This window comes from Diceros bicornis, chromosome 8, assembly GCF_020826845.1.
Source record: "Diceros bicornis minor isolate mBicDic1 chromosome 8, mDicBic1.mat.cur, whole genome shotgun sequence".
NCBI classification, from domain to species: Eukaryota; Metazoa; Chordata; class Mammalia; order Perissodactyla; family Rhinocerotidae; genus Diceros; species Diceros bicornis.
Genome location: NC_080747.1, coordinates 15,274,618 through 15,346,706, shown reverse-complemented (window position 1 = coordinate 15,346,706; position 72,089 = coordinate 15,274,618).

Here is a 72,089-nt window from a genome sequence, read left to right as displayed (position 1 = left end):
CATTCCTTCCACAAATAATAATTAACATTTCATACGGGGCAAGCATTGTGAGATGCTTAGAGTAGAGTGATAAACAAAACACACATGGACCCTGTCATCAGTGGACTTGTAATCTAATGATGGAGACAGTTATTAAACTGTCTAGACAAATAGACTACATCTATAATTACATATAGGATAAGTGCTACGAGGGAAAAGGGGTAGTCACTATGAGATAAAGGAATATAACGTGCCCAGTGGCAGATTGTTTGATCAAGGAAGAGCTCTATGAGAAGATAAAATTTGAGCAGAGTCCTGAAGGGGTCAGCTAATTAAAGCAAAGGAGATAAATATATTCCAGGTCACATGTACAGGCCTTTCACCAAGCATACGGACTGTTAAAATGAGGAAGATATTTTCCTGGCTTCAAGTTATGCAAAACTCTCATTTCCATGTGGAGCACTCAAAGATCTATATTTCCACTTGACTTTCTCCTAGAGTTCTGCTACACATCAGAGAACTCTAAATGGAAGGTTTCAAGGTCTATTGCATCAAATCCATCACCTACTCCTCAAAGCTGTTCTCTCAAAATGTGCAGGTGAACACATGGATGGATTGGTTTGGTGTGTTTCCTTGAAACCCTACATTAAAATATTTTCTAGGGTATGTATAAAAGCAAAAATTGACAACAGATCTATGTAATAAAAACTAGCAAAGAGCATATGTTCACTATGCATAAACCTTCTATCAGTGCTATGAATGTTAATAGACTGAGAAACACATAATTCTACAAATGCCATATGTTCTAATCTAACTGAGAACAGGATGTACTCTCAAAGAAATTAGAAAAATGCTTTGCCTTTTTTTCTCCCTGTTGTGTCTAATTGCAGAACATAGAGAGTGTACTTGACCAGAAAATTGGAAGCCATTGGAAGGTGGAGGGAGTTCCCCATGTCAGTGCTCAGGAAGTTAACAAACTGCATTTGACTCTAGTTCCAACAGAGAACCTAACAGCGGGAAGAAGAAAATACTCTCCAGATGCAAGCAGTTCCAGGACAATCAAGCGTTTGTTGAGTGGTGGTGATTTAATTAAAGCCTGTGCACACGAGCTTTGGGTTTATATTTCTGCTCTAGCTACACTGGGCTTCTGCTATTTCTCAACTAGGCCAACCTTGTTGCCCTTCAGTGCCTTTGCACTGACAGTGCACATCTTCCTGGAATGGTCTATGCCCACTTGTTTGCAGTTCTGCATTCCTTTCTTCATAGGCCTCTGCCCAATTTCATTCCCCCTCCACTCTATTCCCTGTAATTCTCCAGTCCCTTACCCTGCTTTATTTTTGCCGGTGTTAATCTTATTTATATATTTATATATTGTTTGTTTACTGTCTATCATATGAGCAGTAACCATTTCTGGCCTGTGCTTCACATATCTCCAGCATCTAGAACAGTGTCTACAGATTGGTAAATGCTCAGTTTATCCAGTGCCCAATTCTTGGATAATTGAACATATATCTGATAGGGAAAAAAGTCTAGCCATTGACTGGACAATGAAGAGTACTAGGGATGCAGCTATTCTCTCTGTGAATAGATGAACACTATAAACATATATCACAGGTGAACACAGCTATTCTATTTATTTTTAAGGAAATCTATGAAAAGGTTACATTGTCTTAAAATTCAAAAAAATAAGATGCCCTGGAAATAACCATTTTCTTTAAAATAAAAACAACTTTTAGAAAGTATTGCCTAAGAATCGTAAAATATTTGCAAGAAGTATATTTAATAAATTGAGAGTAAGATATATGGAGATATGATGAAATAATTTCATAAATCAAAAGAATCAGATTAATATGTGAAAATAATATAAGGATATACAGAATGCAAGAGCAAAATTGAAATATACTTGCAAGTAATAAAGAAAAGAACTGGCGTTATTGAGAACTAAAGCAGAGCTGCAAAGACCCTCCAGAATGCAGAAGCAAAAGGAAAATACAGAAAATGATTGTAGAAAAGAGATACATAGAACAGAGAAATAATTATTTGAGAAGAAAAAAACTAGAAATAATAAAAGTTGGCATTTGTATAGTGCCAGACAGTATTCTAGGTGGTTTACTTATTAACCTTTTAACACATACACTAACTCTATACCGTAGGTACCATTAAATTTACATTTTACAATGAGAATGTTGAGGCTAAGAGAGGTTATGTGACTTGTCCAAGGTAGCAGACCTGGAATGGAAAATCAGGCCATCTGTGTCAAAAAGTCCAAGATGTACTAATTCCATTAGTTAGAATTTTAATAACTATGCTTTACTTTTTGTCTATTATATGATCATTTTTTATGGCCACTTAAAAGTATATTCTTTATATTGTTGTTATTACTCTTTGTCGACTTCAACTGGTAAGTTGATGTAAAACTATGTGTTTATATCTCATAATACTGTGTTTCTGCCTGTCTCCGTGTAGTTTTGATATTATTTTCAATGTCTTTGCCCATCCTTTAATTTTAAACTTTTCTGAATCATATTGTTTCTAATTTTTTTCCTTTTACATAGTATATACTTTTGTTTTTCTGATTCAATGTTTGCAATGAAAGATATGTTTGATCTAGCCCTGCCATCTTGTATTAAGATACATTTTCTTCATTTCTTTTGGGGCTTTCTGGCAGGAAGATTGAACAAACATATCTTCAGTTATTTTACAAGAATCACTCAGCTATTCTCTTGACAGAGGTTTTATTTCCATTTTCCATAGTTCTGAATGATTTAAAAGCAAAAAGTTATGCTCAACCAATAATGCAGCTGCCAACTAGTAATATAGAGAAGACGTTATTTAACAATGGAGTGAACCGGCATATTATTTGGTTCGTTGAATGGAGCAGAAAGAAATCCAGAATAATTAAGAAATTAGCTATACTGTAACAGGGAAAAAAAAATCACTCTTTTTGAATGCCATAGGCATGGAATCCTCTTTCATGATGTTCTTTGTTAATCACAAGGTAAACGTATCCCCCCAGAAGTGATCTTTTTGTCTTCTCATTCTAGAAAGTCTACTACCAGAATGACATCTAGATAATCATTCAAATGTTGAACAGGATTTTTGCAAATATGCAGCTAGCTCTCACAGACTAATAATCTGTTCTTTCAGGCACTCATCTGCTAATTGGAATGCTACTGGAATCTAGAGAGTTTTATTATAAAGTCTGAAGGAAAATTTCACTACGGTTGCTCAATAATTAATCATGAAAAGAAACAGAAATAGATGATTTATTTCTCTATTGTTTTACTGGAAATTTCTATGAAATTGTAACATTAGAAATGTCTTTAGGGCTGGCCCCGTGGCTTAGCGGTGAAGTGCGCACACGCTCTGTTACTGGCGGCCCCAGTTCGGAACCTGGGCGCCCACCGACGCACCGCTTCTCTGGCCATGCTGAGGCCACGTCCCACATACAGCAACTAGAAGGATGTGCAACTATGACATACAACTATCTACTGGGGCTTTGAGGGAAAAAAAGGAGGTGGATTGGCAATAGATGTTGGCTCAGAGCTGGTCTTCCTCGGCAAAAAAGAGGAGGATTAGTATGGATGTTAGCTCAGGGCTGATCTTCTTCACAAAAAAAAAGAAAAAAAAAAGGAAATGTCTTTAAAAATAAAATAAATTAATTCATCTGTTTATACCAGTTTTTGAAATTAAAAAAATCATTTTAAAGATTAGTGAATTGAAGTCATTATTCTGTCTTTGCATAAATTTTACAATATCCAGTGTCAGAAAATAAAATGGGTTTCATCCAAGATTTTAAATGTAGTTTCTCCTATTTCTATGACTACTGGTACTTACTTGAAAATTATGAAAAGCTGCTTGAATAATCATGGTAATTCACTTATGAAATAAATTTTTAGAAGAAAATGTAATTCCCTACACACACACACAGACTGCTGCTGCCTCTGCTGAACTGTCTGCAGATGCTTCCAACCCTACAAGATTATAAGGCATTGTGGGCAGGGCATGTGTCCATCCTATTCACTACCTCATCCCCACCTTCTAGAATAGTGTTGGGCACATACTATAAGCTAAATAAGTATTGAGGAAATAAATGAATAAAATTTAGATGGTTCTTCGGTTTCCAGTAGTTGAATGAACAACAATAAAGTGTGTGTGCCTTTTGTTTTGTGTTGTTTTTTACATATTATCAAAGAATTTTACCCTAATAACTCTTCAATTATGTGTTCATTCAACGGGTCAATACTACCTGAAGAAAGAAAGGTACAGAAAATAAACGTAAAACTTTTGATGCCCTTAAAGACAACTTACAAAAATGTGAAAGACATTTAATATGAAATATTCAAGATATTGGGAGAATTTCTCTTTGTTAAATCTGAAACCAACGCTATGAGTTAGACAGGAAAATTATCCTCATTTCATAGCAGAGGAATGTGCTCAAGTGGTTTAATACTCGCCCTTAGTCAAATCAACAGTGAGTAAAAAAGGAAAGATTTGAAGCCAGGACTCCTGACGCCAAACCCAGTATAATTTGACGTACACGAAAATGCAGTTCTGCTTTTTTAATTAATTCAAAGCAGCGTTTGTGATTATTGGAAGTAAACTGAGGGAGATATCTTCCTGGAGCTGTATATAATAAACACGAATAATTCCAGTTTTCCTGATTCTAAAGAACATTAATTATTTAAACAATAACAAAACAAAATGAAACAAAATCATGGTTTTGATCATAGATTTTTAGAGGAAAAAAGAAATGTTATGGCCTAAAATGCATTCACCAATTTTAAAACACACTCCTTTTTCAGAAATGTTAGAGCGTGAAAAAAATATATGGGAGTATAGTTTTTGAAATTAAAAATTACACTCTGGGCTAGCACCTTCTGCTACCTTGGCTCATCAAAGTCTTCCAGGTCCTTTAAGTTCCCATTTAAATTTAAAGTAATGTCTTTTGGAAACTGTAACTTACCACACCAATCTCACAGATCCTCTAAAGAAAATTGTATCATAGTTTCTTTTGTTATGTCACTCCTACTGTCATTTAATTTGCATTACTTTTTCATATTCAATTTCATCATGTGCAATCACTAAGCCTCAGTTTCCTCATCTGTAAAACAGATTAAAAAATAACAATGACCTAGCAGAAAGAGAAATCGAGAATATAATCCTATTTACAATTACAACAAAAAGAACAAAATACCTAGGAATTAATTTAACCAGGAAGTAAAAGACCATCTACACTGAAAACTATAAGACATTATTGAGAGAAACTGAAGAAAACATAAAGAAATGCAAAGGTATTACATGCTCATAGATTGGCAGAATAAACACAGTTAAAATGTCCATATTACCTAAAGCAATCTACAGATTCAACGCAATCCCAATCAGAATCCCAATGACATTATTCGTGGAAATAGAACAAAGAATCCTAAAATTCATATGGAACCACAAAAGACACTAAAAATCCAAAGCAATCCTGAGAAAAAAGAAGAAAGCTGGAGGTATCACACTCCCTGAATTCAAAATATGCTACAGGAGGCAGAGTCAAGATGGCGGCATAGGCAGACTCTGAACTCACCTCCTCCCATGGACACAGCCAATTTACAACTACTCGTGGAAAAATTACCCCTGAGACAGAACTGAAAACTGGATAAGAGGAACTCCTGCAACAATGGACAATCCTAACTGAGGTGGAAGAGGCAGAGACTCCCTTCTGGAGAGGAAAAACGCCGCCTTCACAAGCCGCCAGCTTCACGGCCGCCAGGAGCAGCTCACAGGTACGCAGCCCTCCCTGGAGGCGCGGGGCCCTGAGCCGGGGAGCGCCCCCGCTGTGGGCATTTTGTGGACCCAACACAATCGAGACAAGTGGCATAATATCTGACTTTGCCTGCTACTAAAGCATTGGGGAGCACCCCCAGAAAACCCAGTTCACAAAGAAACTAAAACTGGCTCTTAAAGGGCCCGTGCACAAACTCACCCGTTTCAGAAAGCATTCTAAAATCACCAGAAAGAAAGGGGCACAGTGCTGTGGTGAAAAGAGACTCACCTAATAGGCCCTGAGTACATCTCGGTGAGGGGTGAGACCTCTCCAGGGACTGGGACATTGGCGGCAGCCATTGTTGTGGCCTGGTGTGGGTGTGCTGACACAGACACCATTGGAGTTCTCCCTGAGGCCTGCTAGCCCAGGGTCTGCCCCACACGCTAGAGCACCGATTTAATCCAGCTCAGCCAGGGCAGGCAGCCCACCCTAGAGACTGACCTCACCCAACAACAAGCCCTCAGGCAACATGTGGGCCTGCATAGATTGGTGACTGGATTCTCTGCAGCCTGGCAACTGAGCCGACTTTAGCAGGGCAGGGTGTGCACAAGGAGCAGGTGGAGAGTGTGGGGCGGTGGCAGAGTGTGTGGGGCTCCGGCTGTGGAGAGACTGGGTCCGCTTGGGGAGGTTGGGGCGCTCACACGGGGCAGGACTGTGTTGACTGTGTGTGTAGACCTGTGGGCGGCAGGGCGTGTCAGCTGCAGAAGACTTGTGCTTCTCAAAGACCCACATAGGAGGTTTGCCCCACCTTCCAAAGCCTGAAACAATTGGGTGCTCCTGTGCCTGAGGCCAGCCCCACCCAGCTGCAATCCTCAGAGAGCTGACAAGAGACCTAATAGGCTAGAGGCTTATAGCAATTGTAAGGCCCTGAGCCTAACAACCTGGCATGCTGGGGGCCTGCTTGCTTAAAAGAAATACTGCAACAGAAATGTGGTATTAGAACTTACAGCCAACTGTGCTGGGGCTCCCCACACCTGATAAAGAGACTGAAGGGCCCACAACAACTACAAGCAGCTGAGCATTACAACAGCTGGCCAGGAGCATAACTCAGCCTCCCTGGGCGCCTATAGGGAGAGCTAACAGGCCACAATAGAAAGACACACGTAGCCCACATAGGGGCCACCCCTGGAACATTGAGAACTGAGGGAAGCACACTGGAAGCCTCCTAAGGCATCACTTACATAAGGTCACCTATCCAAGAGCAGGAGACGTAGCTGACCTAGCTAATACGTAGACACAAGCACAGGCAAAGAGGCAAAATGAGGAGGCAAAAGAATACCTTCCAAGTAAGGGAACAGGACAAAACCCCAGAAAAGGAACTAAATGAGCAACCTACCCGACAGAGAGTTCAAACTAAGAGTGTTAAGGATGCTCACTGATCTGGGGAGAAGAATAGATGAACTCAGTGAGAATGTCAACAAAGAAATGGAAGATATAAAAAAGAACCAATCAGAAATGAAGAATACAATACTGGAAATGAAAAATTTATTAGAAGGACTCAAAAGCAGAGTAGAGGATACAGAAGAACGGATCTGTGAGCTGGACGAAAGACTAGAAGGAAGTACCCAAGGTGAACAGGTAAAAGAGAAAAGAATTAAAAAGAGTGAGGACAGTCTAAGGGACCTCTGGGACAACATCAAGCACACTAACATCCGTGTTATAGGTGTCCTGGAAGGAGAAGAGCGAGACAAGGGGGCAGAGAATCTATTTCAAGAAATAATAGATGAAAACTTCCCTAACCTAAGGAAGGAAACAGACATCCAGGTACAGGAAGCACAGAGAGCCCCAAACAAGATAAACCCAAAGAGGCCCACACCAAGACACATCATAATCAAAATGTCCAGAATTAAAGATAAAGAGAGAATCCTAAAAGCCGCAAGAGAATGTCAAGTTACATACAAAGGAAACCCCATAAGGCTATCAGCTGACTTCTCAGCAGAAACCTTACAGGCTAGAAGAGAATGGCACGATATATTTAAAGTGCTAAAAGGAAAAAACTTACAGTCAAGAATACTCTACCCAGCAAGGTTATCATTCAAAATGGAAGGAGAAATCAAAATTTTCCCAGATAAGCAAAAATTAAAGGAGTTTGTCACCAAGAAACCAGTGCTACAAGAAATGTTAAAGGGACTGATTTAAGGGGAAAAGAGAAGACCACAAATAGGAAAAATTATCTATTTCCATGATTAGAACGTAATGGATACAAATGCACAAAAAAGAGGTTAGATATGATATCAAAAACATTAAAGGAGGGAGGAGGGGAGTTAAAGAGTACAGCTTTCAGACAGAGGTCAAACTAAAGTGACCATCGATTCTGTATAGAAGAAGAAAGGAACAGAGAAGGACTACTAAAACACTGAGAAAAAAAAAAAAGTTAAAAAATGGCAGTAAGTACATACTTATCAATAGCTACTTTAAACGTCAATGGACTAAATGCTCCAATTAAAAGGCATAGGGTGGCTGATGGATAAAAAAACAAGACCCATATATATGCTGCATACAAGAGACACACTTCAGACCTAAAGACACTCACAAACTGAAAGTGAAGGGATGGAAAAGATACTCCACGCAACTGGCAATGAAAAGAAAGCTGGGGTAGCAGTACTCATATCAGACAAAATAGACTTTAAAACAAAAACTGTAAAAAGAGACAAAGAAGGGCATTACATAATGATCAAGGGAACAATCCAACAAGAGGATATAACACTTGTAAATATCTACGCACCCAATGTAGGTGCACCTAAATATGTAAAGCAATTATTAACAGACATAAAAACAGAAATAGACAGTAACACAATAATAGTAGGGGACTTTAACAGTCCACTTACACCAACGGATAGATCATCCAAACAGAAGATCAATAAGGAAACATTGGCTTTAAATGACACACTAGAACAGATGGACCTAGTAGATATATACAGAACATTCCATCCAAATACCGAAGAATACACATTCTTTTCCAATGCACATGGAACATTCTCCAGGATTGATCACATATTAGGCCACAAAACAAGTCTCCATAAATTTAAATTGATTGAAATAATACCAAGCATCTTTTCTGACCACAACGGTATGAAACTAGAAATCAACTATAGGAAGAAAATCAGAAAAGCCACAAATACATGGAGATTAAACAAAATGCTACTGAACAACGACTGGGTTAACGAAGAAATCAAAGAAGAAATCAAAAAATACCTGGAGACAAATGAAAATGAAAATACAACATGCCAGAATTTTTGGGATACAGCAAAAGCGGTTCTAAGAGGGAAGTTTATAGCGATACAGGCCTATCTCAACAAACAAGAAAAATCTCAAAAAAACAATCTAACAATGCACCTAAAGGAACTGGAAAAAGAAGAACAAACAAAGCCCAAAATCAGTAGAAGAAGGGAAATAATAAAAATCAGAGCAGAAATAAATGAAATAGAGACCAAAAAAACAATAGAAAAAATTAATAAAACCAAGAGCTGGTTCTTTGAAAAGATCAACAAAATTGACAAACCTTTAGCTAGACTTACCAAGAAAAAAAGAGAGAAGGCACAAATAAGTAAAATCAGAAAGAAAGAGGAGAGGTTACAACAGACACCTCAGAAATACAAAAGATTATAAGAGAATACTATGAAAAGCTATATGCCAACCAATTCGACAATCTGGAAGAAATGGATAAATTCTTAGAATCATACAACCTTCCAAAACTGGATCAAGAAGAAGTAGAGAATTTGAATAGACCAATCACCAGTAAGGAGATCGAAACAGTAATCACAAACATCCCCAAAAATAAAAGTCCAGGACCAGACGGCTTCCCTGGGGAATTCTACCAAACATTCAAAGAAGACTTAATACCTATCCTTCTCAAACTCTTCCAAACAATTGAGGAGGGGGGGAAGCTCTCTAACTCATTCTAAGAAGCCGACATTACCCTGATACCAAAACCAGACAAGGACAACACAAAAAAAAGAAAATTACAGGCCAATATCACTGATGAACATCGATGCTAAAATCCTCAACAAAATACTAGCAAATCTCATACAACAATACGTTAAAAAGATTATACACCATGATCAAGTGGGATTTATTCCAGGTATGCAGGGATGGTTTAACATTCGCAAATCAATCAACGTAATACACCACAGTAATAAAATGAAGAACAAAAATCACATGATCATCTCAATAGATGCAGAGAAAGCATTTGACAAGATACAAAATCCATTTATGATAAAAACTCTGAATAAAATGGGTATAGAAGGAAAGTACCTCAATATAATAAAGACCACATATGAGAAACCCACAGCTAATATCATCCTCAATGGTGAAAAACTGAAAGCTATCCCTCTAAGAACAGGAACCAGACAAGGATGCCCACTGTCACCACTCCTATTTAACATAGTATTGGAAGTCCTAGCCAGAGCAATCAGGCAAGAGAAAGAAATAAAAGGGATCCAAATTGGAAAGGAAGAAGTGAAACTGTCACTATTTGCAGATGACATGATTTTATATATAGAAAACCCTAAAGAATCCACCAGAAAACTTTTAGAAGTAATAAACAAATACGGTAAAGTTGCAGGATACAAAATCAACATACAAAAATCAGTTGCATTTCTGTACATTAACAACAAAGTAGCAGAAAGAGAAATTAAGAATACCATCCCATTTACAATTGCAACAAAAAGAATAAAATACCTAGGAATAAACTTAACCAAAGAGGTGAAAGATCTGTGCACCGAAAACTATAAAACATTTCTGAAAGAAATTGAAGAAGATACAAAGAAATGGAAAGATATTCTGTGCTCTTGGATTGGAAGAATTAACATAGTTAAGATGTCCATACTTCCTAAAGCCATCTATAGATTCAATGCAATCCCTGTCAAAGTTCCAACAACATTTTTCACAGAAATAGAACAAAGAATCCTAAAATTTATATGGAACAACAAAAGACCCCGAATAGCTAAAGGAATCTTGAGAAAAAAGAACAAAGCTGGAGGTATCACACTCCCTGATTTCAAAATATACTGCAAAGCTATAGTAACCAAAACAGCATGGTACTGGCACAAAAACAGACACACAGATCAATGGAATAGAATCGAAAGCCCAGAAATAAACCCACACATCTATGGACAGCTAATCTTTGACAAAGGAGCCAAGAACATACAATGGGGAAAAGAAAGTCTCTTCAACAAATGGTGTTGGGAAAACTGGATAGCCACATGCAAAAAAATGAAAGTAGACCCTTACCTTACACCATACACAAAAATTAACTCCAAGTGGATTAAAGACTTGAATGTAAGACCTGAAACTGTGAAACTTCTAGAAGAAAACATAGGCAGTACGCTCTTCCACATCGGTCTTAGCAACATCTTTTCAAACACCACATCTGACCGGGCAAGAGAAACAATAGAAAAAATAAACAAATGGGGCTACATCAAACTAAAAAGCTTCTGCACAGCAAAGGAAACCATCAACAAAGCGAAAAGACAACCTAACAATTGGGAGAAGATATTTGCAAACCATACGTGTGATAAGGGCTTAATCTCCAAAATATATAAAGAACTCATGCATCTCAACAACAAAAAAACTACCAACCTAATTAAAAAATGGGCAAAAGACCTGAACAGACATTTCTCCAAAGAAGATATACAGATGGCCAACAGACACATGAAAAGATGTTCAAAATCACTAACTATCAGGGAAACGCAAATCAAAACTACGATGAGATATCACCTCACGCCTGTCAGAATGGCTGTAATTAAGAAGACAGGAAACAGCATGTGTTGGAGAGGATGTGGAGAGAAGGGAACTCTCCTACACTGCTGGTGGGAGTGCAAACTGGTACAGCCACTGTGGAAAACAGTATGGAGATTCCTCAAAAAATCAAGCATAGAACTACCATATGATCCATCTATTCCACTGTTGGGTATTTACCCAAAGAACTTGAAAACACCAATTTGCAAAGGTACATGCACCCCTGTGTTCACTGCAGTGTTATTCACAATAGCCAAGACTTGGAAGCAACCTAAGTGCCCATCAAGGGACGAATGGATAAAGAAGATGTGGTATATATACACAATGGAATACTACTCAGCCATAAGAAACGATGAAATCCAGGCATTTGTGACAACATGGATGGACATTGAGGGTATAATACAAAGTGAAATAAGTCAGAGGGAGAAGGTCAAATACCATATGATTTCCTTCATTAAGTAGTAGATTATAACAACAATGAACAAACACATAGGGACAGAGATTGGATTGGTGGTTGCCAGAGGGGAGGGGGGGAGGGAGGAGGGTGAAGGGAATAATTTGCAAATGTGTGTGGTGATGGGTTGTAATTAGTATTTTGGTGGTGAACATGATGTAATCTATGCAGAAATAGAAGTACAATGATGTACACCTGAAATTTTTACAATGTTATAAACCAATGTTACTGCAATAAACAAAAAAAAATATATATGCTACAAAGCTATAGTAATGAAAACAGCATGGTACTGGCAGAAAAACAGACACACAGATCAATGGAACAGAATTGAAACCACACATCTATGGACAGCTAATCTTTGACAAAGGAACCAAGAACATACAATGGAGAAAGGAAAACCTCTTTAATAAACCGTGTTGGGAAACTGGAGAGCCACATGCAAAAGAATGAAAGTAGAAATTATCTTACACTGTACACAAAAATTAACTCAAAATGTGTTAAAGACTTGAATGTAAGATCTGAAACCATAAAACTCCCAGTAGTAAACATAGGCAGTGTGCTCTTTGACATTGGTCTTAGCAGTATCTTTTCGAATACCATGTTTCTTCAGGCAAGGGAAGCAAAAGAAAAAATAAACAAATGGGACTACACCAAACTAAAAAGCTTCTGCACACCGAAGGAAACCATCAACAAAATGAAAAAACAATCCACTAACTGGGAGAAAATATTTGCAATCCATATATCTCATAAGTGGTTGATTTCCAAATATATAAAGAGTTTATACAACTCAACAACAAAAAAACAAACAACTCAATCAAAAACTGGGAAAGGATATGAGCAGACATTTTTCCAAAGAAGATATACAGATGGCCAACAGACACATGAAAAGTTGTTCAACATGTCTAATTATTAGAGAAATGCAAATTAAAACTGCAATAAGATATCCCCTCAAGCCCCTCAGAACGGCTATAATTAACAAGACAAGAAATAAGAAGTGTTGGAGAGGATGTAGAGAAAAGGGGACTTTCATACACTGCTGGTGGGAATGCAAACTGGTGCAGCCACTATGCACAGTATGGAGATTCCTCAAAAAATTAAAAATAGAAATACCATATGATCCAGCTATTCCACTTCTTGGTATTTATCCAAAGACCATGAGAACACTAATTTTAAAAGATATAGGCACCCCTATCTTCATTGCAGCTTTATTCACAATAGCCAAGATTTGGAAGCAATCCAAGTGCCCATCAATGGATGAATAGATAAAGAAGATTTGGTATATATATATAATGGAATACTATTCAGCCGTAAAAAAGACAAAATTGTGCCATTTGTGATAACATGGTTGGACCTTGAGGGTATCATGCTAAGCAAAATAAGTCAGACAGAGTAAAACAAATACCATATTATTTCACTCATATGTGGAAGATAAACAAACAAACACACAAATAAAGAAAACAGATTGGTGGTTACCAGAGAGGAGGCAGGTGGGGAGAAGGCAAAAGGGGTAAAGGAGAGAATATGTATGGTGATGAATGGAAACTAGAGTTTTTGTGGTGAACACAATGCAGTCTGCACAGAAGTCAAAATATAATGATGTACGCCTGAAATTTACATAATGTTATAAACCAATGTGACTTCAATAAAATAATTAAAAAATAATAATAATAATACTCATTGGACAGAGTTGTTTTGAAGAAAAAAATGAGACATTCTTGTAAAGTATGTGCCCACTGCTTGAAATAAATATATATTCGATAAATATAAGGTAGCATCAGAAATTATCAACCTTGTGACAGTGCTGTGATGGAGTTCCTATACTGATTTTTGAAAAATAGAAAACTTAGGCCCAGATGGTTAGGAAACTTGCTGAAGGACACACACAGTCACCAAAGACAAAGCCAGAACTCAAGGACATTCAAGGTCAAGTTGACCAGCAAATGCTCTGCAAGTCCAAGGAAGAGGCAGAACTAAGTTACATTGGTTGTGAGACACACACATATGAAGAAGAGGAGCAATCACAGCACAAGGGGGAGGAAGCTGGGGAAAGAATGAAGCCCCAGACCTTTGTCACCAAGGACTTTGCCCAATCACCAACCTGTTTCCTTCACCATAAAGTATCTTGAAGGAATAATGGTGATTAATATAAATAGCTATTTATTGAGCATTTACAATGTACCAGGCTCTATCCTAAGCATGTTCCCTGCTTACCTGTTGAGTCTTTAGTCCCTTTACAGATAAGGAAATCAAGGCTCAACCAGTGGGGGACCTCAGATAGTCTTCCCATAGAAACCTACACTGAAGTAAGAATTTGCTTTTGTTTGTCCCAGAGCATCAGTGATTAGCAAATAAATGGGATGATAAGTAGATTAGATGTGGTGATTTGAGAAGTTTAAAAACAGGATTATTAAAACCATATTTTAAAAAATCCCCTTTGTATCTCCTTAGATAGAAACAAGCCACTCTTCATATTTCCCTTGTCTGCTTATAGCATGTCTTTCTGGAACCTTACTCCTCAAGGTTCTTGTTTGAGTCCCCGACTCTGTGTGGTCCCTGACAAAGACAACAGCCTCTTGGGAAAAGAGAGGAAAGAATGAAGAAGAGAATAGTGTGTTTGGGAACATCTGACTTCTCCTATACCCTGATATATCATTTATTTCCTTTTGTATTCATTCACTATCTGATTCTCTCAGTTGGATGTAACCTTTCTGATGACAGGATCCTTGTTATTCTGCTTTATCCCAAGTGCCTAGAACAGTGTGTAGTTCACAGTGGTATTTATTAAATAGTTGCTGAGTGAATGAACTTGTGTCACACTTGCAGGGATCTGGGCTTTGTAGCTACCAATCGCCACTTACTCATTGGGTGGTCTCAGACGATTTATTTGATGTCTCACAGCCTTGTTACACAGGGATGATAAAGCTTCTGCTCAAAGCAGTGTAGAGATTGAAGGGATGGAGTGCCAGGTCACTACCTCTATTCCTGGAAGGGGTCCAGACGTGTTAATTGTAGCTCCATGCACATACCTAGCTCTGAACTTTAGTATGCATTATGGAAGCAGAGGGTTAGCATGAAATTCATAGCTGGCTCCACAGAAATGGATCATCTTGTCACTTAGAGTGTGTCTCCTCTAAAGAGTTTACACTCCTAAGAGTTTGGTTAAATTCTTAGCTCACCTTAGTCAAGCATTATCTCAATTGCTAATTTTCATGCCTAATATATTTCTTTTCAAATTATCCGAGGAACTAAATAGTGGCCGGGGAAAGCTTTCTGCTCTCATCCAGAGGGAATTAAGCTAGTCACAATCACATCTTCCCCATCAATAACCAATTTAAACCATTATCCCAATTAAATATCATTCTGAAAGCAATCTTAATCAATCTAGACTTAATAGGCATCCTGAAAGAATTGCCTAGTTAAACTATGTGGAATAAAATTATTCTGCCTAGTCAACCCAACGGTGACAGGAAACCAAGAAACAGAGAATATTTGGAAGTTAATCTTCTGAGAGCATCCAACAGAATTCAGAGGCAATGGGGCTAACGTCCCCCTCACAGGGGTGTTGTGAGGACACAGAGATCATTCACAGAAGCATTTCTGAGAAGTACTCTCAAGTGAGAGTTATAATCATTATTTTTGGAGTGTGACTTCCATTCCTCCTGCCTCTTATTTCTGCACTCTTTCCCTTTCTCTTAGAGTTCTGACTTTCTGTAAACCCAGAATCATGTTGCCTCTTCCATTCTTAGGACTGTCACGTGCAGTGGTGAAGATTGTTCACTCCACAAAGGTACATTTTGAAGAGAGAAGTGGAGGCTAAAATCCAGCCGAGGTACTTCCTCTCCGTGATGGTTGTCTATGAAATACTGTCCATTCAGAGAGCAAAGTCCTTTCTTAATTTGCACACAAATGTTCTAACCTTATCTTTTCCCTTCTGTGTTCCTTTCCCAGGGCTGCCATAGCAAATTACCACAAACTGGGTGGCTTGAAACAACATAATTGTGTTCTTTCACAGCTCTAAAGGCTAGAATTCTGAAATCAAGCACATCCTCTGGAGGCTCTGGAGTAGAATCCATTCCTTGCCACTTCCAGCTTCTGGCAGCTGTTGGCATTCCTTGGCTCGTGGCTGCATCTCTCTCTGCTCTATTTTCATATATCACTTTCTCTTTTGTGTGTTATCTCCTTTTGTTTCTGTCTTATGAGGACACTTGTGGTGGCGTTTAGGACCCATCTGCAGCATTGAGGGTACTCTCCTCATCTTAAAATCCTTAATTATATCTGCAAAAGCCCTTTTTTCAAATAAGGTAAGATTTACAAGTTCCAAGGATTAGGACTTGATATCTTTAGATGGTTGTTATTGGGCCTACTATATCTCCCAAACTGCTTCCAGATAAGAGCCTGACCTTAGCGGCAGCATGACTGATGGAGCACAGTTTTTCCAGACAAACGAGAGGTCAAGCACACCTAGGCCTTAGTGCCATTTGGAATGAGAAATTGTAACTCTAACCGTGCTGTTGTAGAACTTGGGGAAAATATATATACCAAGGCTATCCAATAGCACTTTCTGAGATGATGAAAATGTGGCAGACGCTCCCAAATTCAGGACTCCAGACTCTGCAATTATCTTTTTACGTCATACTTCTTTGACCTGCTAGAGGGGAGACAATCCTGAGACTCACAGTGAGCTGTCCACTCTTTCTTCTTATGTGCCATGGCAGTCCTGTTGCTGAAATAAAAGCTCTGCAGCCCATTTCTGGGAATACTCCAGCATTTACACCTTGTGACTCTGATGAGACAGGTTCCTGGGTCTTTCAATTTCTTACTGACAAGCTTGGAAAACTACTTGATGGATCTGCGTTGACAGGGAGGCCATTAGGACTAATGAAGAAGCTTTTCATTAGAAAACTAGACTCTTTAGGAAAGAAGGTAGAAAAGGATGTATAAGTGTCTCAGCTGGTAAAAATTATTCTTCTGGATAAATGAGCGTAACTTTAATAGGAAAATTAGTAGAGCACTGTGTTTGGGGAGAATATCTGCTTTATTGATTCCCTATTAAAATCACAATTTTCTGACATCAAAAATGAGATATGCATATTGACTATAATTTGGAAAATATACAAAAAAAACTATAAAGAAGACAAAAAAGCATAAAAATATTCTCTAAGTGTATGAACTTCTGTCCAACTCAAATCTCACTAACTTGGCCCAAACCATTGTTACCTCTTACCTGGATTGTTACAACCGTATTCCAGCTGGCCCCCAGCCTCTGCTTATCCTCCTATCTCCAGCCGGTAAGATGTTCATGTAATTGAGAAAATATTTTCCTTCATTGACTTTCCGCTGTCTAATATAAAGCCAAGTCCCTTCACAAATCCCTTCCTAGCCCAGGAGTTTTGTATCTTCCAACTATACCCTTCCCATAATGGCCTCAAAATATTTGGCTCAGGCTGCGGAAACACTTCTAATTCCTGGCTGGAATGACGTTCTCCTTCACCATGGGGACCTCTGAACACTGTTGTTTCCATCTCCTGAAGCACCTCACCTCCCTGCTACCTTCACTCACTGACCATCCTTCCTATCCATTCCTACCCATTCCTCTGGCCATAGCTTACATGTCACTTTTTTCCTGGAAGTCTCCTTTGACTCCAGAGTCTTCTCTGGACTTTCACAATACCTCACAGTTCTTCAATCATTGTCTTAATATGCTATTGTATTTGCTGCCCACTTGAATATATCATATCCCCACTGGACGATATACTTTCTAAGGGCAAGGATCATATCTGTTCTGCATCAACGTTTCCAATGTTGATCACAGTACCTAACATTAGAGGCACTCAATAGATATACATGCGATGTATGTTGAAAGTGAGAAAAAAATAAGATTAAGAGCAAGGACCCTAGATTCATATTGCTTGAGTCCAAATCTCAACTTTTTCCATTCCTAACTTTTGATGATAGGTAAGCTACTTAATCTCTCTGAATCTCAGTTCTCTCATATGTAAAATGATAGTTAAAATAGTGTATGTTTGATGTAAACCAAAGTGGTCTCCAATGCGTCGTGGTCTTGTATGATTCTCTCTTTTTGAGTGCAGGTAGAACCTGTGACTTGCTTCTAATCAATAGAATATGGCAAAATGATAGGATGTCACTTCACTGAGTAGCCTACATTAAATGGCAAAGGAGAGGGAATGTCACTCTCTTGACTAGATTATATTATATAAAGCTCTGTCTTAGCAGACTGTTGCAAGAGAGAATCCCTACTGGCCTTGAGGACACAAACGGCCATGTCATGAATGGCCTATGCAGGAGGCCATATGGCAGAGAACTGCAGGTGGTTTCTAATAACCGAGGGGATCCTCCAACTGACAGTCAGAGGTCAAGGACTTTCGTCATACAGCCACAGGAAATGAATTCTGTCCGCAAACTGAGTAAGCTCAGAGGCAGACTCTTCCCTGGATGAGCCTCTAGATGAGAACACTGTCCTGCAAAAGTGTGATTAGAACTTTCTAAGACCCTGAGTAGAGTGTCTAGTTAAGCTGTGTCTGGACTACTGACCAACAGAAACTTTGCTATAATAAATTAAGCTTCTAAGTTTGTGGTAATTTTTTATACGGCAATAAACAACTAATGCATAGTCTCTCTCTCATGTAGTTATTTGGAGGATTAGATAAATTAATATTCACAACATGCTGAGAAGTATTCTTGCCACCTAATAAGTATTATATTAGTATTTGTTAAATAGAAGAAAAATTAAATGTTGCTATCACTCAAATGCATCTAACGTTAACATTTTATTTTTGGTTTCTCTTTTCCCACTGTTTTCATTGTATTTTATAGTTGGACTTTCACTATTTACATAATAAGTCACATAACAAGGTATATTTTATTGATAACTTCCTAATGTTGAATTTTATAGATGTGTCAAAATTTGAGTAACTTTTCTCTGTTTTTGATATTTGGGATCTTTCAAATTTTTCATGATTATAAACAGTTTTGGCTTTATCATGAGTGTTTGAAATCACAGCACCAAATATTTTATTAATTATTTTTGAACATGTCATTTTTTAAATTTTACTTTCTTCCTTTTATATATTTGTTTCCTCCCATACAGCTGCTTACCATGGAAAAATTTTATAATCTCTTCTTATAAATACTATTAATGAAGTTAATAGAGAATTTATTGCTTGAAATTCTTCTAGAATTAAGTCCTTGCAGTGTATTCCAACTTACAAAGCATGAAAAAGAAGACACCTCACCCATTTTATCCCAATTTATTCTAAGAATGCAATTCCAGAATGAGGTCAAGTGATCGTGTCCTTAGAAACAGACCAAATTGCTTAACCCCTCTTTAAGCCATTGGCCTGGTGATAAATGCTGCATTGTGTGTATTTTGAACTGCAGTGTAAAAATCTTATCTCTATTCATTAATAGCATGTACTTGCTAGAGTTTCAAAGCTGTCTAAATGGCTTGACGTGCTGTTAGAAGTATGTCCATCTAGATGTCAAAGAGATTATCCCACAAAATCTCAGAGGGTGAAGATCATGTCTATTATTATTATTAATTGGAATCTAGTCACAGCCCCACGAGACCACGTAGTGCTTAAAAGAATCACAGAAATAAGTATAGTTTCTTCTATTTCTGGTAGACTTAGGAAGAAATGGATTGTATTTTGATATATACAATTGTTATTGTCATTTAGTGCCTCTGAGCCTCATAAATAGATTGGGAATATAGCACCTATGTTAATATTCAGTTGTGAGAATGAAATTAATGAAGTCTGTATGCAATTTTTTAACTATTGAGGTATAATTAATATACAAAGAAACACACATATTTAATGCATACAATTTGAGGAGTTTAGACATACAAATACCTGTGATATCATCAACATAATCAGGATAATATACAGCACACACATCGAACACCTCCCAGAGTTTCCTTGTGTCCCTTTGCTGAATGTGTGTGTGTGTGTGTGTATGTGTGTGTGATAAGAACACTTACAAGAGATCAACCCTTTTAACAAACTTTGAAATGCACACTACCATATTGTTAACTATAGGCACTATTTTATGTAGCAGATCTCTAAAACTTATTCATCTATGTACCCCTGCCCACCATTAATAGAAGCTAACCATTTAAAAATATTTTAACTTTATATTCCTTACATGTATAGTTAATTTAGGTGAATTTATGTTTATATGATGTCTTCTATATAAGACCACGACACCTGAGAGTCTGAGTGAGATGTGAGAAACTTACCCAATCAGCCATCATTGGGCCAACGTAATTGTTTAGATGAAATTTTTTATTTAACTGAGATCAGTAAATGGAACTTAAGGCTGAGGATATTTTATACACATATGCACACCCACTGCTCCAGTTCTAAGGGAAAGCAAGGCAGACCCCAGATTGAATTTCATCAAACAACTGGATGTTTTAAAACCAGCTGGGTAAATTAAATTACATGACTGACTTCAATCATGGGTGGCCATGCTCACCAAGTGGTTTTCAAAAAAGATATTTGTATTCCTCCATCCAGATGTTATAAGGAGAAGAAAGACGAGAAAATTCTTGCTTAAGAGTTATGAGTGGAGTGGGAGTAATTAGTTCAAATATCTCAATTATAAAATTAAATACCTTTTAAGGTTCATATTTACTCAGGGAATCGTCAATGAGTAAATGTGACTGCATATGGAACTGCACAAATTTAAAGAGTTGAAAAATTACTTTAAGTTTGTGATTTTTATGATGTTTTTTGCACAAGTAGAAAAATACATACATTTGTATTATGATAGCTCAGATGTCTCCTTAAAAATATTGTGTATTCTTTCTGATATCCCACTTTAAAATGTTGTCTTCACTATGGGTCTTCCCTGTAAGAAAAGACATAGTTTGCCTTTTCATAAGGTCAGTTGATCACTCTATTAGTTAAGCAGCTTTAGAAGCAGCATATGATGATGTCCTTCTTCTTCCATAGCTATTGACAAAATGTTATAATGCAAAGAATACGGACCCCAAAATGTAAATGATGTTATTATTGGTCGATGACTATTCATTTCTTCTCTGCACTTGCCATGTTTTCCGGTAGTAAGAAGATACTGTTTTTGCCTGATTGCCTTTGGGCTTGGGCATGTGACTTCCTTTGGACAATTAAATGTGAACAAATACACCATATACCACAAGTGAGCCAAAGCTTTAAACGTACTTATGCATGTTTCTGTCTCTCTTTTTCATGACCTCCTTCATAAGAATATTGTGCCTCAGATGGTAGCTACCATTTTAGCCTTGTTTCTGAAATGAGAAGACATGTGACACCAAGCATAACCCAGAAGCCTGAACAGCCCTGACCAGCCTAATCTAACTGCTACTTGCTGTTCTTGTGTACATGACTAAGAAATATATATTTTAAACAATTGAAATATTAAGGTTGTTTGTTACCGCAGTAAAAGCTGTCGGGTAAATAGAGATATCTATCTATCTATCTATAGATATGGATATAAATGGTATAAATAGATCTAAATATAGATAGATCTAAATTGTATAACTGACCCTATTATTTAATAAATTTATGTGCCTAGGGAAATATAGTCTTTGTTATCATAATATTTGTCATTATCATAATCATTATTTTAGTTAAGGTTAAGTTAGCATCTCTAAAAATAAACACCAAAATTTCAGTCATTTAAGACATTAAACATTTATTTCTTGTTGACATAACTGACCAAAGTGTGCAAAGTGGGCAAGCTTTTCTCCATGTAAAAATTCAGGGATTCTTCAGCTTCCTTTCATTTTCTTTCTCTTCATTCTCTGAGAACTCAGGGTCCTCTGAAAACATAAGACAGAAATGGGCAAACCATGTGGAGAAGGTCCATGTTGAGCGAGTTACCTCACCTCTGCTTACATTCTTTGGGCAAGATGAACACCTTGCCCCACCTATGTGCAGAGAGAGCTGGGAAATGTAACTCCAGCTAGGAAGCCTCTTCCCAGTGACAACTCTATTCCACAGAAGGGGTAGTGACTCTCTGCTTAGTCTCTCCTGCTACAATCATAATTGCAACCTAATTTACTGAGAATTTATATTCCAGACACTGTCCTAATCTGAGAAAGCTGCTGTATGTAGAGGGAGGAAAGGAAGTGCAGATGGTAGTGAGAGGGAGAGGTGAAGGAAGTGGGGGAGAGGGGAAGGAGGAGAGAGACAAGGAGGGAGGGGATAAAGAGTTAAGGAATTGGTTTACACAAACAATTGTGGGGGCTGGGAAGTCAGAAATTTGTATGGCAGGCTGCAAATTGAGGTCAGAGTTGGTGTTGCAGTCTTAAGTCCAAATTCTAGAGGGCATCAGGCTGGAACTTAGGCAGTGTCTCTATGTTGTAGCTTTGAGGAGAATTCCTTCAGGGAACCTCAGCCTTTGCTCTTAAGGTCTTCAACTCATTGGCTGAGGTCCACTCACATCATGGAGGGTAACCTGCTTTTCTCAAAGCCACCTGATTTAAATGTGAATCACATCTAAAAAATACCTTCACAGCAACATCTACACTGGTGTTTGACCAAAAAACTGGGCACCATTGCCTAGCCAAGTTGACACACAAAATTAACCATTGCACTTGCTATCAATTTGACTTTGAGTTCTCTGTGTCTCAGTTTCCTCATCTGCTAAAATGAGACTATCTCACCGAATTCTGGTGATGATAAAAGTGTTAATAGATGCAACGTACTTGGAATAGTCATGGCATAGAGCATAGGGACCCTAAATGTTGGCGTTTATAAATTTTCCCACTACCTGGTTTTCTTGGAAGGTATTTTCTGTGTCTTCCTCTTTCATGGATGAGATTGTTAAGTTATTTAATATCTGTGTGTCTCAGGTTTTTAACCAAAAATGCATATAACAAAAGCCATCTACAGAGTTGTTTTGATGATTACAAATTATTCATGTAAAATATTTACCCCAATCTATGGCACATAGTAAGCACTTAATAAATAAATTTTTAAAAGATAGCTCTTGTCGCTGATGCTTTAGCAGGATGATCTGAAGCAATTTTTTCCTCTCCTTTTTAGATGTCTGTGTCATCCCAGGGAAGGGAGATACAGGAAACTTTCTGACAGGAAGCATTAAATTTGAAGCCCATGAGAAAGATTTAAGAGGAAATAGAAAGAAGCAGAAGCAGCCTCAAGAATAAAATAAAAGCAAAAATATACAAATCTCAGGTCTTAATCATTTGTTCTTAATAGGACTGTGCAATTTAAAGTGGAGTGCCTTTATCTCATCAACCATCCATCATGTAATGGAATGAAAAGGCCAAGAGAGGCAGGAGGCAGGCAGGAGAAGAGAGTCACTCATATGTATTATTTGCAACTCATTGTTCCTCCCTACTCTCTGTACACCTTCAAAACAGTCTGCTGCTTCCGCTCCTGTCTCTGAGTCATCTCTTATTATTTATCCAAATCCCCAGCCAGGCAGTCCAGAAAGAGCATTGTTTTGGCTGAATATCCATGGCCACAGGTGGTAAAACCACCTGCAAGCACTTTAGCCCTCCCTGGACAGAAACCAGATCTTGGCTGGTTTGAGATTTGAGGTGGAGAGAATAAGAAAGATGGTGGCACAAAAATAACAGGTGACAGCCTTGCTGGTGCTTTGACTTCTCTGGCTTCATCAAGCTGGAGGCTTCTGGCCCTGCCTTGGCCTTCTTGGGAGGGTTCATATACTGAGAATTTTTGCTCAGCCGACCATGATGTTAATAGTACACTGTGGACTGCAGAGGAGTCAGAAGGGAGTAACAGGGCCTTGTTTGCTTTGGCCAACTTTTTCTATTGTGAATGTCCCATGTTTGTTATGTTTGGGCCTGACCCGTTGCTGGGTTTCACATACAATTAATATCAAAGTCTATTTTCTTTATACAACCCCTGGCTTGTCTCAGCCTTATCTCTAAAAAGCTTAGACAAAGCTAGAGAGCATCTCCGAGAGGAAACAAAAGGAATATTTGATGAGTACAACTATCTCCATCCTTCAAAATGACTTAGTTTGCTCTGTTTTCTTCTGAATTAGCAAACTAAGGTATGCCTCTAAGAATCTATCATCTTTGAAATTCCACAGGCTTTCTTGATTGTTTTGTGTCATAAAGTGAGAAGCAAAAATTTGGATTTCCTGGGGCAATCGTTTAGCTTTGGAAGGCAATATTATTCTCAAAAACAGAGGTTCATAACTTCTCAAGGGTCAATGGAAGCACTTCAGAAAAGGGGGAAATTAAATTATTGAACTCTGAAATATTTTGAATGTATGTGCATATGTATATTCTTCCTGTGGTAGGATCCATAACTTTTATCATATGCTCGCAGGAGTGTTAACCTATAAGAATGAAAGAGTCAAAGCTTTTAAATTTGAATTATATTGCAACCTCAAAGGAGAGTGCCAAATCTAAACATTTTATGAGAAAAATCTTCCCTTGAACTAGAAAATAGCTAAACCTACTCTTATCTGGTACTGTTATAAAATTGAAGAATTTGTTGAGTCTTTTCATTAAACATAAAAGCTTTCATGATATTTTCTCAAGTGAACTACAGGCTGTTTTGATCCCTAATCAAACTATTCTAATGTTTGTTATAAAATGTAGCATGTATGAAGAGCCCATCTTTGATGTTGCACATCTATACTTCTTTATTGTAGGGAATTAATCTTTTTGATATTCTTAGGGGCTTTCTTGTAATCTTGATCCCCATTACATCTAAGATATTCTACAAAAAGAGAGAAAAAATGAATGCATATGATACTATAACTCAGCTGTTAATTCCCTTTTCTAGTTTTCCTTGCTCCATGCTTTCCCTCCACATAAGACATGAGAAGGACCATGTTAAAAGCAGAGTGAGTAGACTAAGTAGCAGACTGTCTAGTTAGCTCCAAATGAGGTCAAATCACACAGATCATGAGATAATCTTCTATCTTTTCCAGGGCTGGGTTCCCGGAATTTCTTACTGATCAGTCATCAATAAGTCATAGCAACTAGGAGAATGAGATATGAAATTGAAACGTGGGCATCACATTCCTCTTACATGAGATATGATGGTCTTAAGAGATAGTGAGAGAGAGAATTCCTAGTTTAAGAGTTTTCAGTATACGAGTACAAAGCTCACCCTATTTTTCTGTGCAGTTCAGAGGACCTTATTAACTTGAAGGCATAAACATAGCATTGAGTTGCTATGTTTTATAGAGTTTTATAGATGGGAGGGGGCTTTACTATTAACCTTTAATATTATAGGTAATTATAACACATCTGAGAGAACATATGAAACATTAAATTGAGGAATCAGTTCTAAGTGCTTAATATATAATGATGATAAAAACCATGATTGATTCCTTCCCATATGTTGGGTGCTGTGCTAAGCACCCCATATACATCATCACCTTCGTTCTCAAAACTACTCTCGGAAGTAGGCAATACATTACTATGTAAAGTTTACGAATCAATAAATTTCAACTGGGAGAGAGGCAAAAATGGGAAAATCACCTCAAATTCCAAATATTTTTTTAACCATTTGGCTCTGCTGTCTCCGGGGAAATGTCAGCAGATGTGTAAATGAGAGAGAGCAGAGGGGAAGGCAGAGAGTTGGGCAATGGGTGTATAACATAGAGAGAATAAGAAGGACAGAAGAGAACAACAGGACCTCCGTAGATGTTAATACATATTAGATCATTATTAGTTCCGATGGTCATCTAGAATATCCCTATAGTCAGGGTGAGATTTCTGCTAACCCAGCTCAGTCTGGTTTTTGTTTTATTTCTGCCAGATGACATGCCACCTTCTCCTATTTTATTTTAAACTCATTCTGTAATTATTCATTTGCTTAGTTTAACAAACTAATGTGTTCGACCTAAGAAAAATATAGCTACAGACCTCCATATTTTTTCACTATAACTTAAATGTCAAATCTGAGATGCTTCAATTGTCAATTTATTTTGAAATACCTATTTCATTATCAAAACATTGTAACTCACCATGAAAACTGCCTTCTAGTATTCATACCCATCAATAACTTCTTCTGCTTCTAAATTACAGTTGTGACTATTGGTTGTCCAAATACTACTAGAGACCTTTCCGGAACTGCTGTTTGGAAGCATGAAGGATTTTATACTCGACTCTCAGACTGACCCTGTCATCCAAAGTTGTCACCTAACTTCTGGAGTGTTCGCTTATCCATTGTGACTGGATCTCTGCTTTTGTCTTTTTCACTAGCATTCCATTTTCTCACACAATTATTCTTTCACCAAGCACTTGGAAATTAAAATCAAACCAAAAATCTAGTTCAAAATAGTCCAAAATAACTTCAAATCAAAGATACAGTCAAACTGCAGTTGCAATGAATTCCCACATACTTCAGTAGCTCTCTGTATTTGCCACCTCTATAGCAATAAACACGCTGTATCGCAGCTGCCTGGTGACTTGTTTGTCTCTCTTACTGCACGTTAAGCTCTTTGAGGTCAGAGACTATATCTGTCCATTATGTATTCCAAACTCCTGAGAATGGATGAGGTATTCATGAAACAGTAAACAAGGATGAATGCAGCCATGGCAACAAAAACTTCAGGGCACACCATATTCTCTTTATGTGATATGCAAAATCTTCTGCTCAAGATTGTATAGACGTTCTCCACAAAGCTGCATAACTACAACCATCTGGTCTAGTCTACCGTGACAGGTTTCTAATTGCACTTTTATCTCTATTCTTTCCCCTTTTAATTTTTTCATACTCCACTGTCAGTGGAACAATCTTAATCCACTGCTTTGCACATGTCACCCCCTACACAATATCTTCAGGATCTCCTCTCTATCTGCGGAATCCTCATAAGCCTGATTTACCAGAATCCTCCAGCTCCTAACCCAACTATCTCTCCAGTCATAGAGTGGCTTTCATAAAATTACAGCTCAAGTTGATCTAGGCTTTTTCTACCTGACAATACATTTCCCTTCTCTCACTTGAATATCTATTCCCCTTATTCCTTCTACCTTTACTATCTTTCTTTATCCTTGTTTTATTGTCACCTTTCCTTTAAAGTCCATTTCAAATTTTACTTCTTCTACAAAGATTACTTAGAATGCTTTCCAGATCTCATATTCTAAGGAACCAAAGGTTCAGACACACATCATAAAATAATTGGAGTTCCATGTAAGAAACCTCATAGAGCTTCTTGTATCTTGTACATAGATTGAGAGTCAGACTCATCTTTGAGCATTAGCTCTTCCGCATGCTAGCTGGGTACCACTGCAAAAATCAGCTCACTTGTCTGAACTTTAGTTTCCTCATCTGTGTGTAATAATCTCCCTCACAGAAATACTGTAAGAATGAAGTGAGACACAGATCAATGGAATAGAATCGAAAGCCCAGAAATAAACCCACACATCTATGGACAGCTAATCTTTGACAAAGGAGTCAAGAACACACAATGGGGAAAAGAAAGTCTCTTCAACAAATGGTGTTGGGAAAACTGGATAGCCACATGCAAAAAATTGAAAGTAGACCCTTACCTTACACCATACACAAAATTAACAAACAAATAAACAAAAATTAACTCCAAATGGATTAAAGACTTGAATGTAAGACCTGAAACTGGGAAACTTCTAGAAGAAAACATAGGCAGTACGCTCTTCGACATCGGTCTTAGCAACATATTTTCAAGCACCATGTCTGACCGGGCAAGAGAAACAACAGAAAAAATAAACTAATGGGACTACATCAAACCAAAAAGCTTCTGCACAACAAAGGAAACCATCAACAAAACGAAAAGACAACCTAACAATTGGGAGAAGATATTTGCAAACCATACATCTGATAAGGGCTTAATCTCCAAAATATATAAAGAACCCATGCATCTCAACAACAAAAAAACTACCAACCCAATTAAAAAATGGGCAAAAGACCTGAACAGACATTTCTCCAAAGAAGATATACAGATGGCCAACGGACACATGAAAAGATGTTCAAAATCATTAACTATCAGGCAAATGCAAATCAAAACTACAATGAGATCTCACCTCACGCCCGTCAGAATGGCTGTAATTAACAAGACAGGAAACAGCATGTGTTGGAGAGGATGTGGAGAGAAGGGAACTCTCCTACACTGCTGGTGGGAGTGCAAACTGGTGCAGCCACTATGGAAAACAGTATGCAGATTCCTCAAAAAATCAAGCATAGAACTACCATATGATCCAGCTATTCCACTGTTGGGTATTTATCCAAAGAACTTGAAAACACCAATGCGTAAAGATACATGCACCCGTGTGTTCATTGCAGTGTTATTCTCAATAGCCAAGACTTGGAAGCAACCTAAGTGCCCATCAAGGGACGAATGGATAAAGAAGATGTGGTATATGTACACAATGGACTACTACTCAGCCATAAGAAACGATGAAATCCAGGCATTTGTGACAACATGGATGGACATTGAGGGTATCATGCAAAGTGAAATAAGTCAGAGGGAGAAGGTCAAATACCGTATGATTTCCTTCATTAAGTAGTAGATAATAACAACAATAAACAAACACATAGAGACAAAAAAAAAAAAAAAAGAATGAAGTGAGAAAAATACTTAATGTACCTTGCTGAAACCATCAACAAAGTAAAAAGACAAACTATGGAATAGGAGAAAACATTTGAAAATCATATATCTAATAAGGGATTAATACCCAAAATATATAAAGAACTCATAAAACTCAATAGCAAAAACCAAACAATCTGATCAAAAAATAGGCAGAGGACTTGAATAGACCTTTTGCCAAAGAAGACATACAAATGGCCAACAGATACATGGTAAAATGCTTAACATCACTAATCATCAGGAAAATGCAAATCAAAACCACAATGGGATATCACCTCATACTTGTTAGAATGGCTGTCATCAAAAAGACAGGAGATAGCAAATGTTGGTGAGGACGTGGAGAAAAAGGCAGCCTTGTGCACTGTTCGTGGGAATGTAAATTAGTGCAGCCACTATCGAAAACAGTATGAAGGTTCTTCAAAAAATTAAATTTAGCACTACCATATGATCCAAGATTTCCACTTCTGGATATATATCCAAAGGAAATGAAATCATCTTCTCAAAGAGATATCTGCACCCCCATGTTCATTGCAGCATTATTTACAATAGCCAAGACATGGAAACAAACTAAGTGTCCATTGATGGATGAATGCATAATATACATACGTACATAGAAAGACAAATACTGTATGATTTCACTTATATGTGGATTTAAAAAAATAGCAAACTCATAGAAACAGAGAACAGATTGGTGATTGCCAGAGGCACGTGGTGGGGGATGGAAGAAATGAGTGAAGGTGGTCAAATGTACAAACCTGCAGTTATAAGATAAATAAGCTCTGAGGATGTAATGTACAGCGTGATGACTATAGTTAACAACACTGTATTGTATATTTGAAAGTTGCTAAGAGAGTAAATCTCAAAAGTTGTCATCACAAGAAAAAGAAATTTTTAACTATGTGAGGTGATGGATGTTAACCAAACATATGTCAATTATTTATCAATAAAACGAGTGGGGGGGAACATTTTGTATCTGGCTTCCTTTTTCAAAGCTTAGTTATTTTTAAATTGTATCTTGAGTCCTCCAATGTTTAAGCCTCTCTAGTACAGAAAATTGAAATTAAATTATTAACATTCTATTATTAGAAAAGGTACATATTTTCTCAATATTTATTGGCACACCAAATTTGTCTGTGGCATAACTAGTTTTATGATTTAAAATTATTTTAAATAAAACATTTAAATAAAAACATTCAGCTTATCAGATCTAGTATTCCTATCGTAAAATGATGTGTTCAATGGTTTGCTCTGAAGGGGTTAGGAAACTGAAATGGTAACTCAATATGTTTGGCTCATTTCCAAACTTTCTGCTTTAATCTCATGGATCTCCTAATGGTATGACCACACACGCAAAGGAAGAAATAGCCAAAAAAAAAAAATGTCCAATTGCAGAAAGAAAAACAGGATTGAATGTGATTGTGTCTTAGGTTATTTATGTAACCTTTTAAGAACGAGATATGTTTGAATAAAGCACCACCACTTGCTTTCTTAAGATGATGGTTTCATTAAAAGACCCTTCTGCTGAAACCTGGAATGCATCGCCTGGATAAGCAGGTCAGAGTTCACAATTGAAACTGCTCATGCGAAGCGTGTTCAAAACTACCAGATGAAAATTAAAAATGATAGCCTCTGCCTCTGTGTGTGTATGTGTATTTATGCTTTACATCAGGAAAAGAAAGAAGTGAGCATGAGTGTGAGAAGGAGGAGCCAGAGGATGATGAGGATGCTGGAAAGGGATTTAAATGAGCATTTCACATACCTCTACACCGTTCTTGCAGTGATAAGATGGTACCTCCTAAAGACGTTTATGGCAGTCTGGAGGGAGGTAATCTTTGGCAAGAGAGACAAAAACAAACCACATTTATCTCTGATGATTTATCAGATTCATAACCATAAATCTTAAACCAGAAGATTCAGGGCATTCCTTTATCTTTTGAAGCAGCAAAACAGAGCTTCTCTACCTGTCCTGTGTCTCCCGACTGAAATTGAGGGCCTGTCATGGGCCGGGATACTCCGGGTGATATGAGGCATCACAGAGGGTCAGTGCAGGGAGAGCTGTTTGTCAGCTCGAAGGGCTGGCTTCCTCCTCTCACTGCCTGTGGAATGCTGACCGTGATGAATGGTGCTCTGAGCAACTGCATTGTTAGCATTGGGCATCTGACGAAAATTGTCAGAATGTCTTAGACAAAGAATTCCAGGGAAGCAGGTTTCTTCAATGTTTTCTTCCCCCAACCTTTGCTCCAGGAATTAAACATATGTCCCAAGATAAAGCAGAATTTTGTGTTGTTTGTTTGTTAAATTATTTATTCAGCCCATTTTTATTGAGCATGCACCAGTTGGGTGAATAAAATATGCAAAATAACATCTCTCATGAAGCTTACATTTTATACAGAAAATAATTAGATAAATTAAAATATTTTAATTCCCATAATATCCACTATGACAAAAAATAATAATAAATTGGATAAGGAGACAGAGAAAGAAGGAGGAGGAAGAGGGTGGTTAGCTGTTTTAGATAGAGTAGTCAGTATAGGGTTTTATGGTCTAGGAACGTTTGATCCATCTCTGAACAAAGAAGGAAGGGAATGAAGATGTCATTCAGGATAAGGGTGTTTCAGTCAGAGGGAACAACAAGCACAAAGTCCCTGAGTCAAAAGCACATCCTGATAAACAAAAAAGTGGTAAGACATAAGTTTGATAGCAGTGGGCTAGGTGCTTAAAGGGCTTTTATGTCAAAATAAAGCCTATGCATCGTATTATGAGTGAGATGAGAAGGCACAGGAGGGTTTTTGGGCGGGGGATTAAACTGACTTCTGCCTGGAGGGAGGAGGAAAGACAGGAGTCAAGCTCCAGAACGGAAGTTGGGAGAAAGAGGCTATTACAATTATCTAGGAGAGAACTGATGGGATTTGGAGCAGGTGCCGGTGAAGTGCACAGATTGTATACGTTTTTTGACGGTAAAGAGGAACGATTTTCATAGATTGAATGTGAAGTATGACAGAAACATGCGAAGTAAGTCTGACTTCAAGATTTGAAGCCTGAACAACTGGAAGAACAAATGTGACATTTGCTGAATTACTAATTTGATTTTTTTTCTTTTGCTAGTACCAAAACTTATATGCAGCAATAAATGCTGTCTTTCAAATGACTTTTACTAGGAGAATATCTACTTGGTACAGTAACGCTGCTCACCTCAGAGCAGTTAAAGTCCTCCTCAGAAATTTCATTCAATTTGTGAGACATACAGGATATTCAGTCTCTTTTTTCATTCCAATTTTTTTTAACCAAATAGTGGAGTATATTTACCTTAACTTTGGTTCTTTTTAAAACGTGACTTCCAATTTATTAGGCATGAGATAGTGCCTGCATTAAAGACAGTGAATATAAAAAGCAGTAAAGAAACAAAATCTGAAAATATCGTTGTAATATTACCTGTGCAAGTAACTAGCAGTTCTTAGCAAGGGACATAAACTCTCCAGACATACCCACCAAGGAGGTACTAGTTGGTTTCTCTAGTCCCATCTATAAAGCATTTAACTTTGCACAGTTTGGCCATAATAGTGATGGAGTTTTACTCAAATAAGTGAGATCCAGAGTGAATATTAAAGTTTCTCAGGAAAGGTTGTAAAGTAAGTTAGAATAGAAAGAAAGAAAGAGAGTGAGAGGGAGAGTGGGAAAGAGGGAGGGAGCAAGGAAGGGAGGAAGGGAGGAAGGGAGGAAGAAGGAGAAAGACTTTGTGCCATAAATATTAAAGGATATAGTTTTCTCAAATAACAGGAGGTCCAGAAGTCACAATCCAAGACAAATGCCTTTGCTCAAGGAAATCAAGGCCCAGGCTCCTTCTAGCTTCCTACTTTGCTATGTTAGCATGCAGCTTTTATTCTTATGATTACAAGGGATATGATCTATCTAACTCCAGCTCCATGCCTAAATCCCAGGAATGCAGAAAGGGGCATGGGGAAGGATAAAGGGTAAAGTCATGCTCAACTTGAGTCTTCCTCTTCTATCAGGAAAACAAGAGTCTTACCACAGCCCCATCCTGTAGAATTCTGCCTATATCTTAATAGCCAGAACTGGATCACATGGACACCATTAGCTGCAGAAATCTTGGGTGTAAGTGATCCCTTCGTTGTTGTTGTAACTGTTTGGTTCTTTTCTTTTTTTCACATTGTATTAAAGAATAATTCACATACCAAAATATGTATGTATGAAAAGGGCACAGTTTGATAAACTTTTACAAATGGAACATACCAATACAGTCTGTGCCCAAGACACAGAACATTAGCAACACCCCGTACACTCATCTCAGACTCTTTTCCAGTCACCACATCCTAAAGTGATAGGTGGAATTTCTTGTGGGCACATTGCTGCTTGGATACATTCAGAAATGAAGAGAACAATGAATGTCAGATGCAAAACTAGCAGTGTTTTTGCCACAGAACATAAAGTTTAGATTACAAATGTGGAAGGAATGCATAAGACCATAAGGACACTAGATATGATGAGATAGTGTCATAGATGAACCAAGACAATGAACTCTTGTCCAAGCTGGTGGACATGGAAACCTAGGAAACAGGGAAGAAATGAGGAGGCAGGGACCTCAGTCAAGAGCTGAGATTGCTTCCAGGTATACTTATTGTTCTAAAAATTGTGTACTGCCCAGGGGGACTGCATGAGGCTTGTTTCCGAAGACATTTTTTATTTGTTTAAATTTTTTTGTCTCGAAATATGTTATCCTGATATAGGGTAACAACCATAATATGAAATAGTCCAGTGAAAAAATCATAGACTGTTAAAATTAAACAGATTTAGGTTTGAAACCCAGCTCTATGGCTTAATAGACAAAGGATTTTGGGAACATCAAATTTCTCATCAATAAAATAGTAGTAATAATACTTGATAGATGTGTTAAGAAGAAAAACCAGATGTGACTGCACAAAAATTGTTAATTTTAGCATTTTTCCTCCAGCTGCCAAAGAGAATTGAGTACTTTCCATATCAGTTCTCATCCCCTCCCCCATCTGTGACTATGTCTCTTCAAGAAATAGCATTCTTTCTTGATGGTGAGAAGCAAAGTAGATCTGCATTGAGAAATGGAGATAGGGGACTAGATATTAAGAGAGAAAAGCAGTATGGGCCTTGATTCTGAGAAGGAATTTGAGGTTACCCGGAAGAAGATGCTCCAGAGTCGTGGTGCTATGTGAGGGAAGTAAATTTTAAAAAGGAAAAAAAATTTATACATCCTCTTAGATAACATATTTGGATCTTTCTCCTATATTTTTAAAAATGAAAGTAAATGTTTGGTAACGTATTGCAATTTTCTTTTATTTTTTTCTGGACTGTTTCTTTAACTTCTACAGTTCTGAGACTGATTCTTGCATATCTTTACTTTATAAGATTTAAAGAGATAAATAATGGTTTTAGTACAGGGCCAGGCACACAGCTGATGTTCAAAAAATGATATCTATCATAAATGACTAATTCTCTTCTCTATGACTAAAGACATTTTTCAAATAACTGCAATAATAATAATACTACTAATAATAAGAGAATAATAGTTGACACATATTGAGAGCTTACCAAGACCTATGCTCCTTTCCTCCTCACAATAACACTAAAACCAAGAACAATTATTCTCTATATTGTACAAATGAGGAAACTGAGGGCCAGAAAAGGTCAAGTAGGTTGATAAGGTTACACATCTGTTAAATAATATAACTGGGTTTGAACCTGGACATCTAGTCTCTAGAACTTGTACTTTTAATCACCGTGTTATGGTTCGAGCAATAAGCACATCATTGCTGAGCAGTTGCAGCCTTCCAAGGTAACTGCAGATGAGAGAACAAGCATCTGGGGATGTTCATGTTGATGAGTTTATGATAAATCTATTTTATGGTCTTAAAGCACTTGGTAATAATAGAATTAATTCACTCAGAATCAAACTAACTAATTTATAGAGCCAATGTCCTTTGGTTAATGAACTGTTTGGAGCATATGACTTGGCATAGTTATTTTGACTAACTTAGAATAAAGATATTTTCGCCTAATACCGTGAAGAGAAAAATTCACGGACAATACAAAGTTACAACCACATTGGACTAAGAAGCCAACTTCTCCTGACCAGCTCTAGATGGTACAATAGAAGCTGGGGTCAAATTTCCCAGGAGACAGAAAGCCACAGTACACATGGAAGCTGTGTGACCAAAGGGTCTTTGGCACTGACAAAGGAGCTGGACCAAATTTTCTCTGAGGCCCTTAGACAACGCCCAGTGGCCTTTGGTTATCCACTGCTTTGTGAATTAAATTATTTCTCATAACTTTGTTCATTCTTTCTTTTTATCCCAAATTGGTAGTGATTGTTGACATTCAAAAAATATATTGAAATACATGGGGGCAGAAATGTGTTTTTCTGAGTGTAGGTCCCTTGTCTTTTTAAAACAACATTCATTCACCAAACACCTATTTATAATCTTTAGTGCCAGAAACTGGACATGCAGAACCACAAGAGTATTGCTTTATTCTACAACTGAGAGTAGTCCTGAAAATAAAAGACTCTCAACGATAAAACAAAATGGAAGTCCAAGAGGAGAAAACAGCTAATTCATCACTATCATTAACTAATTCCAAGTTGCCAGCAAAGCAACGTTTATCTCCCCATTTTAGTGATGGGAGTACTGAGGCTCCTAGAAATTTATCATTTTTGTCCAAGATCATTCTACCAGTAGGGAGAGGTGATGATTTGGACCCAGGGCACTGTGACACCAAAGCCTCTGATCTTAACCTCTCTACAATCACTTGGAGTATCCAATTCAATGTTTTAGTAACACAGGTAGCATCTTGCTGTCCCTGGAGGAGTCATACTATAAACCTTTTTGGGAATTGATAATAAGAATGCTGAACTGCATAGCAGAACTCCTGAATTCTGTAAGATACTGGGCATTAGACACCTTTGGACAATTCACTTCACTTTGTTGGGAAATATTTATCCCTAAGAGCTCTTTTGTAATAATCTGGCTTTGTGAAATTGTTCACATGCATAAATTCGTTTCCTCTTTGAGTCTTGTTTGGTCTTATCCATGGACCAAAGGTGCATTACCACTGATAAATATTTCCTAAAATTTGGAGTAACATGGAGTTCAGGAAAAATCCTGCCTTAAAGTAAAAAAAAAAGAAACTACAAACTCTTTAAAGGATGGAAACGTTTTTATTTTATTTACCACTATATCCCCAGGACCAAAAATAGTTACTGGGACTTAGTAAATGTGAATGATTTTTTTTTTTAATGAAGATTATAAGATGGGAAGAAAGTCATCATTAAAGCAGATATTTTCCTCCCAAAAATTTTGTCAATTTAATTTCTAGAAGCCAATCTCTAATGAAAAATGTGTTATCAAGGTGCTTAGAATTTCAGGCTGGAGCTCCATAGGGTGGGTGGATAGTTTCTGTAATTCAAGACACAGCAGGGAGGCAGGGAATAACTCATGCCACACAGTTTTTTAAGTATAGACAATTCCACGTCAAATGCTAGTTCTAGAGCCCTCCGGTTCAAACTGGAAATCTTCCCAGGTGGACGTCTATTATTAGGTGTATTCACTTAATAAGACATAGAGCTCTTTTTCACCCCATACACTGGAGTTTATCTTGAGCAAACGCACCTCTACATTGTGACCTGGATCTCTGAGGACCCAGAGGGCTTCATCCTTGGGTGGCAGCTTTATGATTTGCAATCGAGTCAGTTCCATGGGGATCTCAGACTGCCCAAGTCATTCAAAAACCTTAATCATCTTTGGAACACAGTTTCTTCTAGTCTACTCCAGAACTTCTCACTTCCTGGAGGATATAGTGAAACTTGATCGATGATTCCTCTAGGAAAGCATCAGTACCCCAAAACAACCTGTTTCCCAAAACATTTGTAAAGCATCCACTTACCAGTATAGTTTCCTAAGAACCAGCTCTACTAAATTTTCTGAAAAAAAAAAAGAAGGAGGGAGGTGGATGTAGTAGGGGGATATTCCCACATTCTAGCAAATTAGAAAATTCTTCTCATAAAGTCTTCTCCTATAGATTTCCTTCTACTTTAAATTACTAGGGTAAATTTAAAATACACATTAACGTATTAGAGGCTTAGAAGGATCACAGAACAAAGGAATCTGCTTACTTTATTTAAATGTGTGTATTTTTCCAGGTTCTTTTCACATAGCAATGATTAGTCTCCCCTGGGGTACAGGTTGAGAAAAATTGCTCTAAACCAGTGGTTCTCGGTGTGTTCTAGGGTCCCTTGTAAGGATTCCCCAAGACTCTTTCAAGGAATCTGTTAATTCAAAACTATTTTGTACAAATACGACCTTGTTCGCTCTATTCTTTCACAAGTGTGCAGCAGAGCTTTCCAGAGACTACATGACATGTGATAACATCACAGACTGAATGCAGAAGCAGATTTGAGAATCCTGCGATCCTCTGTTACATAGACATTAAAGAGATTTCCAAAAAATGTAAAATGCTACTCTTCTCACTGGTTTTTTGTTTGTTTGTTTGCTTTGGAGAATATAGTTATTTATTTATTTAGTGAGGAAGATTAGCCCTGAGCTAACATCTGTGGCCAATCCTCCTCTTTTTGCTGAGAAACATTGGCCCTGGGGTAACATCCGTGTCCATCTTCCTCAACTTTATATATGGGACACCTGCCACAGCATGGTTTGGTAAGCAGTGCGTAGGCCCACGCCAAGGATCCAAACCTGCAAACCCGGGCCGCCAAGCAGAGCACACAAACTTAACCACTACGCCACCAGGCCAGCCCCAGAATATAGTTATTTTTAATAAAAATTTCTTGTTTATGTTAACTTGTAATGGGTTTATCACTGTTATTTTAAGTGAATTAATAAATATTCAAAATATATTAGTTTTAATATCTAGTATGGTATATGCTGACAGTTACAACCAACATAAGCAACCATTCTTTGAGATCTGCAACAATTTTTAACAGAACCAAGGAGTCCCCCAAATTTGAGAACTGCTGTACTAGGCTACCCTGAGGGTGAATACTTATGAGAATCAACCTGTATCTGGGGTGGTCCAAGAAGTATGAAATGGCCTGAAAATGATCTCCAGGAGTATAGAGTAGGGATAGAGAGCATATATATATAGCCATGGCTCAATAAAACAATCAAATGATTTAGAATAAAAATTCTAGGTTCAATTTCCAATTTTGTCGTTTACTATTTTTATTTATTTACTTATTTATTTTTACTTTGAGCTACCCATTAATTTTCCTATGCCTTAGGATTCTCCTCTTGGAAAAAAAGATATTAACTGTGACTAAAAACAAAACAAAAAAATAATAACAAAGATAATTATTGTGAGGAATAATGAAGCAAATGTAAGAAGACTCTAGACTCAAAGAATTTGAGTTCATAGCCTACTCCTATGACTTATCAACTGCATGAATTTAGGCAACATCACCTCTCAACACCTCAGTTCCCCTATCTAAAGAATGTTGATAATAATAACTATAGTCCCTATCACAAAATTTATTGATGCTTAGACAGCACGTGATGCATAGTAATTCCCGAGAGTTGATAGATATTATTATTTTTTGCATTATTAACAATGACAATAATAGGTACTGTTCTGATTAGATATTGCAGAGAAAATAACCACCTCAAAACATAGAGGCTTAAAACAATAACCATTTTATTATACCTCACAATGCCACGGGTAGTCGGGGCTCAGCTGGGTCAATTCTCTCCTGGCCTCACTGGGGGTCTCTCATGGGTTTCAGTCAGATGGTGGCTACAGCTGGGGCTAGATGTCTTTCTCCCCTTTGCCTCTCTTTCCACATGGCAGGTTATCCTCTACAGTCTTTTTATGTGGCCATTCTCTCTGGCAGCCTCGTTTGGGCCTCTTCTGTGGTGGCTCAGAGTTTCAAGAGGAAAGCAGCAGAGGCCAGAGCTCAGAGGTCCCAGAACATCTCATCTTCCACAATTTATTGGTGAAATGAGTCACAAGTGCAAAGAGAGAAGATATAAATTCCTCCTTTTGAAGGAGTCTCGCTACTATAGGTATGATTCATTTAAACTAAAATGCTATACAGAATTGGTTGTTATTATCCAAGCGTCACCGATTCTTTCATGGAGATTTGCCATCAAAATAACAGCTTTGTGACTGTTAGTACCAACGGGAATCTGTTAGTTATATGTTCAGACTGCATTGTGGTGGACACTACAGTGAGGACATGGGAAATCATGAGTCTGCAGCTGAAATGAAATATTTTGGTCCATGTAGTATTATGAAAAAGGCAGTAGCTTTGGTGTAAGGAAAATCAGGGTTTAGCAGGGTTTGGCTCTGGTGCTCACTAGTTCTGTGACAGCAAATGCTGAAATTTTCTGAGATTTGGTTGAATCCCCTGTGCTAATGTTCCAGTTGCTGTGGCTTTGTAACAAATCACTCCAAAACTGAGTGGCTTAAAACGAAACAACATGACGTTCTCATGGATCTGCAACCTGGATGGGGCTCGGAAAGGAAAGTTTTTCTGCTCATCAGCTGGGGCGGCTCAAAAGCTGGGAGCTAGAATATTTGAAGTCTCGCTCACTAACATGCTGGCACTTGGGCTTGAACAGCTGTGGGATGAAACAGCTGGAACTCCTTGAGCTGGTCTCGGTCTCTCCATATGGTTACTGAAGCACGTTGAGTTCAGGGGAGCTGAGCTTCTTACCTGGAGGCACAATGCACCAAAGACCAGAGAGAGAGAGAGAACCCAGTCGGAAACAGTATAGAATTTTCATGGCATTCTGTTCGTTAGAAGTAAGTCATTTAATGTCAATGCAAATTCAAGAAGTAAGGAATTAGATCCCACTTTTTGTGGGAGGAGTGTCAAAGAATGTGCAGACATGTTTTAAAACTTAACAGCTAGGATAGAATGACATTTCCTCAATTAGCTGCTTATTCAATGAACATTAGTAGATGCTCACTATACATTAATTTCCTTTTTCTTTCCACCTGTTCTACATCCTCCTGCTGTAGCCCCACTTCAATTTCCCAAGATAATCATTTGAAAAGATTCAGATAGAGCATCATTTCAAGATTCCCTGTATCGCAGGTCTCCCTGGAATCTTCCAGTGGTGCTCACGCTGATATTTCTTTGTTAATTTAGGTATCTGCTTAATATCAGCCTTCTCAGAAGGCTCAAGTAATCTTTTAGAAGAGCTAGCTTGAGGCTGGATGAACCAGGCACCAGCTTCCCACTGGGAAGTCAGCCTCTCCCCTACTACCTGTCAGGGCTTCAACCTGCTGCAGGGTAGTGCATTGGCTCAGGTAGCTCCAGTATTGAAATGAAGCCCACGAAAGGATAAGAACTGCCTAGTGTGACCTAGGTAAGAGTGTGTGTGAAAAGAATGTAGAGACAATCTTTGAGGTCTAGAGGAGGCTTAGGATGAGTCCACAGTGGACTTCTATTTTAATTCTGCTTCTAGTTAATTACGCAAATTAGAGCAGATATCTCTGCCTCTCTGAGACTCAGTCTTTTTGTTTTTCCCTAACTCCACTACCTTGGCTTCCTGGTCAGCAACACATCTTTCAAGATTCAGCTAAAATATTGTCACCTCTATTTTAATTGGATTCTCTCAAGGTAGAATAATCCTTCTCTCTTTGTGCCCCCACAAAAATATATACAGACTTCCTTTATGAAATTGATAATACTTTAACAATTCTCCTTTATTTTCTTGTCTGTTTTCCCCTACTAGGCTATAATCCTCCCGTGGAGAAAGCATACATCTTGTTCAACAATCTATCCCTAGTGCTTAGCTCATCGCTTCTCACATAGTATATGCTACATAAATAATTATTGAATGGATGGAAAAAAATGACCTGTCCTTTCTATCCCTTATGGCTGCTATAAAAATACCAATCAGGAAAGCCTGGATCAATATGCTTTTAAAATATCAATTCATCTCTCAACACAATGTGGTTTTATTATAATTAATCTTATGAAGTGAATGTCAAGAAAATAATCATGAAATCAACAGAAGAAAATATAGAAAAATAAACATGCTTGTGTTTCTACCCTAAGCTGGAAAAAATAAATGTCGGGTAGTTGGTTTCTTGAGTTCCCTATCTACAATGGAGCCCAGATAAAATGGTCATGGCTATTAAGGGAAGAGTGAGCAGTATATTGTCCAGATTTGAAATGACATCATATATGTAAGTTTTGAAAGGCCTTAGAAAATTTTTTGCAGTTTTGTTTTGTTTTAACCTGGGGAAACAAAGACTCAAGACTCAAACAGCCAAGGATAATTGTTTTAAATTGTATAGAGGACTGTCGAATGAAAGATAGATTCAAGACTTTTGTTTAGACTGAAAGGGAGAATCTTGGTCAATGAATGGAAGTTGAAATGAGGCATTATAAAAAAATAATTATCAACCTGGGCTTTGGCATCAAATAGAAGAGGTTGAACTCTCAGCTCTGCTATTTACTAGTTGCGTTGTTGGAGACAAGTGACTTAAATGACTTAACTGTTCTGAACCTCATTTTCCTGATTTCTAAAATGAAGGTGATAATACTTACCCCATAGAGATATTTTGAGGATTAAATAAAACAAGATATGTGTAATGTTTAACCAAGTGCCTGAGCCATAGTAAAAGCTCAATAAATGTGAGGCTGGACTTAATTACATTTATAGTTGTTTTTAATTTTTATTTTCTGTGTCTTGGAATTTAAAATCTGCAAAGACAAGAGCACAGACTTCTCAGCTTAGCTAGTCATTTTCTGTAAGAGAGCAGAGCTTGTATGGAATTGTGCAGAAGGTAGACTATTCTTGGAATGCCAAAAAGTATGGCCAGGAAATGTGCTACCAGGAACCATATCTAGGGAGGTAGGCACAGAACAGATCATCCAGAAAGGAGTAGAAATATCAGTTCTTCCCTTCCAGACACGTGTCTCCATTAATGTGTCCATCACTGCGTTAACCTTGTTTGGCAATAACTCCATACTAGTAAATCATATTGGATTTATTAATAATAATAGTAATAGGTCCCCTTTATTGAGCACTTATAAGCTCCATCTACACACGATTTTGAGAGTTTGGTAAATTTCCTTTCCGGAGATGTGGATATTCACCCCAAGCAAAGGTACTTAATTTTCTCTAATTCACATGACTCTGAATTGGGGGATGGTGGAGTTGGGATAAAAAATGAGATCTACCCATCTCTAATATCCATGTTTTTCTCCTATTCAAGAGGAAGGCTGCCTCCGTCGAGTTCTAGGCAAGCCAGAGAGCCACAGAATGTTCTTAAGAGTGAAGTAAGGTACAGATGCTTGAGCTGGAACTAGTAGAAAGACAGCCCCACTGGTTTGGTGGGATAATTTCATGGTGGGGTGTCAGAACATCAACTACCTTCTTGAAGGCAGACCTATTCTGATCTGGAAAGACCCTGTGTGCTAAGGAAAGAGGTCTGGACCAGCAGGCAGGAAATTCGAACTTGGACCCTATTTGTCGTATGATATGTGAGAATAAGTGAACATCTCTGGACCTTGTTTTCCTCATTTCTAAACTGAAAAAATTGGGAGGGTAAATTTTGAACATATTTTTCCATCTGAAAAATGTTGTTGTTCTCTGTTTCTCAAATAACAAAATCCAATCCCATGTATGGTATTTGAATTATGTGTTTTTCCTACAAATGTGGGTGCTCTAGAATCTCAGACCATGGAAATATCATCAACAAACAGAAACATGTGCTATTCTCATGTGAGTTCAGTTAAAATTCTTTCAGTCTACAAACGTTGGTGATAGTTTTAAATAATTATTATATTTTCCTCTTGATTAAATATTTTGGCAAGAAATTTTAAATAAAATATAATTTGGACTGTTTTGGAATTAGAAGCAGGTGACACAATATTTTTACATCTCAAAATGATTTTGATGGTTATTTTGGCACAACTTGCTCAAGAAATCGGGCTTTAACATTAGAGCAAGGAAATGTGTTCAATTGCTACCAGGAAAGTGTCCTGTGTCGAGTTACATAAAATAAATTCAAGCTTAACAATGTTCGAAGAGAAAATTATTTTAGAGTGTGCTGCTTTTAAATGCAAATGGAGGGGCCGGCCCGGTGGCGCAAGCGGTTAAGTGGGCGCGATCCGCTGCAGCAGCCTGGGGTTCGCGGGTTCAGATCCCAGGCACGCACCGACGCACTGCTTGTTGAGCCATGCTGTGGCGGTGTCCCACATAAAGTAGAGGAAAATGGCCACGGATGTTAGCTCAAGGCCAATCTTCCTCAGAAAAAAGAGGAGGATTGCCATCAGATGTTAGCTCAGGGCTAGTCCTCCTCACAAAACAAAAACAAAGACAAAAAAAATACAAATGGAATTTGAAGTTGTACATTGGCACTTTCTATCCGAGTGAAATTTTATAACCACATGTATCCAGAGCATCCAGGAAACCAAGTGACTAGAACTATTTCTCTTTATTTTTCAATATCTAAACCACGGCAGTCTTTTTGTAGGAGATAAGGCAAATCACTATTGCAAAGCATTTTTGAAATCCATCCTGGGTTCTTGGAGTTTACATGTGAAAGGTTTTGGACAATAAAATCCATGATTGTCGACTAAAATGCACCCACATGACTTAGAAAGACAGTCTATATGCTCTCTATCTCCCCTTACGAGCATTTCATCAGGAAGATTTTTTTCATTGAATTTACAGACACACACACACACTCATATACACAGTGTCATGTTAATTTTATCTCTACTTATATAATTGATAATCTATAAGAGAACTGAGCTGAAATGGTTGACCTGTAACAAAAAGAAAAAAGATATTGATGAACAAATTAATTATGTGATAATATTTATTTTAGGAGACATATTTAACCTTATGCGAACAAACCATCTTAAATTCCTGTGGATATCTTCATTTTTCAATAGAGTTACTTTTACATCAATTATAACTCAGCTACAATTAGTCATTAAATGATTTCTTCTGATGTAAGTTTGCTAATATTTTATTAATTTAATAAAGGTACTGGATAGATGATGATAATCAGTTAAGCAATAACTATGTTTTCTAATTTGCGATAAGTTTGTGTTGGTAATGTGGATAGAAAGTGCAATGTTTTTATTCTAACTTTAAGCATTTTGTTACCCAATGTGGGGCTGAGGGAGAGGGCAGGGATTTGCATCTAAATTCACATGGTGGTCATTCAATAAGTGTTTCCTAAGTGAAAGAAAACTGATAGATGAGACATAAATTTAGAATAATTAAGCTCTAATCTATGAAATATTAAGCCATTAGAGTTGAGATAAGAAAATCTCAGTGTACACAGTTTGAAAAGTGAAAAGTTCTTGAAAGAAGCAAACCTTAAACTGCAGTCTTCTAAGAAAGAGTAGACCATAGATTAGCAAAAGAAAAGTGAGCAGACATTGTGTGAAAACAGCCAGGGATGGGAGCATCCATACATACAGAGATTTATGGAGAATTATGATAGTTTAATGGATAAATATTTTCAAAATCCTAGTGCTATTTGGCTCAGAGACAGCATCCATCGTGGCCATATTATTTTAGTTTTTCCTTTGTCATTCCTACAAGTTTGTATATCACAAAACTAAGAATACTCTCAGTATACTTAATTTAAATTACGTCTATCCCCCATCCGATAAACACACGCACACACACACGAACACACACATACACGCACTCTCTCAGACATATCAAACATACACAAAAACAAATTATCCAGGTATCTGGCATTTTCTAGATTTCTTCTCTGCTGAATTTTTAGACTTAGTCTTTTATGCTGGTGTTCATTTTTATGGCAAATAAATCTCTTAGCACTTCACATAGTAAAGTGGAAAGAGATTTTCATGAAATGAATTTAAGCCAAAACTCTTCTACCTTACTACATAACCTGTGCAAATCACTGAGCTCCCTGAACTGAACCTTCATCTTCATACAGAGACAGGAAACACCTTATATCCTACAGTGAATACCCTACAATGCTCCTGAGGATCGAATGGAATAATTCCCATGGAAGAAGTTGTGTAAATGTTAAAGTAGTAACAAAAGCAACAAATTGCACTTATTATTCAAACAAACATGTAGACAATGATGAGGTAACTCATCAATTATACAGTCATATGAGACAAACAACCAGCTCACTATGTTAATCCTGTTTTTTTTATTCTATTGATACGTACTTTTTGCTTTTTGTAGAATTAAATAAGTACTATGGCATGTAAAAAAAAAATCAGTGTGTCCGTAAAAAGAGAGAATGAGAGGTGTACAAGATGAGTCTATAAAATCACATATAAAGCGGCTATTTCCACAGGCATGATAAACATTTTTGTCTGGACTCAGATTCACATCTTCTATAACTCACCATTGAAAATTCTTCGAAACGTTTACCCAGCTCATCCTATATTGAATGTGACCAGGGGTAGAAATCATTGCCATTTGAAGGTGGATTTGACTTTTGGAAACTATTGAACATCAATCAGAGTGAATCCTGGTGAAAGAGTGGAATGATTAAACTGAACAATAGCATTTTTCGTTTAAAAATAAAATTAAAACAACTTTTTATACGTTTGCTTTGAAGAGTAGCTTGCAAGAAATTTTTAAATTGTTTTGAGGAGCAAATATAACTGAATTAATTGCATTACCTTGGCTATCGTGGATATAAAACATCCTTGGATACAGAAAAAATGTCAAAATTGTTTTTAAAAATCAGGCTCAATACATTATCATCATACCTCATCCACTGCCTCACACGAAGAACCCAACTGGGTGCAAGTTTCTGCAGAGTCACTCAGATGAGACAAAGTACTCACACATGCACAAATTCCTGGTCTCACAACTTCATCTAATTTTTCCGGAATTTAATCTTGCTCTTGGATTTTATACTCAAGTAATACATGTCTATTGACACTGGGGACACTGGGGAAATGATATTAAAAAAGATGAAAGACAAGGAACAGCCAGCTTTAGTCCTTTGGGCTCATGTAATGATACAAATCAGTTTGGACACTCTCTGTTTACAATAAATCTTTCAACTAGTTACTCTCTCCGTGCTCCAGACTCCTCTTCTCAGACATTCAACCTACAGAGCGCAGACCCTTCCTGGATGCTGTCACCTTGGATTATGTGACTGGATTTTCCTCTGTCTCCTTGTTCAGACTTTTCTAACCAGTTATCACTCCCATGATCCATTCCTCTTTATCTGTTTATCACACAAGAGCTGACTCTCTTCCAGACTCTTCCATGTCAGCATCTGGCCTGCCTCTAGACAGTCCTCTAAGAGGATCTGGACATTCTCTATAGGATGATTTCAATTTTTGAGTCTCCCTATTTACAATGTGGATAAAATTTTGGCCTTTATCTCCACCCTCCTATCTTTCAGGATTAAGACTTTATCCCAACATAGATTACTTCTGCCTAAATCCAGCACCTTTCCATCTCATCTGTTTCTGCTAGTGATTTGAATCCTACTGGGTATTTCCCCTACAGCTCCACCATCCACAGATTCTTATCATGTTTTATGTTGGGTAGCTAAGAAAGAGCTAAATGATATAATAAATTCCTACAGATATTTATAAATGCTCCAGGAATTGAATAAAGATAAATTAGAGCAAGCATCTGATAATTAAGGATTTCTGCTATATGTTCGAGCACTGCACTAGGCATACTTACTGTTCAGTCATTTAATCCTCAAAATGACTGTTCAGATTTACAAACGTAATAATTGTTTGTTGAATGAATGAATGCTGGTTTGCAGTATTTGGATTTTTCATATCAGCCCTGATTTTTCATATCCTCTGCCTCTACGTTAAATGTGTGGAAGATGCAGGAGCAAGTTTCAGTCTTCCAGGAGAAGGAAGTAGTTTGGTAGGACCATAAAATGTAGCATGGATCTTCACCCAGGCCGTGAAATTCAGTGGTAAGCACAAAAATGAGTTGGCAAAGCAATTTCTGGTCTGTGCCAGTACTTGGAGAGAGGACGTCACTGGGAAAAAGCAAAAGCGAAATTGGGGAAAGCTGTCACCCTTTGGTGAAAGATTACCCAGGACTTACCTAAACTCATTAGACACAGTGCCAGAAGCAACCTGGCAAATTTTATATATTTTTAACTATAGGCTCCATTCCTGGGTGGTGCTTTGTTTACAGATGATAGAATCAAAATGTTCACTTGCCAGAATGGGAAACGGTTTTGGTGTCTCCCCTCCAAGTCAGACTAGAAAACTGTCCTAAGAGGGTAACATTCCCTAAACATTCCACCCTTCCTTATTATCTATTTTAGAGCAGTTTTTTTCCTGAGACAATCCACACTAAAGTCATTTTATATGTTAATAAATTTGCATTCTATTTTATTAGTAACAAAACATGTCAATTATTTTTTTAATTTAATTATATACAGAATGCATGGGGCTGGTGGCATCAAGAAGCAAGTACTGTTTATAAAGAGAGTTTAGAGGAAGGGAAAAGGTAAATCAAGTTTGTTGCCCCTTTCCTATGTGAGACCACAAGCTGAATACTTTAAATTCTGTCATTTGATTAAATGCCAGGCTGTCAGATCATTACTATTCCTATTTTATAAATGAGAATACTAAGTTTTTACAAGTTTAAGAAAATCTTCCAAAGTCACCCACTTAGCAATCATTAGATCAAATATTTTAGGGCAGCATTTTTAATACTTGAGTAATATGCCTGATGCTTTAAAAAAAAAAAAAAAAAAGAATCCAGATTCTCCATACCCTTAAACACTGCAATCATATTTAAATGCTGTCATTTAAGTGATTTTTCTGGTGCCAATGTAATTGTAAATATAAACATATGTTTTGGCACTAAAATCTTGAGACATTGTTCTCTTTTGATGTTGTCGTTTACATGACATAATATTCTTATATTCTTTTAAATATTATCATGGAACTAAAAGCAGATTTTTAAAAATCTTGTTAAACACATAGGATCTGGAAAATGTGTTCCAGTTTTTTTATGGAATAGCTATTTTGATTGGCGTTGGAGTTTTGCTTGATGATTCTGAGGTCCCCCTCCAAGCATAAAATTTGGTGGCTCTAAATCATTTAATTTGTTCTTAATTTGTTGTTTCTCCAATTTCAGTATGTTTCCTCTAGTTCTGGTAATTTTCTTACAGTTGTACAGAACCAATCTCTAGAAATTCAATCAATACAATAAGGTGAAATTTTATTTTTGAAAATTTCACTATGGAATGCCTAGAGTTCTCAACGTGGGGCTTCTGAGTTTAGTTTCTCACCTCTCAGGTGAAAGTTAAGTAGTATTTATTCCTTTGTAGTTACTATTGACACTAACACTTTGCATGTCTGTCTCCACAGATGTGGAGAAGGCAGCTTTCTCTCAAGTTCAGAATTAAAGGCATCATCATAAATATAACCATAGACTGAACAGAAGCCAAACAGCGTTTGGTGATCAGAGACATGATAAGTCAAAGACTGACATGGTTCATGTCACTGAAGGGGATTATTCAGCAGTTCAAAGCATGCAGTTACAAGGAATGCTGTCTACGGACTGCTCTTAAGGAAACAAATCCCACTATGAAAGGGAGGGCTAGCATTTCAGAGCCATGAATCCCCAAGAGCTGAGGGAAAGGGGCAAGGAACATAACCAGCATTTATTTAGCACTTATTTTCGTGCCGCTTAATTTTATATTCTTTTTGATCTTTAGAACAATCTCGTAGAATGAATATTATTCCCATTTTACAGATGAGGAAACTGGGGCTCAAGGAATTCCACAAATCGTCAGTGATGGGGCTGGATATGTAATCCAGGTTTCTCTGGCACAAAAACCCACACTCTTTTCCGTGTGTCCCTGTCTCCTCCCTACTGAGGGTAAGGGACATTGGTGTAGAGGATTGAACTGGAGTATGGTAGGTAGTAACTCTGAGCCCAGACTTTTTCTTTTTTTTTCCCTGAATTGCTTTGAAATTGGTATCAATCCTTGGTTTCTTCTGTTTTAATGCCCTTCTCTATAGGCAGAGGATGATAATTCCATTCTGCAGCATGCTCATGGTCCTGGATTCAGTGTTTGAATGAACAACTCTCACGAAGTATCTTCAAAAAGAAGATATGTTCCTGGAACTAAATGTATAATTATTTATGAGACCTAATCATATTCAGTATGTAGTGTTCAAGACAACACAAATACCTAAATTCAGGCTTTTCCTATAGAACGGTCTTAGCAAAATCCCAAGTTTTAGTTCCAGCTTTGCCCCTAACTAGTGTGGAATGCTGTCTGTTCTTTTTCTTCATGTGAAAACAAAGAGAAGAGGTATTTTCTTCTTCTTTATCTAACCTTAGATCTGATACAGTAATATAATCTCTGCCACGTGATAACATTTTTTTTTTATTGGGCATTAAGGAAAAGGAGTACGTAATATACCACTCATACATTGTCTTCAGAATGACACAGGACTACTGATGAAGACAAATCCCATCAGACAACCTTATTTCCCCATTGGCTACCATGTGTCACTTGGTCACAATCTCTGAGCCATGTATGATGATGCCTTAGCTCATTCTCAATTTACTGCCCTCCTTATATGAGAACAGTAGTGATGATGAAAATTGGAAAAAGCAGAGCCAGAGAGTGAAACTTTGTCTCCAAGTCATGCCTTTTGTCTTATAACACCCTAATTTGGAAGGTACAAAATCTGAAAAGCTGCAGAACTCCCTATGAGTAATAATAGTGATGATAATAATAATAGCTATCACTAACTGAGCCAGACACAGTATCGAGTTTTTACATGGCTAATTAACTTAAGACTCATAGCACTTACTAAGTTCCCATTTCTACCCTTCTCCCTTTGTTTAATAGCAAGAAAAGTGACCATAATTAAGTCACTTGCCCAGTGTTCAAATAGCTGGTAAGGAAGAGAACCAAGAATGTAGATCTTCATAACTTCAAAGTTTACTCTGTAAATCCCCAAACTCTATAAATCCCCAAATTATATTGCCCACATGAGTACTGACCCAACAGTCTAATTTTGCCCTATTTTTATAATGATTGTAAATTTGTATTTTTAAATCTATTGACTGTTGTCTATACATGTGTGTATGTGTATGTATATATCTTATCATTTTATAAGATAACCCATCATTACAACAGCAGTTCTTCGAGATCATTAATATCATCTTACACAAGAGGGAACTGAGGCATGAAGAAACTCCTGATTCCCACAATGTTCTCATCATTTATAAGGGGCAGAGCCAAGCTTGGAACACAGGGCTGTTTGAAGCCAAATCTCTTGCCCATCCCGTGGGTTCTCACTGCCTTATAAGAGACCCACTAGTTAACCACACAGTGACTATTTAATACCTACCAGGCCAGACAACTTCTAAGATTTGCGTGATGTAAGCACAACTCAAGTTGCCATATGTGTTAACTAAAATATGCCAGTTAAAGTTACTCGCTAGAATGGCCTCTAAGGACTTTTGGTTTCTCCCCTTACTGTTGAATCTTCACCCTGAAGCCCTAACTCATGTTATTTGTCCTTTGACTTGAACAACAAATTTGGTTATTGGCGAATGAACTGGCTGATGAATTTGAGCTTACTGACCACTCCTTGCTCCGCTTGAGGCCAAACCACCATCAGATCACTGTGCCTGAAAAAGCAGCTGGGATTCCACTGCCATGCCGAAACATTTTTGACTGAGAATCAAGAGACCTGGTTTCTGTTATTGGCTCTGCCGTGAAACAACAAAGTGACCTTGGCAAGTTGTTTGACACCTCTAAACCTCAGTAGCTTTGTCTGTGGGATGAAAGTTTGGAAATAGATGATCTTTAAATATCCTTCTAGTTCTGAGGGTCTGTAAACACTCTTCCCTCTGGCCCCTCCCAGAATAGGGTGGCTGCTGTGAGAAGAGAAGAGAAGAGAAGAGAAGAGAAGAGAAGAGAAGAGAAGAGAAGAGAAGAGAAGAGAAGAGAAGAGAAGAGAAGGGAAGGGAAGGGAAGGGAAGGGAAGGGAAGGGAAGGGAAGAGAAGGGAAGAGAAGGGAAGAGAAGGGAAGAGGAAAGAGAAGTGAAGAGAAGTGAAGAGAAGAGAAGAGAAGAGAAAAGAAGAGAAGAGAAAAGAGAAGAGAAGAGGAAACAATGGTAAATAACTCCATTGCGTGACTGCCTCTGAGCTCCTGATGAAAATCAATGACTTGCTCACAGACAAAGGAGCTGTCATTCTAGTATTTGGTTTCTTGAAGGAGATAGCTCAAGACTTACATAAACAGTTCCTTTCCTCTGATTATTTATTCAGGACAAGTATTCGGTTTCCAAGATTCTCTCTGCAATCCTCATACCTTCCTCCTTGCCTTTTTTCTCCTCCTTGAAGTCTGTTCTCTCAGTGACACTAATCACTGTGTCCCCACTTTCTTCTCATGTCCCTCCACTTTATCTTCATCACCCATAATCTCCTCAATGAAGCCCTTATCATACAAGCTGGCATTTCCACAAAGCGTGTCAAGCAAATTCCTGGTGCTTGTGAGGTTCATTTGTGTCACCCACGCTCTAGATAAGCTGACTGGCTGACGCATCTCCCAGCTGGGACATCCATGATAGCTTTTTCTACACTTAGCGGGAAAATCCATGGTCTATAACGGCTGCCCCTCAATAACTGTGGGAAATGATTTATGCTGGGACAAGTAAAGATTAGACAAACTCTCTGTCATTTCACAGAATGAGCCCTGGTAGAAAGCAAACAGGAAAACTGAGCTCAAGCTGTTTTACTCCTAGAAGACAGAATCCACACCTACCTACTGATCTACATAGCTCCTATATTTCCTCCCCTCTCACTTCCTTTAATAGACATTCGCTGAGCACCTACTATGTGCCAGACACTGTGTTATGAGCTGAGGCTACAGAAAAGAACAAGTCAGATGATGTCTCTGTCCTCACAGGGTTCACAGTTTAGTCTATCTCTATGGCGGCACTGATAACATTCTGTTATAAATATATAGTTTTTATATATGTTTCTCCAACAGATTGTGAGGATTTAGAGAGCACGCGCCCTGTCTAAATGATGTCTGATTGCAATGGTTGCAAACAGTTCCTGGTGTACGGGAGATGCTTTAATAAATATTTATAAATGTGTAAAAAGACAAGGGCTGGCCCGGTGGTGTAGCGGTTAAGTTCACGCGCTCCACTTTGGTGGTGCAGGGTTGGCAGATTTGGATCCTGGGCGCGAACCTGTGCACCGCTTATCAAGCCATGCTGTGGCAGTGTCCCACATACAAAGTTAGAGGAAGACAGGCACGGATGTTAGCCCAGGACCAATCTTCCTCAGCAGAAAGAGGATTGGCAACAGATGTTAGCTCAGGGCTAATCTTCCTCCCCCTCTCAAAAAAAAAACAAAAAAAAAAATATATAAAAAGATTGATTTGTATAAATATATACAAATACATACAAGCATTCAATAGCTTTTCATTCAGTTTAAAATAAGATCCAAATGCCTTGCCACAGTCTATAAGGCTTTCCTTGATCACTCCTCTGCCTCACCTTTTTTTCTACTTTCCTTCTCATTTACTGTGATCCAGTCTCTCTGACTTTCTCGTTGTTCTTTGAGCAGGTCAAGTTCTTATTAACCTCAGGGCCTTTGTATATGCTATATACCCTCTGCTTGAAATGCATCTGCCCCAGAGCAAGGCATAGTGAGCTCTTCCTTGTAGCTCTGCTCCCAATTCAAGTGCCTTCAACAAGCACCTTTGTGGGCCTCACCCAGTAATTCTCTATCTCATTGTTCCAGTGTATTTTCTTCAGAACAGGTATCGTTATGTAAAATAACCTAGCTGTCTCTATCTTGGTAAATCATGACTTCTCCTGACTTTTACTCTAAATTATAAACCTAGAAAATTAGACCCAACAATTTCTTCAGCTCATTAGAGCTCTGAAATCATATTACCTCTTAGGGAAGAATCCATAAAGAAAAGAAAAGACCAGGAACATGCTCAATTTTTAACATTTTTTCAGTGAACAACATATCTTGTATACTACTTAGGTGAATAGTTGCTGTGGTAGATTAGAGATGAATTAGTCACTTTCTTTAGAGCAAGAAATTGTCAATTTATTTACTTATTTTTATATTTTTAAAATATCACTTCATTTGTTAAGCTTTTTCTAATTACTTCCATAAGAATGTAGCACTCATTCTTCTGTTTCTTTTTTTTTTTGTTTTCTTTGTGTGTGTGTGTGTGTGTGTGTGTGTGTGTGTGAGGAAGATCAGCTCTGAGCTAACATCCAATGCCAATCTTCCTCTTTTTGCTGAGGAAGATTGGCCCTGGGCTAACATGCGTGCCCATCTTCCTCTACTTTATATGGGATGCCGCCCCAGCATGGCTTGACAAGCGGTACGTCAGTGCGCTCCCAGGATCCGAACCAGCGAACCCCAGGCCGCTGAAGTGGAGCGCGTGCACTTAACTGCTGTGCCATCAGGCTGGCCCCCTCATTTTTCTGTGTTTCCATAGTAATTTCTTCTTGTTGCTTTTGATGTTGTTAATTTTCTTTTTTATTACATTTATTTTTCTTTTTTCCTCCTTTTTTTTGCTGGACATAACACATAAAGGAAAGAGAGAATATCCTTTGCATCAAAAAAAATAACAAAATGTTCTGAATTCACAGATGTGAGAATCCTGTTTGGCTAGGAATATCCATGAAGGTGAGTAGAGGGAAGGAGGATATGAACTAGGGCTTAATTTATGGCAATATATCAACTGTTATTTCTAAAACCAATCTAAGCAGAGCGATCCTTGTTTTAAGTAAAATCTAGGAAGCAGGAGTTTGCCAGCTCTTTGGAGAAGAATATGGTGAAAATCACAGTTCATTCAAAATTCATTCAGCCGTATGTCTTTTTGAGTGCCTACATCAGAGATACAAATCTACCTCTTCCCTCTACACCTTTATAGAAGAGGGAGGTATTAATCATGCAAATAAATCTATAGTTTAAAATGGTGAAACTTAACATGAGTGAATATAACAGCAGGCCTATCATAGTCTAGAGGTCGAGGAGGCTTTGCTAAGGAAACAAAGGGTCAAACCAGGTTTCAAGTTGCTTTGCTAATGGAATTTTCTTTCCATATCTTACTTCAGAGACCTGGCATTATGTTTTTCAGCTATTTCCTTCTTCTCTGATCAGAATTTTTGAGAGAGGATCCAATTAATCCCATTAGCTTGATAGACCCTTTGAAAAACATTCATACAAAAATGTGTCTTAAGCCAACCCATAGACTGACCCTCATCCTCGGGAGAACTCATCGTCTAAATCACCTGTGGGCAGGTTGTAGTTCACACTAAAGGGAAAATAACCTCTTACGTGTGAGAAACCTCACAGCAGACATTTATCCAGAGAAGCGGTCATGGGTGTGACAAGCCCCTGGGGGCGCTCTGGAGCATATGCAACCCAGGCTTGATGAGTTCACAGACATAGCCACAGAAAGGAAACACCTATTACAATGCAGAGGAAAACACAGAGGTTTGAGGAGGCACAGAGGAGCATCTCTCAAACCAGCTGAAATGGATCTGGAAAGCTAGCCAGAGGACATGTGCTTGAACTAGATTCCAAAGAGTAGTAAAGAGTAGTGGTATGAGAAGTAAAGAGAAGTGGTATGAAGTTAGATGTAAAGTGGGTGAGAGAGAGCAACATGATTGAAAGTCTGGAAGTATAAGACAATACCAAGGAGTTGAAAATTAAAAGATAATATGAAATCTCCAATCATTGATAGGCACATAGAGTAATGCTTGATATAGGTTAGTATACTAACCTCCCAAATATTCATTTATTAATTGGTTTATTTGTCTGGAGAGAAGTAAGACAAAAGCCTGACCATGCACCCATTCCCTTAATGCATGCTGGTGATGATATTATCATTTTTGCCTACAGAAGGTTGGGCAGAAAATATAGTTGATGCTATATGAAAAGAGAGAATATCACAAGGAGTTTACATGGCAGTGTAAAAAGCAGCTAAATATTGTAGTCATCCAAGTGTATTCACATTTTACACGATTGAAATTAAGAATGTGACATTCTAGATGTCTCTTCAGAATCTTTTCCTTTCCAGATGGAGGAGGGATGTTCCCCGGGCTCCTTTCCTGGAATGGATGTATAGGGTTGGAGATATGTATCTGAAGTTAAAACTCCTCCAGAGCCATGAACATAGAACACTTGCTTTTAGGAATAGAAGAAAAGTGAAAGTATGATGATGTATCCTGACCTATTTCTTATCTGTTGTATCTTTATCAGAACTCAACAGTAGGACAGCAACAGCTAACTTATGTAGAATAGGGACAAATGACTCAGTTCTGTCCATGGTGGATCCAGGATAGAATTGCCAGAAAAACACAGAGTGCCCAGTTAAATTTGAAGTTCAACTAAACAATGAATAATTTTTTTAGTATAACTATGTCCCATGCAATATTTGGTGTATACGTATACTAAAAATGTCTTTTTTGTTTATTCTGAAATTTGAATTTAACTGGGTAACTTCTATTTATATTTGCTAAATCTGGCATCTCTATTCAAAGATTAATCTTGATGGACTGAAAAAATTATCCAAGCTAATTTAAACAAGCATGCATGGTCTGTTCATTAAGAGAATAGTCTTTGGATGATTTAAGGTTTAACTAGCACAAACCAACTCCTTGAGATCTTCTTTGTTTGGTAATGCATGGATTATTCCTCTGGCTATCACGAAGGAGATATACCCAAATGGACAAATAAATCCATCTGCGATGTCAATGAGTCTCTCGCTCTCTCTAACTCCAAATGAAAAAAAGGAAGAAGAGGAAGAACATGCAGAAAGAGATTATAGCCTATATTTGAGAAACTCACTTAACAACATGGATAATATTTGAGATGGTTTAGTTTCCCCTTAACGATTGAACTTTGGAGATAATCTAATGATGATAATAAGAGTAGATGCAGTAATACAAAAAGTACACTCCTTGTACACTGTATTTTTGTTTCCTAAAGGAAAAAAGAAACACACAGACATAATTTGCCATTCGATATAAGGGATCATACAGTGGCAAAATATGTCCATTTGCCCAGCAGACAGAAACCATTCAAACCAAGTTAATTTAGCTATTTAACTATTAAACATACAAAAATGTAGGTTATTTAAGTGATTTTAGGGAATATGGGTTATTCCCATAGGGAATGTTAAATGATGGACATTGAGAATAGCAGCATAAACAAAATAGTATTCGTGTTAAAATGTGCTTCAGGAAAATATAGGCTCTGAAAGCATTGTTTTAATAGCTTTCAAGATATTGAAAGGAGCTGAACTATGTCCCTCGTAGGCAGGGATTGATCTGTTTGGCTTCAAGTTAGAGATAATAGCCTTAATGTTTTGAATAGTGTTGTCACCTACTCTTATAGACTTAATTGTCATCTCTATGTGCACAAGACGCAGATCTAATTGTCTAACCCTTGAGACGGCAAAATCAGTTCACTTCCATTCCATGATAGATCTCCTTTTCTTTTTCCTTGAGGAAATAGTCTTCAATCTTAAAGGATCTTTTGAACATTTCAATTCAAATCAAAGCAAATCTCTATAGAGTTTTGCCTTCTACATCAAGTATTCCAGAACCAATTAAGAGATTTTGCTCAAATCCCAAGGTGATACAAGACTGTAATTGTGGAAAATTTCAGTTACCTCAAATTTCATATATCATTTGTAGAAGAAAATAGAAGTTCCTAGTCATTTAGTTAAAAAAATGTCAGTCCCAATTACCCACTGATCAAACTGAAAGTAAAAGACCTCTTCCCTTTTTTTTAGTTTTCTGTATATTTTCAACTAAACAAAGATTTTATGAGCAATATGAAATATAGACATATATACATATATATTATATTAATATACACATATGTACTTATATTTATACACATATATATATACATACAGATACATATATATATAAAGGATAAGGATGGAAGTTTCATTTCATTTACTTTTATTCAAATGAAAGTTTCATTTCACTACTTGTATGCATGTGTCTACATCTCTGTTATATATAATTGCACAGTAGCCAATATTGGAAAGCTACAAAAGTCCACCACCAGGCCAGCCTTGGGCGATGCTATTTTTTTAAAGCCCTAGCTTTCTGCTACACAAATGGAAAATACTGTTCAAAGACTGCAAATATATACATATATCCACATGAAATACTTTTCTAAAGTAATAGTCCCGCCATAAGATTTATGGATTTATGGACAGTGCATTACACTATAAAGTAATTTTTGACAGAGATAAATCAACTCAAGAAACTCCAAAGTACAGGAATTAAAAGGGAGGGGTCTTTGGAGAAAGCATCGAGACAAGACAAGTACTAGAAATACTGAGGTTAACTAAATAAACATCATTAAAACAAAATTTAGCCAAGGGAATAGAAGAGAAGCAGAAAAAATACTTCAAAGTACGCCTTATTTTCATGAAAAACAATGATATGACTAGCATCAGTTTTCTACCCTACAGGTACTGTTTTTTAAAACACAATTCCCTTGTACGTTACTCGCATTCTAAACAAAAAGAGCTAAGCTAGCTTCAAGCTGATTGGTAGTTGTGTGGCAATCATGTTGTTTTGACACTGCTTTTATGTTCATTTCAATAAAGTTGTCTAAAAGGAACATGAATAGTCAATACACAAAAGAAACACAAATAAAAAATACAGACATGAACAACTGTTCACTCTTACTAGCAATCCGACATGGGAATTAAAATGATGGAATGCTATTTTTTACGCACCAAATTGATTAAGATTTTAAAAATAAAATGCTAAAAAATTACTGAATGTTTTTTATGATAGGCAGTTTAACAAGCTGTTGGTAGAAATAAAAATAGACACACATTTTCTGGAAAGAAATTTCGCATGTATATAAAGAATCTTAAAAACATCCACACCCTGTGATCCAATATTTCTATTTCTAAGAATCTACCTGAAAGAAAATAATCAGGAAAATACTTAAAATGTGTGTATAAGGTTTTACTGCAATTATTTATTACAAAATATAATAGAAAACAACCTGAGTATATGTCAATGTGGCAATGTTTAAATAAATTTTGTTAAATGAGTACAATGGCACATTATGTAGTTTCTCAAAGAATATTTATAACCAAAGGGACATGCATACAAAATAATGTTAAGTTGAAAAAAGAGAACAGAATCTAAAGTTTTACATTCAATGTTATTCCAATTTTGAGACATATGGGTGTGAATGTGATATATGAGTGTACGTGTTTGTGTGCCTGTGCATCTGTGTTTTTCACACTCACAGTTAACGTATCAAGAAAACACTGGAGAAAAATATACTAAATATGAATAATGCTATCTATGGATTGGGAACAGTAGGTGTATTTTAACAACACTTTGTTTTCTATATTTTTACAAATTTTCTGCATTGTATATGTAATAATTCATGATAAAATATATTTTTAAACAGGTCTGATTAATACATTGATGTTATAAGTTCATGTGAAAAAGATCTATTTTCATATGCCAAATGAAGACAAAACCTTGATATATGTAAATGATAAATCAGCTTGGATATGGAAAATTTCAAATTAAATAACTGAATAGGATTGCTTTCTTCTTACACTCTATCTTCTACTACAAAAAAGAAATGTTGACAATTAGCAATTTTTTTCTCATAATTTTATAAGGATTTGAGTTTAGTATAGTTTCTCTAATTTAAAACAATATTAATATAATTATATAAAGGTATACAATTGAGTTGTGTAATAGTCTCCTTTTTAAAATCAGAGTATCACCTTTTTGGAGTTAAGGCTCAAAATATGCATTTTATAAGGTTTAGATGTCATAATTTATAATGTGACTCAAACACTGAAAATATGAAAGCTATAATTTTCTCTATAATTTACATAGAATCTAAATCATGCAACTTGTATCTATACTAAAAAGAATAAATCAATTCTTTCCTTTTTCTTTTTTCTTGAATCTCATCAATTTTTGACTTTTAAGAATAATGAAAAATGAAATCTGTTTCCTCTGTAGTATGTTAGAGTTCCATTTACACAAATAACTGGTTAAGTCAATCCAAAACAGTAACTAAGACAACTGAAAAATAAAATGATTAATTTTAATTGAATTTCCTGATCTAACAAAGTCAAAAGATTCAAATATTTTCTATGAATATTAAGAGCCCAACATTTTCAAATTTTGTCTAAGTAATTTGGTTCTTATCTGCAGGTCAAACCATTTCTGGGGGAAAATTCAACTTTGCTTGATGCTATCACTGTGTCTCAAAATTGTATATTTTACAGAAATCAAGTAGTTAAAATCTGTGATTTAAATGCCTGTGCAACAAAATGGCTAAAATCTCAGTCAAGACTCAGAATAATATGAATTTGAGATTTGAAACTCAGCTCCTTTATTTATAATTCCAGCCTTTCAGAAGTTCTTAAGCCTTCTCAAACTCCTTTTCCTCATCTATAAAATTGCACCAAAAATGTACCTACTTCATTAGGCTGTAGAAAGATATAATGAGGTGAGACCTACAAAGTTTTTACCCCTGTATGTGGAACTTCCCTAAACACTTAATTATGTCCATTATTATATATTTAAAAAAAAATAGCATAACCGTTTCTGGAATCATTATTACCTAAATGTCAGGCATTGCATTTCAAATGAGTTTCTTTCAAAAGTATTTCCTCTCAGCAAACACCTACCTGTACATTGGACCTTATGTACTGCACGTCAATCTTTAATCATTCTCCTAGGAATAGTCCAACAACTCAAACACACATCTGAACATCCATGAGTAAAGTGTTCAATGAATCCTATCTGTAGAATATGAGAAATACATTTAAGTGTCTTCCTGCCTCTCTCTTTTTCCTTGTGACTTTTTAAGCTTTATTTTTGAAACAGTGAAAACAAACCAACCAACAAACAAACCACCAAATGAAAAAACCAAATCATTGTGAAAAAGAGGTCTGTGATTTTTAATGTGGCACAGCAGCGTATTGCAATTTAATTTTTCATAAATGCCGCCATCTAGCGTTCACTAATCCAACTTTTATTACTGACCTTAAAAATATATTGTTAAATGTGGAAATGTTCCCCAGTTTCACAGAGGCAAATAGCATAAGTCAATGTATTTCATATTTCCAAGTCTTTTTAAAAGACTTCTGATATCTGAAATAACAAAGTAATGAAGTAAGAACAATCATGGTAGCCAAAGCTAGCACTGTAGACATTTCACGTTACTCTGTAAAACACAAATTCACTATCTTTATAGTTCTAGTTTGGTCTCACTCTCTCTCTCTCTGCCAGCATTCTTTAAAAGTGCTTTGTTCTCCACCATATCTCTGGCTCCTAGCATAATTCTTGGCATACAGTTAGTGCTCAGTGTCATGCATATAATAAATTACCTAATGTTTATATGCCTAGGACTGTCTTAAGCAGTTCTTATATAATATCATATTTAATTTCTACAACCTTTGAGGAAGCTTCTATTATTGTTTCCTTTTACAGATGAGGAAAATGAAGCCTAGGGAAGTTGATTAAACTTCCCATGAACAAGTAGAGGGTAAGTGTCCAAGCCAGGATTTGAAGTCAGCAGTCTGACTCAAGAGTTCTCGCTTTCAACCATCAGCTAATCAGTGAATCGTCAAACTTGCAAAAATGGTTTGGCTCTCAGAATACCTATAACTGTACACGTGTTGATTGATAAATGAGAACTGAGAAGTAAACGTGTTTGAAATCATTTATCACCCTTAGAAGATATCACCATTTCTAAAGAATTTAAAACATGCTATGAAATTAAACTGAAACTGTTGAGGGTAATTAAAACATATTGTCACTGGTTCAAAAAACAAAAACATATGTCTTGTTCTATCTGCAAAAAATAAATGCATACTAATAGGTTAGATATTTGATTTCAACCTTTTTTGAATGAATTGTTGTCTCTCCAACAAAAATTGCATGCAAAAATATGACAGCTTAACTACAAAGGTGCTTTGCTTATTTCAATTAGTGACGTTAGTGTGATTTTAATTACTTTAAACAGTTTGTTCTATTACATTAGTATATTGTATTGCAAATATTTTTGATTTTTCGTTTTGATCAGTATCTTTTTCCCTTTTTGCTCTACCCAGACAGACTTCTAAGCCTGGGTAACTGTTTCAAGTCAGAAACCTGACATGAGGTTATTGATGTTCATTGACAGCTTGCCCATTCATCAGTTTCATGCCGTGAATGTCTCTACTGATGACAAAGAGAAAATTGTGTGTGTTATGTCCTTAAGTCAAACAAATATGTATGTTATTTGTACATGTATGTATATCAGATTACCCAACTAATTTCCAAAATAAGAGAAGACTCAAAGAAAAGTACAATGATACCAATGCCTTCTCATCTGGACATTGTAATCAGCCAACTCAATTCCCCATGGAAACAGGAGCATCCACAATGTCACTGCCTAATGTGAATGTAAGTGATTGGCGTAGTTGATGATAGATCAATGTTAAGTCTTTTATTTTAAGAAAAGCATTTCCTCTTAAAATTCAATTGTGAAAATATGCTTAAAAGTTATAATAAAAAATGAACTTAAATACCAGGACTGAAAATTACATTAATAATTAAGAATACTCATTAGCCTTCTAAGGGTAATATTGGATTATCTTTTGTTGAATTTGTAGAAGCACCAAGTGCTAAAGTTTAATAGAGAATATCCACACAAACCTTTATTTGTCACATAAGAGAATGGGAGCTGTAAATGTTAGGAGATTTGTCCAAGTGAAAGGGCTGTTTATAAATCCAAGACTAGAACCTAGAAACCCGTTTATCCATACAATGCACTTTTCACTACATGGAAAAGGAGCATTTTTAAAAATTCTTCAAAACAATATCTTGCTAAAAACAAACATTAAAGGGACAGTAGTGACAAAGTTAAAGTAACAGACCCAACAGTGGTAAGACACATAGATAAGTAGTCATAACTTATCTATCCACTCATTCATGTGATCATTCATTCAACAAACACTTACTGAGCATGAGCTCACGATCTTACAAAAATACACTGAAATACAGACAGTGATCTCCTTTTTACTTTTTCAAACATGATTGACAACATTCTGTAGCCAAACACACTAGATGTTAAAGCAGTATTCACGTGGCAAGGCTTTGAGATGTCAGGGCTCTTTATTTATTAATTGTTAAATACTTTTCCCACATTTATTTCTAGATCCTTTAAAGAAATTTATTACTTTATTATTGTTTTTATACATATTTGCCTCACTTAACTGTAGCATGGTTTGGCCAGAGTAGGCCCTTGATAAATATTTATTAAAAAATGAGAACCTAGTTCTCTGGGGAAAAGTCCATCTTTTCCTCACTACCATCTTCTCCCTCCTCCTTCCAATCCAGTAGGAAGACATTTATTGTCTCCAATTTTTCCTATATTGTTTACAGAAAATGAGATAAATATAAATATAATTGCATAAAAACAAATCAATGAAAGTTTCTTTCTTAAAGAAACACAGTTTTTGGCATGCACGTAGTCACGGGTTAAGCCAAGTCTACCCTACGTTGATACGATGCTTCAGAAGAGCCTATTTTTATTTCATTCTTACAGGCTTTAGGGCTGAATTACCCAAATCGATCGTCTATATCCCCCAAATTGTCCATACAATGGACATTTTATGTTTTTGTTGACCAGGTCTAACATAATAAGATCAGAACCTGCCATTCTATATGCTGTGTATAATTTATAGTGGAACGGATTGGAAGAGCTTAATTTTGTAGTGTTAATACTCAAATATTGAAAATATAAGTGGAAATTCATAATTAAACATTTTATCCAAGGCAAATTCCAGGACCAAAGCAAAGATTATGTATAGTAGTATTCTCAGGCAATTTGCCAATGAAAACCTGCTATGAAAACCAGCATTTTTTTTCTATATCCGTAATTCTAATCTTTCATTCTATAATTTGAAGGGAACAATACTAATAAGAGTTGCTGAGTAGATTCTAACATTCTTTTTAGGTGTAAAGAGATGAAGAGGTACCTGAAATTACACTTTCACATCCTACATCACTCCATATGTATTCAAAAAGCAAGATATTTTCAATGTCTAAGTTGGATTCAATGTGCGTGTGATTTACAGTCATATGAAGTGAATTAATTGCAGAGACGTAACTGGACCAAAACAATCCAGCTGGGGAGAGGAGCAAACATAATGGAGGTAGGGAATTCTATGAATATCAGGTGTGGCATTGTTTGGGTTGGATTTCTTTCAGCCAAATAACTTTCAAGTTTACATTCATGCAGAAAAAATATGCCCAGACTTAATATTTTACAATTCATGTGGGTTTCTTTAAAATCATATGCATGTGTGGCTTTCATAAAATTATGTACATGCACACGCATATATACATATAGATACATACATGCATACATGTATGTGTATATTTATGTTAGTTTATGATTCCATTTTAGCGTATACCGTGGCCAATTACATTTCCTACAGTAACACCACACCACCACCCCTGTAACATTCAGATAACATTGAATAGATATACTGAGATTCTAGAGGGAGTGAGTTCTCTGGCAGTTCTATCTGGGGTTGAGGAATAAGGGGTAATGCTGCAGGGGGTGGTATATACCTCCTCCTAACCATGCTACATTCATGCTTTACTTGTGTATTCGGTAAACTGACTAGTAACCAGTACTATTTTCTGCATTACAAGTTATAGATTCTGAATTCATGGTAGGAATGCTTTGGCTTTTACTCTGAGTGACATGAAATGCCTTTGGAGGATTGTAAGCAAAAGATTGGCATGATTTGATTTGTGTTTGAAAGGGTCACTGGCTGCTGTGTGGAAAATAGAATGTAGGCTCACAAGGGTGGATGTAAGGACACTGGTTAGGAGGCTACTGAAATAATACTAGCAAAGTGTGATAGTGGCTTGAAATAAGATGGTAATAACTGTAGCTGACTGTTCTATCTCTAAAAAGGAATAATTTTAACTAACCCACAGAGTATTAACTTAATTCAAAGAGAAAAAGAGTCTGCAAATTTCTATGTCACAGGACTGATCCTATCAATCAACCCTGAAGTCACAACATGACAAAGAAATCTCAATAAAAGAAGAGGAGTGAGCAAACTCACTTATGACTATCGATGCAAATATTTGTCCTTCATTTCATTGAAAAAATAAGAAAACCATAAGAATGTAGGAAATTACTCAGATATGCCAAATTTTTCAATATTAGGGAGTAAATTCATTTCATTAATTTCTTCAGTTACAAAAAAATTACACCTAGTTCAATGTATAAAATATTTAATAAAATGCATCATCTATGCCCAAATAAAATTTAATGAAACAAGAATAAATGATATTTCCTTATAAGAGAGAAGATAATCTATCTCAGAGCTTTAAAGCTGGTATAAATTACGAATAATACTATAAAGACATTCACATTCGAGTGGAATTCAGAGAAAAACACAAGGATACCCAGTGTCATTACCACTATTTAGCTGTTATGTGAATTGCGGCCAATCCATCAGCATTAGAATGCAAATGGGGAAAATCTATGCAATGTATTACAGTTATCTTAAAAAATAGAAATCACTGGGGACGGCCCGGTGGTGCAAGCAGTTAAGTGCGCGCCCTCCGCTGCAGCGGCCCGGGGTTGGCCAGTTCGGATCCCAGGCACGCACTGACGCACCGCTTGGCAAGCCATTCTGTGGCGGCGTCCCATATAAAGTGGAGGAAGATGGGCGTGGATGTTAGCTCAGGGCCAGTCTTCCTCAGCAAAAAGAGGAGGATTGGCAGATGTTAGCTCAGGGCGGATCTTCCTCACAAAACAAATAAATAAATAAATAAATAATAGAAATCACAATAAATAAACAATTGACAGCAATTCAATAGATAACATTAAATTTGCAAATTTATAATAATTGTATAATTATAACATATAATTGAACACTGAATAATAATTGTCTAATAATATGGAAATATCCAAACTTCTCTATCATTAGAAAAATGCAAATTTAAAAATGATATGCCTATTTCACCAAATTGATGTTTTTTTAATGATAATATAAAACTATTTAAGCAAATTCATGTTCTTAGTCATTGCTGATGGTGGTATAAATTATTTAACATTTCCAGTTGGCAATTTAGAAATATATGCAAAAGGCTTCAATTCTGGCACTCCCTTTACCTATCAATGTCATTTCTACATAAACCTCATTAAAAAATCATTTATAGGTGCAATCAAAGATATAGGTAACAGAATCTTCTTCACATCCTTAAGTTTTACAGTAAGAGGTTCTTTAAAAACAAAACAAAACATAGGATGTCCTAAAACAGAAGATGGCTAGTAAATTATAACACACCCACATGATAGAATATCATGCAGTTATTAGAAAATTGAATGAGAAAGGAATTTTAATAAACTGGACATTTTCTTGATATATTAAGTTTACTTAAACTGGTTGCCAAGGACACATACAGTACAAAACAAAACAAAATCCACCTTTCCACAATAAAATTTAAAAATTTATAAGCACGTATTCCAAAATGTTACCATTGATTATCTCTAGGTGGTAGGATTCTGGTATGTTTTTTCTGCCCTTTGCTCTTCAGAATTTCTTAAACTTTTGACAATATACATGCATTATTTAATAAGCCTGTGAAAACAGAGCATATAATGTATTTTAAAATAATCCAATTGACGACAGTTTTGATGCCAAGAGAGAAAGGAGGTAAAACAGTATTGATTAGGGAGCCAATCTTTCTTTAGAAAGGCTTAAGACTCATTCATTCTTTCATCAAGCATTGATTGACTCTCTGTTCCATATTATTCCATAAGCTAGACATATGGCATTCAAAGATGAATTAGTCACTTTCCCTTTCTTATGAATCTCATAGATCAGTGAAGGAACCTGCCAGACGCAATGTCAGTGCAACTGCAGTGAACTGGGTATGAATGTAGCATTAGAGGGCACAAAGGAAGGGTGTGGCTGCCGGGGGAAGAGGAATCAAGAAAAGGCGCCCTAGAACACTGATCTTGAAATCAGTTTTAAAAGGTGAGCATGAATTTTCTCACATAGAAATAGTGGGCAAAGTCATTCCAGGAAAAGGGAATAGCATGAGAAAATTGTAGAGAAGCATGATTCAAATCCTATTATTGTTAATTATCATCACCTTATCATATTTGTTTATGAAAAGTCTAATGAGGACCAAAATCCTGAATATGAAACTGATTGAAACAGTATCTTCACAGTTGCTATAGCACCTTTGTGGCATAGCTTGCAAAGACTTTTTTTTTAATGAAAAAAAGTTATTGTTACAATCAGAACATTCTAATAAAAATATTATTATGACATTAGCTACCTTTATTTTCTGGGCCTTGCCTCTGTACCAGGTGTGCCACAAAGCGCTCACCTGCATCAGCCAGCTCCCTGAGGCGCTCACTTCCCTAAGGTAGGTCTGAAGGAATAACCCCAATTCCCCCAACCTTGTAGCTGCCCTCCCCAAATTCCCTCTGCCTGTCCTTCCTGCTAGGATACCCCTCTCATCTGGCTCTCTCCTTCTCCTCTAACACAGAGGTTCCTTCCTAACTCTCTTTCCTTTCATGACTTCAACATGCCCAGTCTTTACACCTAGCATACTCTGCTACTCCATAGCTCCCAAACATGTCGTGGTAGTTCATTTGCCATACTTCCTGCATCCTATTCTTTTCAAAAAACAGTTCCAGAATACCATACGTTTACATAAGCTATCCATGTTTTGTATTTTCCTGGCATCATATGCATACTCATGCAAAGCATCTTGTCCTGTGTTATCTTGAGTGATCATATCTTATTCAACTAGTCCAGCATTCAGTATCTAACACAGAATCCGATGCATTGTAGACATACATAGAGTAAGTGTTTATTGGATGAATGAGTGAATGGTGAATTTTATTCAAAAGCATTCTACACAATTCAATAGAAAATTTCTCAGTTTTTAGTATGGCATTATCTTTGAAGACAAATCAGAATAAAGTGACCTCCAAGTTTTATCTAAGAAATCTAGAAGCAGAAATCAGATTGGAACAAAATATTTTATTAAGTCCTCAAATAATCTAAACTACAAAAATTGGACCAAGCTTCTAAAATAAAACAAAAAATCAAAAACCAGTTCAAATTGAAATCAGCTATATTCATTTCAAAAATGGTTTTATTGAACAGATACAAAAAAGTCTAATAGCCTAAAAAAATTATTTCAACCAGACCACTAGTAAATAAATCATGACAGTACTATTTGATAAGTATAGAAGTCAGTGTTTTGTTTGTTACTCTCTCTGGCCTTAAAAATAAAAATAGAATGATTATCTATTTTCTTGACCCCCAGGATCCATAAGCCCAGTAAGTAACCACTGGAGAATGAGGATACATCTCTTCTCCCAAAGGCTAAATATTTGCTGTTGAGTGGCCCAAGAACTTCTCCAGTTCCTGAATTCTTCCCTAATGTATACAGCCATCTGTCACCCAAGTCCTCAAATAAAAGGCATGTTAAAGACTGAACTCGCTCTTGAGACATTTCTGATTTGCGTGGTTGCAAAATATCCTTGAAAGAACATGAGAAGCATACAGGCCACACAGTGGAAGCCGAAGGTTTTTTGGTATCTTTGCTTAGTACTTGAGAATTCCCACCGTATTGTGAAGAATCATAAGCCTTCTCAGCAAATGAGTTATGTACACTGCGCGGGCCCTACTGGGAGGCTTTGGGTAAAAGACAAAACTGACTCTTTCACAAGCCTAGAAACTGCTTTATAAGCTAACTATTTGAGGCTTGAGAGTGTGCACTTTGCATATGTATATTCCCAACAATGTTGACCACAGGGTTTTAGATAGAGCAGTGAGTCAATAAATGAATAAATAAGTAAATGAATTAATGGATACATTATCTTTAATGAAACACAGTTTGATATAAGGCTGAAAGGGAGTTATTATTTCTAATCAGTAATACCATGTAAAAACCCCTTGGCTAAAACTTGCTGTACTAGGCAAAAGTCATATATGGGCATCAGCCTTGTATCATAAACTATGTACATATGGATATGTGTCTGCATGTTTGTACACATATTTATGCATATATGTATTCTTCTTGAATATATGGGTTTAAAGATATGCAAAAAACCAAAATGCATATCTTTAAACAAATAAATATGTTAAGGATATTTTATAAAAATGTTTATTTCTTTCTAGCGAGAATGCGGATATTTTTATTTTGCTGTCTATATTTTCTAAATTTTCTAGAAAAACATATATTATTTCCATAATTATAGCAATGCTTTATTAATAGAAGATATTCATAGAGTTGTAGAGAGGAGAGAGACTAGAATCTCTCTACTGCAAGGAGATTGAATATTATTCACTAGACTGAATATATGAAGACAGAAGTCCAGTTCAATAGTTGTTCTTTTGTTTTGAGTACCCATTCTGGGGGAAACTCTTGTAGGTGCTGTTTCTGATAGGACAATTATAGACATGAATAGAAATTATTCTCTTCCTCATGATTTTAAACATGAGTTGAACCAAAAGAAGTACATGATTAGGTAACTTTTTGTTAATGAGAAAATCTAGTTACCTAGAAGCTTTTATTGCGATAGCAATCTGACTAACAGAGGCTCCTGTATCTGTGGGCAATTTTATACTTATGCTCTTGAGTTGGCCACCTCACTTTCTTCCCGAATTGCTCTTGGAAACAGGGCAGACTACTAGAAAAGGAAGCCATGTCCCTTCAAGAGGAGAACTGATTTGAACTCAATGGAAACTTTGGCAGGAACATTAAGAAAGACCTTGGTCTTCCTGACTGCCAGATTAAACAAAGTAAAGGATGTCGTTTATTTTACTTAAATCAGCTCAGTTGATTCATAATACTAGTGGTAAAAACATCTTAGAGGAACAGGTCGGGGATCACTAATCCTTTCTTAGTGGCTTTATTATCTTATTAGATTTAAGCTAAAGGAAAAACAATCCGATAAGCAGCCAAGATGCTTACAGAGAATTAAAATGCTTTCTGAGATTATTTGGGATTGAACACAGTTTCAATCTTTGCTTAAAATAACAAATAACTTTCCTTCCGTTAAGTTGAATAAAAGAACACTCTACGTGTATTAAAATGTGAAATATTTCGAATTTATAATCACCTTCACATCTGCTGAAATAATCTTCTAATTGGCCTCCCAGCTTCCCAATCCTCATTTGCCAGTATTTGTCACTCTCCTGCTCACTAACTCCTCCTGGCTACACACTGCTTACAGACATAGTTCTCGGTGTGTGACATCTGGAAGCCTGGCCTCAGAATTTTCTGGGGTACAAGACGAATAGCTCTAAGGGTGGGTCCCAAGCCCTCCAAGTGTTCCCTTTGCACAACAAATGTTTAGAACCACTGGCCTAGAAACTGCTATACAAATCCCTTAACGTGGCATTCGATGTCCTGCAAAATGTGTCCTTGAGCTGATTTTCTGAGGTCATTTCACACCATCTTTCTCTAGGCATATCAATGAGTCAGGTTATTCCTTGCTTCCTGATCTCACCGTTGTCCTCCCAGGCCAATGATTTCTTCATTCTCTCCTTTCAGCTTGTAGTGTCACATTTCTTGCCTCCCTCTGAAATTTTTGGATTCATCTTCTAATCCTCTGGCTGTTAAACCACACCAGAGGTTCTATTGCCCAGCACCCATCCTTCTGGGCCCAGAGAGAAAAGATTTTGAACCACTGGGCTGCACAATTTAGGGTCGTTTGGGAGTGCAGTGGTTCATGGGTATGAGTTTTAAGGTCATACTCTAAAGCTTACCCTTGAAACCAACCCCTCTGTAAATATTTTATTCTTTGAATTCTTTAATAATGGTTGGTTACTCCAGCCTCCTTATGTTTTCCTATAGAATCAGCTCAGTAGAACAAAAATAAAACAAAAAATTATGGGCTTTGGAGTTCAATAGTTCTGGAATTGATTATCAGGACTGCCACCTACTACTTATATGATTTTGGACAAGTGACTTAATCTCTTTACCTCAGTTTACTTTTTCCTAAAATGGCATAATATCTTAGGGTAGTTATGAAGATAATTAAAAATTGTAGAATTCTGATTTTAATTTTACGTGTATCTCCACATTATTATTTCTCAGAGAATAGTGTAGTTTTCTGCCCTAAGTCGATATTTAGTAAATGTTTGCTGAACTTTTGTTATTTTAGTAAGTGTATAAGATGTTTTAAAATAGTTCATCAAATTCCCTTATAAGGGTTTGCTTTGCAATTGCATTACTATCTGTTTTGGGCTGAATTGTGTCCTCCAAAAATTAACCTCCAGTACCTTAGAATGTGACTGTATTTGGGTCTTTAGAGAGATAATTAAGTTAAAGTAAGGTCATTGGAATGGGCCTTAAGCTAATATGACTGATATCCTTATCAGAAGAGAAGATTAAGACACAGAGACACATACAGAGAGAACCATGTGAAGACACAGGGATAAGATGGCCATCTGCAAGCCAAGGAGAGAGGCCAGGGAAGAAACCAGGCCTCTGACACCTTCATCTCAGACTTCTAGCCTCCAGAACTGTGAGACGATAAATTTCTGTTGTTTAAGTCACCCAGTCTGTGGCACTTCGTTATGGCAGCCCAGTAAACTAATACACCATCTCTTGACTTTACTGTTGTAATTGGTACCCTTGAAATAAAGACTAAGTTGCTTGTGTTATAGTGTTGCTTATTGTTTGGTATAAACATAAGATAGCGTTACAACGTTAGAGTTTTCACCTGGAAACAGGATAGCAACAAAATTTTTCTTGCTAAAAAAAGCAGAGCCTGAAATATAGTATGTGTCCCTAATGGATGACTCCATATCATATGCAACCTGTGCAGTGAGCTTGGTAAATAAACTATGCTGAGCAGGCTGGGATGTATTTCAATGGATCTGTTAACAGTGAAGCTTGAGCAGAGTGAATCGTGAACGAACCTTACAATACTTGGAGACAGATTAACAGTTCCTGTTTTAATTTGAGGGTGCCAAATACGCAATGATATTCCCTAGCAGTGCCTGCTGGATTCCAATTGAATGGAGCTTGCTTCATTGGGTCCCCGAGCAAATATAACCCAATCTATTACATTTGTATAGCACATTACAAATTTGAATGTATTTTCTCTTACATTTTCTCATTTGGTCTTCATTATGATTAAGCATAATAATTATTATAAACTCAGCCTGGCTACTGAAAGGCTTAAAAATCTATTTCTTTCCTCAAGTCCCAATGCATGAGAGTGTGCAGCAGCTAGAATTTTGACTCAAGATCTGTATGCTTCTTTCAGTGCTGCGGCTGCTACACCATACTGCAAATTACTACTGTCCAACACCCATTTCTCTGGGAACAGAGAGGGAAGATTTAAATCACTAAGCCATGCAATTTCAGGTTGTTTGGGAGGACAGTAGTTGATGAGTAGGAATATTGAAATCAAAAAAGAGATATCAAATTCTCTGGCAGATATTATAACTTTGCTAAGATTCTGCATGTTATAATCTTGAAAAATAGTTTAAACAAATACCATTTCACAGATGAAGAAACCAAAATTCAGAGTTACTCATCTAAGATCACACTCAGAAATGGAATTTGAAAGTAGGTCATTTGGATTATAATATGTATACTCTTCCCATTGTGACAACCTATTCCCACTGGTTTTTTGATTTCTAGAAGGTTGTCTTAATCTGCTTAATTTTGAAAGGCAAGAACTTCCAAGGAAAAGTGACTGCCTTCATGGAAAACTCCTGGTGCCAGAAAAGTCCTGGTAAAGGGGCTAGAAATTATCCTTTGCATACCATCGTCTTCATCCACCCCACCCAGTCAATGTGGCTGGAGATCATGGTGTAGAAAAAAAGTCCGGTCTTTAATAAAGAATAAAAATGAGATCTAACATTTATATAGTCCTTAATATACTAGACACTTCTCTCAATTCATGAAACCCCTACAAAAATACTGTAAAGTAGACATTATTAATTTAAGTTGAAGAAACTGGACACTAAGAGGTTGAATAACTTGCCCAAGTTCATATATCTAGCACATAGCAAAACTGAATTTTGAACTCTATTTTATATTGCACTTTAAAATAGTTTAAAATTATGTTTAATTTTATGCTAATGAAATTTTTAAGCTAATATGATACTTTACATTGGTTGTCATCTATTAGACTAGTTGTGAGTAAAACTATTTAAATATATCCACTTTGATAAAAGTTAATATTCTGATCAACATATGTGAAATACATCACTTTTGTTCTCCCATTTTACACTCATCATATACTTAAGTTACGTCATGAACTCTATTTAAATTATTGTATCAAGGATCTATATTTTTGTTAACTTTTAGTAATAATATCCTCATTCATTTTTTTAACAGTGCTTTGGGCAGAGCTTTGCTAAGAGACATAAATTACATCAGACTTTGTTTCAAGCAGGTTGCTCAGATGTTCATTTGGTTAATAAGAGGAAGACTGAAATCTTTTTTGCTTTCCCTG